Consider the following 72,089-nt stretch of genomic DNA (forward strand, 5'->3'; position numbering starts at 1 on the left):
CCACTCTGGCCTCCTTGCTACAAATGCCAAAAAATGATCTCTGACATGAGTTCTTGGTGGAAGCGTTATACTACCCAACCTATGACACACCTAATTCCAAGATGATTTGTTCTATTATAGGACAAGAATCATCTCACTACCATCACATCTATTCCTACCTTCGTAATCAAACCATTCTGGAAGGTCTGACCCAGAATGAGAAACGTTACCTAATTTGTAATGCTTCACATTATGTCATTATTGCTGACAATCTGTATAGGAGAGGTCTCGATGGAACACTCCTTAGGTGTTTAGAACCCGACGAGTCCAAACACACACTAATTGACGTTCACAAAGGCATTTGCGAATCTCATTCCAATGGCCTAACACTAGCTCGCAAACTCCTTCATGTTGGTTACTACTTTCCTAAAATGGAGCAAGAAGCTGTTAAGTATGCTAGGTCTTGCAAGCAGTGTCAGCTACATGGGAATCTCATTCATGCTCTAGCCAGAGAGCTGATTCCCTCTACTACAACATTGCCATTTCAACAATGGGCCTTTGACTTCGTGGGGTAGATTCACCCAACCTCTTCCAATGGACATAAGTTCATTATTGCGGCTATAGATTATTTCACGAAATGGGTAGAGGCAGTCCCTCTCATAGTTGTTGATGGCAAAACTGTAGCAATTTTCATCACAAACTACACCATCTGTAGATATGGTGTACCATCCTCAATCATTACTAACAATGGAGGACAGTTCAAGAATAAAGACCTCAAGGAACTGTGCAAGAAATTCAAGATCACACAACATTGGTCTTCCATTTATTACCCCCAGGGTAATGGCCAAGCTGAGGCATCCAATAAGGCGATCCTCAAAATTCTTCATCACACAGTTAGTAAGGGAGAGACTGGCATCTCCAGATCAACCCAGCCTTGTGGGCATATAGGACAAGCATTAGAACTCCAATGGGCACGACTCCTTTTGCATTGGTGTATGGGGCGGATGCTGTACTTCCAATAGAGGTTGAGATTCCTACCTTAAGAATCTCTATGAAAGGCCTTATCATTGATGATGACTATAGGATAGCTCGGCTTCAAGAGCTTGTGTTACTAGATGAACGATGACAAGTGGCATGTGATCATCTACGAGCATATCAAGAAAGAATGGCACGAAGCTACAATCGGAGGATCAGGCCATGTGACTTCTAGCTGGGTGACCTCGTCCTGAGAGAGAACCCTAAGAATCAACAACAATGAATGCAAAAGGGAAAGTTTGAACCAAACTGGCTAGGTTCGCACATCATCACTGTAGTATATGGATCTGGCGCTTATCAACTTTCCACAACTGAAGGAGAAGTGCTTAAAGAGCTTGTCGACACTCTCCACCTGAAGCAATTTTACAGTTGATTTAATCTCAACAAGCTCTCTGTACATATCTATATGTCCTAAAAAATTTGTTACCCTAATGAAAACCTAGCAATAGGTGCCTTGGTAACACCAAAAAAAAAAATTTAAAATAAAAATACAAAAAAATTGAAAAACAAGAAAAGTGCCATTGGTGAAAACCTAGAAATAGGCATCATGGTAGCAAAAAAAGAGAATCTTGCCAAGAAGGTAAAAACCTGGTAAACAAGCACCCCTTGTTCCCAATGCTCCATCTTGCAGTGCATCTTCTGGCTACTCTGTATAGTTGCTTTCACGCTTTCGCTTTCCTACTTTCTTGCTTTCTGCTCATGTATCCATGGATTGAGTCTTGTCACAGATTAGGGGCATCCCCCCTTAGTGTCGCTCTTTTCGAGATTCTCCTCATAGAATCTCCTTCGCGACAGTCACCAGTGGTCCTCACTGCGTCTGCCTACTGTCTCTAGTGTCACTCTTTTTGAGATTCTCCTCATAGAATCTCCTTCGCGACAGTCACCAGTGGTCCTCACTACGTCTACCTATTGTCGCCAATGTCACTCTCTTTTTGAGATTCTCCTCATAGAATCTCTTTCTCAACGGTCACCAGTTGTTTTAGCTGTGTTTGCCTACTATTGCTTGGGTTATGTCTCCAGATTCCTTTATGGAAGATCTCTCTTGCGTTAGTCACCAGTCGCTCTGGCTGCGTCTACCTACTGTCGCTCAGTCCTTCTTAGGTTCTTCATCATGAAGATTCCTCTTTGACCTCAATCACCAATCATTCTGACTGCGTCTGCCTACTGTTGTCACCCTACTGAAGAGATTTCTTTCAAATGTATTCTGGACATTGACACTTGACATCAATCCCAAAACATTGAACTCAAAAATGATATACTTGTTTGGATATGCTGAGCTTTTTCTTTGTTTGCTTTGTTTTTGCTTTATCATATCTCCTCGAGAAACTTGATGATATCATCTTCGACTATAGAAGTAATGACTGGGGGCATGATCTTTTCTTGTCTTTTTGTTTATAGTTTAGTTCCAACAAGTAGATACATTCCTATAAAAGGGGTGTCCACTATAAGAGCCTCCATCTCGTATTGGATGGCCGTGTGTACCTCAACTCCTTTTATATAGATACGTCAATGACATTGGTTCTTCTACTTGTTTGTTGGAGTGAACTCTTCATGCTATAGTACATACTAATACTCGTCCTATTAAGTGAAAATACAGGTCACTGCGAGTATATCTAACACACTTCTGTCTCAGGTTACAAATGCAAGGGTTGTTGCGGATAGTATAAATACTGAGTACTTAGCATAAGATGGATCTCTCGTGTGTTTGGTGTGTCTTTTATGCAAGCAACATTCAGGTCATCCTAGCATCTATGCTTTGATGCTTATGTTAACTTGCTACATTAAAAGGGACAAATGTTCTGGTCATTCTGGCTTCTTGTGCCTCGAATTCTTACATTTAATCCCAACAAACCAATAATGTATGTTATATTCATATTTCCATGATTGCAATGTCAGTGGGAATTATATGACCTATGAGCTTTGTTCTATATTCGGTGATGATTAAATATCGAGGCTCAGTAACTAGACCTAGGGTTGCATTTAACATAGTCTTGCATTGCATACTTCACTTGCATAAGCATGCGATTCAACTACAAATCTACTTGCACCTTCTCTGATGAGGGATTTTTGATCTCTTCAAAGTATCATGTTCTTTCACGAACTGCACAAATGATTGATTAATCACTCTCTTGGCTACTTTGGTTGCTTTGAACCCATTTTTCAGGATCAAATTTGAAATCTGACACACTTAAGTGGCTCAAAATGCATTTTAAATTTTTTTGTGCAACCCAAATCTTTCTGGTACTTTGTGATTCTTGGAATCCTTTCATCTCTACATTCTCCATATTTTTAAAAATCATTTTCAAAATAGTCAACTCAAGTCAACCGTGGCTAAATCTGATCAACTTTTGGTCAAACTTGGTCTTTGCAACTTCGCAATCATTTCAAATCAACCCTGAATCTTCTTTTGATCATTCTGATCTCTTTATATTTATTTTGATCATTCTAATCTCTTTATATTTCTTCTGATCCTTCTAATCTCTTCTATATTCTACTAAACCTTGGATTTCTTCTATATCTTTCATCACTCTCCTTACATCATACTTTTGGTGTGTCATCTTTCAATTTTGCTCTCGAGGGGGTAGGATGATTACATCATTGAACTAAATTTCAACTCATTTTGAGTCTCATTACTTGGGGCATCTGGTTCCCATTTTATGTCCTTCTCACTTGGGGCATCTCATTACTCGGGGCATCTTGTCCCCCTCTTTCTGGCATCCTTGTCATCTACTTCATCTTTTCATCATTTGATCACATCTTATAACATTTCTGATCTGAGTCTTATGGACAGGTATCGGGACAGTCTAAACCCTAACTCCTAAGGATCAAGCCTCATTCTAGGGATGATTCTGTGACTCATAATTAGATCTTATCAACTTAGGTATCTAGGTGTTCTACTGGGATCCCTTAGGATTAAGCTTTGTGCTGGAGATGATCCTTAAAAGCTTATCTATTTCAACTTAGGTATCTAAGTGTTCTACCTGGATTCCTTAGGATTAAGCTTCATGCTGGAGATGATCCTTAAAAGCTTATCTGTTTCAATTTAGGTATCTAGGTATTCTGCTTGGATTCCTTGGGATTAAGCTCTGTTCTAGAGATAGTCCTTAAAAGCTCATCAATTGGTCTCCGTAGAATCAATTTTGAAACCAATCTCTTTTTTTTGATCTACGCATCATACTTTCTAATTTTCTTTGAATTGAATGTGTTGCTTGCACATTCATTCAAAGAGGGGCAAAATGTAATACCCTAAAATTGGCTCATTGCCATGATACCAATTCTGGTCTATTTTGATCATTGCTAAAGTCCTATTTCATTAGACACTCTTGATCTAACTCACTACTTGACTTAATTGTCAGATGCAGAAGACCCTAATTTGCATTCATCACATTTCTTATTTAATTCCTATAGTACGTACTCATATTAGTCGCATGAAACCTACTTGATTTAATTATAATTTAATTTAAAAGTATTTATACTTTATTAAATTAAATTATCTCCTAAGACTAATGTACTATGGGATTAAATTTATTTAATTTAATAAATGTGCCTATTTTAATTAATTAAACAAAATTATTTAATTAAATGGAGCACTTACTTCTAATTAATTAAACAAAGTTATTTAATTAAATGGGAAGCCATTCCTAATTAATTAAATGAAGTTATTTAATTAAATAATTTAATTAAATAGAAAAGGTAATTATGAGAGTATATCTCATTTTATTAAATTAAATATCTCACCAAAATCTCTCTTCAGTTCAAAAAGGGAAATTTCTAGTTCACTATTGATCAAAAAGGAATTAAATCAGTTAACTCCTTATTCTACTCAAATTAAATCAGTTAAATCCCTTTTATTTGGGAACCTTCCTTTATGACTGAACTTCATCTTCAATCCTGATCATTGATTGAAATCAATCTCAACTGTTGATGGATTCCATGAAAGTCTATTTAAGAGACCCTCATCTCTTCATTTTGAGGGAGGATGAATTAGAATTTGCATTGAATTGCTATTGAAATTCATACTCACATTTGCTCACATTTTTGCATACATTTTGCATCCTTAGCTTAATTTCATTTAGCTTAATATGCATAGGTTAATCTAGTTTTGTTTCAATTGTTCCTAGATTAGAATGCATTTCTCATTTTAGGTTAATCTGCACAATCATATAGATTAATTTCATTTCTTAAATCCTTCATTCTTAGAGGGTCTGGTTGCTTAACACCTCAAATCTGAGGATATCTAACAAGCAATTCCCTTTAGATAGAAGGCAACAGGTCGCCTTGCCGGCTGATTTTCGAATGAACAATCCAATGTTCATTCCGGGATGAATCCGCATACAATGACCATGTTGAAGTGTGTGTGTTAGCATAGGCCGCATATTCACACATACATCTATCTCCCAAGGAGGGAAAACCAATGAGTGAATTTTTTCAAGTGTAAGATTTTGGAGGGAAGTGTGAGTTTCATTTTGTTGATTTTCTATCTCCCAAACTGTAAGGTTACATTTTGAACCTTCTAGAGCTACGAAGTGTAACATAGAGTAGATTTCATGCTTGAATAGCACATTAGGGTTAATAACAACATATTTCATGGAGGAATTTTGCACTTCGGGGAAAAGATTCCTATTTGTAGATAGAAGAGGTAGAATGGAGACTAAGATATGACATTGTTGTGGAGATCAAAGGTGAACCACAACTAAAAGAAGGTATTGTATATAGTATTATATACTCTAATTTGGTCCATTGTGAATCGGTCTCTTAATCTTGTTACTTTACTGCAATAACTTCTGTCTTTTGTCATATAAATCAAACACCCTTTGTATAATTATACTCACACAATGAATACAAAGATCATATCATTTCTTTCAACCCACTTAAAATACACTGCTCAGTCCAAATTAAAAAGTAAAAATTGCCATCTTGTTGATGAGATTTAACTATTTATAAATACAACTTTAACAATTATAGTATGGGGAAAATTGTCTGCTCGTGTTGCACAACCATTCAATTAAATTGGTAGGTGTATTGATTCTTTCTAAGTTTTGAAAGGGGTGACATCTTTTATTTATAGGCATTTCCCCAACCCTATTTTCTAAAGTGGAATGCTTGTGGGCTTTTTCTAGATGGGGATGGTTGGATTTCTCCATATGTTTTCAAAGGTCTCTTCTCGGCCTCGAAAAATAAGGGACAACTTGGGGATGTTTCCAATGTGTTACCATGCACCCAAAATACCCTAGGTATGGACTACAGAGAGAATTGCCTGGGATGCATACCTAGAATATAGTATTTTCTTCCATGCACAACTTTTATAGAAATTTGTATAAAAATCTTGCTATACATTTTTATTATTATAACTAAGTGTTGGATATTGACCGAGTCAGTTAGACATAGGGGTGGTAAAGTTGAATTGTTGAACTAGGTACTTTAGAAAGCATTCAAAGCTTGTATTCTTATTGTTGTAAACTTTTCTCATGTTGGGTTTTGTTTGTAGCATAGACTGATACATTGTTTGAGGCACTTAGGAAAGTTTCCCTCATGAAATAAATTTACAATTTTAAACCTAGAAAAACTCATATGCACTACATTTATACACTTTAGTTTATGTAATTTTGATGTTCTAGTCTGTAGGTTTGATGCCTTGCAAATGTTGAATGCATCAAAAGGCAAAAACCTAGTTGATGTGGGAGACTCCATCCGTAACCGATGGAAATATATGCTTTGTCTTTTGAGGGTAGATGTGTCATTTGGTGAAAAACATGCACACCAAAATGATGCATATTTCCTTCAGCATTTTATATAGGTACTTTGTGATTTTTAATTTCCTTATAATAATTTTGAAACCAAAAACTCTTGAATGAGATATAGTAGTTTTAGCATGGGCATTGTTTACAGAGATACAATTGTTCCATAGAATTTCCATGGGCTCTATTCTTGGCCTAGCCAAACTAGAATACTGGTAGAGAGACATTCTAAATTGATGTGATTTATCAACAATCATAGCATTGGAGAGATGCATACATTTTGATTTTCAATAGTTGGCACTGATGGACTCATCCAAAATCTCATAATGGGTACATATGTTGCTTTGTTTTTTCTTTTTTCATTCTTCTTGTCATAGCATTGTATATTTTAGAGCATGTAAGGGGTTGACAACTCCTTGTTTTCCATTTTTTTGAGAAATTTATATTTAAACTACATAGAGGGTTAGCAGCTTCTCCTCCATTATTGTTGAAATGTTTTATACTTTGAAAAATAATTTGATTTATATATATGAAGTTTTCATAGATATCTCTAAATTTGACCGTGCAACTAATGCCTTTCGATTCCTTAATTTTTGTTTCAAGTAAAACATGATCCAAAGTTCAGACTATCTATAAGATCAATAGCTCCATTTTCCTTATTATAGTTGTATATATAAGACTAGTATCTCCTTCTTCTTCATTTTCTTGGAACAATCTACATAATAAAACCATTATAGGGCTATTAGTTTTCTCATTTTTTCTTTGATACATACAAACTTGAAAACTTAAAGAAGGGAAATGTTGAATCCAAATTATGAACCACACAAAGGATTATAATGTCTATGATGTTAATGTGCCATGGTTTTAAATTCAATTGTTAAAATTTATTTGCATCAATATTTTGAACCACACTCCAGAATCTATCATCATTTTGAACTACACTCCATAATCCATCATCAAAGGTCCTAAATAGAGTCTCAACAGGTCTATTAAAAAACTAAAATATTGATGTATTGATATGGTGGGCTTTATTTTTAAGTGGATTAAGTATTTCAAGGAAGGGGGATAAGTCATCCCTTATATGGAAGAGCATGTTGCTTTTGAGAATGCAATGTTGACATGGATCAAATAGATGTTTAACAGTCACCACGAAACCAAAAAAGGACTTAGAAAAACTCAAAAAATAGCATGATCTACACAATGACTAAGACACCAATCATAGAAAGGGAAACATTTGGTTGCCATTGCCAATTAACAATGTCATTAGGAATTACAACACAACCATTGCTTAAAGGTATCAGCCTTGATCTCCAAAGTGATGTGACCATAACATCCTCTTGCCTTAGCCACAACCTTCAAATTCTTCAATTCCAATGCTTCCCATGCCTCTTGGAAGTTCACACTAGGAATGGTTGTCTAAATTCCATTCCAATCACCAAAAGAACTTATTTCTAAATAGTCCAATAAACATTAACAACCATATGGAGGCCTAATCTTTATTTTTTTCTTACAAAGCATTCTCCCAATCATATGATTGATTCTATGGATTGTGTCAATTCAATAGGAAATGTGAGGTAGTCCAAAATAACCCATCTTTTTATGTTCATTTATAGATAGTCAATGCTTGACTCCTTGATGGCCTCAATTACTTCTGCAAATCACCCAGTGAAAATAGTGGCAATTCTATTCTTGTAAGGCCTCCGCATGCCATCTCCCCTTAAACTGAATGAAAAAAATAGAGTTTGCATTGCTCAAACCATCCAATATGATGATAAACTAATTGCGAAGCATTGTGATAAGAAATCTAATTTGTTTTCATTTAAAGTATGTCATCTCTCCTAAAACAAGTCAAAAAAATTGAGGTATTGTTGTTCAAACCAACCAATATGATGATAAACCAATCATGGAATGTTGTGATAATAATAATTTCTTTTGAGCATAAGATTCCTTTTGTGGTGTCAAGTTTCTAACTAAAATGATTTCATAGTTGTGGCCTTAATGACTTATGAGAGAGAATGTGAGAAATTGGATTAATATCCAATAATAGTGTATATGTATCATCATGGAAAATTATGCAATAAGATATTTATATGATAAGTTGTCATATCATAAAGGCTGGGAAAGACCTTTTACATCCTTGTCAAAGTGTGAAGGAGGTAAGATCAAACATTGATTTTTTTTGAGAGGACATATTCTTCAAAACATCAATAGCCCAATCAAAAAGATCATGTGTGGGATGTTTAGATTGATCCACACTTGTTGAAGAATGTTGTTCATCATCTAGCTTTGAAATATTTTGATTTTAAACATGTTTATTATAATAAGAGAAACCTTGTGTGTGTATTTAACTAGGATGTCATATGATTTGAGTTACCAAGAAGAAAAACACAAGCTAGTGCTTAATAATTTGACTTGACATGGAAATTTGAATTTTATGCATGTGATAGATTATCTAACCAAAGTCTTATGACACTATGAAAAAATAGATGTATCAGTTGAGAAAAAAAATGTGCAAGGGCACAACATTAGTTGGCTGTCCTAACTTGGAAAAAAGGCAACATTGGACTTGACTTATATCATCTTGATAAACAAGAGAGCTTGAACTTGGAAAATAGATTATTAATAAAACAATGTAATACATCTAGGGCTTAGAATGTTGTGAGATGTACCATTAAGAATGAAACTATAAGGCAAGATTTGATGGATTAATTGACATTGACTTAAAATCACCAAATTGATTTGGAAAAAAATAATATAAGGTTAGACTACATATTCTTTAAGATGTGGAATAATTAAAAAAGTTGAGAAATAAGTTCAAGATATGGTCTGTTATGAAAATTTCAATTATTGTAGTATATAGAATTGATATTATTATTACTAAGAAGTATAGTTACACATGTATTGTTACTTGCCTTTGTACATCTGAATATATATATGGAATTTATGATTCCTTCAACAAATAAATTAATAGAGAATATCAGTTGAACAAATGACACACCTTTAATTATCCATGTTTGAGGTGTTGTTTTCCAACAAAGATATCATGCAAGTGGTAAGTAGCATAATATACAGAATTGATTTTATTATTATTGAGAAGTATAGGTACATAAAATGCAAAATAGTTGAATTGTGTCAGGGTCATCTTTTACAATTAATTCTCGAACATAAATAGTTTTATTAGTTAGAGGTAGTACCCACCCTCATTTCCTCGAGTCTGTTGATTGATTTTTTAAGAAATAAATTAGAGGTCAAGTTCTGAGCAATGCATTATATCCTTTTGAAAGGAACACTTAAGATTGCACTTTTGGAATTGAAGGAATTGTGTGATCCGGATATTTGGTGGAATTTGCTTCCTTGTTAGCTTGATTGTCATTGTTTTCGTGTGATTTCTTCTCCTTAGCAGAGTTTATAATAGTTTTTTGATCATTCCCTTTGAAGTAGCTTGGGACTTAATTTTTCACTCATGGATTCTACTAACACTATATTACTTTCCCGGCTGACTGTTTACTTGTGATCACCTAGTACAATTACAAATGTATAAAAACATGTGGGTTTGATGAGTTTCCTAGGTTTGTAATTTGTCTTTCATGAAATTTCTTACTTTAGTGTTTCTCCTTTTGATACTGATCCTGATCTGGGTTTGGGGATCTTGTCTATGTGGTTACGCTATTTTTTTGGGGGGTTTGCTTATATATGTGTGTATGTATGTATATATGAATCCAATGTGTTCATCTACTCTAATAAATGCTAATCAATTTTTATTGATAGAAAAAATAAACACAGGGAACCCTCAAACATCAAATTATCAAGATGTTGCATCAATTCCAAAAGGTTGGTATAATGTGACAACAAATGCAACTACCAAATATATAACAATAATAAATTATTAACATCACAATATTTGAATGATAAGTTTATATTTGATATGGTACCAAGGAATATCAAATACCTTAAATTATAAATAATATTCTGGTCCGATTTATCTTAGATCCCTACTGGTACGTAAAAATCATTTCTAGCCAAATTGGAGAACCTTGTCAAGACCTGCAGGTGGACTAGGTCAGTACCTGTATCTAGTGCAAATGAGAACTTTAGACCTTAGCTCTTTTTTTAGGTGACCTGCTTAAGTTTGAAGTCCTAGAATAGTACTTTGGGGTAAAAGAAATCTACATACATGCTTCACATAAGCCATATTTGTTAGTGTCATGAACTGAATTACATGCTTTCAAATAAAGAATAGAAATCCAATATTAAATTAAAACCACAAGACCATATACCTATATGTATACTTTGACATCGTAAGTTACTTTAAGATCTAATTGTTTAGGCTAAAAACATTTTTGATGTGCATGTTCGAAGAAAATCCAAAACTTTCATTTAGATTTAAGCACTTGCAATGGCATTCTCATTGTGCAAAATTTGAAGCATATAAAATCCTTATCGTGTCTTCTTGAGTGCTCCTTGTGACTCATTCTTATGAAAATATGGTCTTCTACTTCTTCCCTGGTGGGGTAAAACATATCCTAATGTTCATGTTGCTCTGTTTTGAAGGTCTGGAAATATGTGGAGTCTTTATTCCACATGAAAAGTGAAAGTAATTACATTATGGAAGCTCTCTATTTTTCCTAGTCAAGGGTTTCACAATTATGTTCAAACTTAGTTTTCTTTGCTAATCCTTAATCAAATCAAATGCTTCCAAGACCAGTTTGGAAGGGATTCAACATCCTAACATGTCTTATGAATGAAATCTTAAAATATAAGCAAGAAACTACCAATAAACCTATTGTTAAGGTTATATGTGCAAAGGGTGGAAGAAAATAGTAAAAACTATCTCAGACTATAACAAACCAGTGATATATGGTTTAGGGTTATGACATGTTCAAACTTTAGATAATGATGTTTTTAGGGGAGATATGGACTAAGTAATGTGTTAGGGGGAAGTCTCCCATGTGTCCTATGGTCTAGAAGGAAAGAGGTACACATTTTGGGTTTGACTAAGTGACTATACCAATAGTGTCAAGTGACAATCATAGTACAAAAGTAAGTTTAATGTTAGATAACTCAAGTAGGAGTTAATATTGGGTTAGAAGGGTGTGTTGTGATGTTTAGTGTGTGTTGAGCATGTCTATGATTGTGGAAACAAGTGAGCATCTAAAGTAAGGGATAGTATTTGTTAATGTGTATGTTGCATTATGGAAACAACCATGACAGTCACCATTCACATATTTTTACAAGTAAGAAAAGGATTTGTTGATGTTTTAAAGAGTGTTATGAGGGATGTGAGAAGTGCATTAGATATGAGGGTACTAGTGGAAGGTTTGTATGCAAACATGGGTCATAAGGATAGTGCATGAAGAGTATGCAAATAGATTGAGAAGGCAATCAAAGATTGTGTATGTGATCTGACTTGGGATGTTAGTCAGAGTTAGAAAATGGATCAGCATTTGGATTGATTAAGTGTTTTTTTTTTGAAGTATTAAGGATTGGGAGAGTGGACCAAAGTTTTGTTTGACCTTGGAAGATCACTTGGGTTGCTATTGAACCCTTATTCTATGTCCATGACCCTATACCGAGTCTTGCAAAACAAAATTGTCTAGGATTGAGGTGCTCCTACACCATGCATGCAACAATATTATATACTCACATCTAGAGAACTTTCTAGATTAATTGGAGTTTGTAAGGCTCGTATCATACAACAGTGCATGTTATTGATTGTGATTTATTTATGGATTCAACTGTGTAAGAATTTTCACATTAACTTTTCAGGTCATAGTCCACGATCGATCATAAAAGGAAAAGTGCATTAGATAGCTCTCTAATGTTAGTTGAGAGGTGGGATTGAATATATTTATTTAATAAATGGCATAAACATTTAAGAGAAATCTGCTAGCTATCTACTTCTTGATGTGGATGATTGGAGCCTTGATAGTCAAATTCTATTTAGAAAGAAACAAAACATTTAGCTTTGTTTTTGGAACACTCTAGCCAAAGACCATTCTCCATGCTGAAGGCACATGACATAAGTTCTAATGCTAGTAAATATGGAACTTTCTTAGCAACTGAATCTGAAAGATTTGCCATAGTCAAACTGGCTGCTGGATCTTCTACTCCTCAAACTATTATTTTGAGTACTGTCTCTGGTAATTCTAACTCTGCTACTGGATAAGGATGTTGGTCTTTATCTTCATAAGTTGGGTCTCATTCTTTTATTATATGATGCATTTGTACCTATCTCTACTTCAACTACCCTTAAGCTACTAGCTTTGCCACTGTGGCATCTTTTCACTTGATAGACACCTATCACTATTCAAGCTTTTTGTCTCTTCACCCTAAGTGCTAGGACACTACCTTCACTCCTCCTAGAATTTACTCACACATTATCCTACATCTCTGATCCATTCCCTAAAACACTATCCTACCAATAAATGATCAATGCTTTTGTTCTTGTCTTATGATAATAGTTGCATTTTTAAGTGTTTCAATCAACATATTTTCCCTACCCTAGGACTCCTAATCCTATTAATGGTTTTAGACACCTTAGACACTTTTTTCATTATTCTTCTCAAGGCCTTCATGGCCATTCCTTTTCTTAAATCTGATGGACAGAGTCTAAACCTTTAAACTGTTATAGTCAACTTTCTCTATGATTTATCACAGTTTCTTCTATGGTTCCAAACACGTACCAAATTTCTGCATGGTATATTGCAAACCTTCAAAACATAAACTATAATACATTTCTTTCAATATCTGATACATTTGAGGGTTTATTACATTTGTAACATAAAAGAGACTACATTTTTTTGTGTCCTCAAAATACCTTAGTAGAGGGTTTCCACAGTTCAAATTCAAACTTAATTTTCTTACCCAGTACTGATTAGAATAAATTGCTTCAAAATTCAAAATCAAGGAAATTCAGTGCCCATCATCAACCATTAATGGATCTTTAAAACATTAAAAACTATATTGTGGAAAAAGATACTATAAGTAATTGTTCAAACTGTCAATTTAAAATGTGCAAAGAAACTTTCAACTTTTATTGATATTAATCTTCTTACCCTAACTGAGTCCCCATGTTTAGGCTTACACACCTTGATAATATTTTCCAAAGCCTTAAAAGGCTGATACCACCTACCAAAAATAGTTAACTACTTGATAAACCTTTAAAATTAATTGCAACTCCTTCAAAACTGACTATTTATATTTGCTGACAGGCTTAATCACCTAGCTATCTATTGATTAAATAGAGAATGAAAGGTTGTCTAGTTGACAAATAGGTTGCCAACTTGACAAATAATCTTCATTTAACCATCATCACAAGGTTTGTATCCTTAGACCTATGAGGTTAGGCATTAATCTCTCAAATCATGCTTGAGCTTTGTTAGTGTAAGATTAGATTCATGGTTTGATAATGCTAGTTTAGTTTTTTGATAAGTATTTGGAATAATATCTGCTCTTTTATTTGAATGTTGTTTTGTAAAATGTTGAATTACCTGATCAGATTAATATCCTATGATAAATACAATTGAAGACTACTATTTTTTTGTTTTGTGTTTTATGATAGAGGTAAAAAAATTTTGTTATGTTTGTCTTTGTTCTAAGAGGGATGATCTTTGAATTTATCTATGACATTTGAGGTGATGAATGTCACCAACTCTAATTGTATATGATGTAAAATATATGTTTGATTACTATTTTGAAATGCAGAGAACTCTACCTTTCATTAGATTTTTATCCCTTTAGATTTTGCATGGCAAATAGATCTACCAAACACACTACCTAGCCACAAGATCAAGCCTCCATAGAAAAATTGCTTAAAAAATTAAATTCATTCACAATTATCAGATTCAAGACAAAAGATCAGTACTTTTACTCAACTATTTCTTCCATGTAATAATAATCTCAAATATATCCCCAATTGAAAGAGAAATATTTGAGATCACAATAGATTTCCCATCCACAATGGCTCCCATAATTGTGTTTATTTTGTCCTCCCTATTACTGCTAAGAGAAATAATAACTTTAGGGGTGGAATGATTAAAAGATCCTAATCCCAAAATTGTAATCTTCTTAAAAACCCATCCCTTCCTAATTGCAAACTTCCCCATTTGAACTTTTGATCTAGGCTGGAGAACTCCCTCTTCAACATTTTCATGGAACTTCACAAATCTCGACTTACCACTCTTCATCTTCATTTCCAAATCATATCCGTTGTCCAAATATAGCTCCCCATATGCTTCCATCCTGCTGCCCATTGCAACCACCAAACTGAATGGGGCTTTTCTTGCTTCTCTAGTTGTCATAGCCATTTCTTGCATGGGCAATATAGTCCCCTCATATACATGAACATTGATGATATTTAATGGAGATTGAAGTGTTACATATGCACCACTCTCCAATGTTATTAAATTTGAAACATTGTATAGATTGTACCATGTGCCTTTTGGAAAATAAGCATCCACATTCCTTGCCACTTCTTTTTAAATAGGGGACACAAGAACTCCTTTTCACAATAGATATTGTGTGTTGATCCTCAATGTCTTAGTATTGCTAGGGAATGTAAATAATAGAGGCCTTGCAATTGGAGATCCTTTGCTATGGGCTTCAAAAGAGAATGTGTATATGTATGGAAGAAGATGATATGTCAAACCTAATGCCTTCTTAACAGATTTTGTGACTGACTTCCATAAGTAGAGCTCTTGACAAATTGTACCTATTGCAGAATGATCTCTAGCAAAAGGATAAAATGCACCAAGTTGAATCCATCTATTTTAGAGTTCTTCTATTGTGTCTTGTACAAAGCCACATATATCGACACCCACCATGGGGATTCCAAACAATCGAAAGTTTAGAATTGTCGGTATGGAGTACTAGAGATCATCCCATGTTGTGGCATTGTCCCCTAAAAAGGTCTGAAAAATGATGAAAGACGAGGGTTAAAAAGAAGCTAGGATGTAGCTGGATTGAAGTTAATAAACATTTATATGTTTTTTTTGCAGGGGGAAAATCTATTCCACAGATGGATACGATTAATGTAGAATTGGAGAGATTGTCTAGACTAATGAAGGAATCAGGATACATGTCTGACATGAGATTCTCCTTGAGTGATAAAGAGGAGGAATAGAAGAAAATAATCTCTATCATCATAGTGAGATGTTGGCCATTACATATGGGCTCATCAATACATCCTCTAAGACACCAATTTGAATAATGAAGAACCTTCAAGTGTGTGGTGACTACCACTCTACCACCAAATTCATTTCCAAGATTGTAGAACGAGAAATAATAGTGAGGGATGCAAGTCATTTCCTTCATTTCAAGAATGGACATTGTTCTTGTAATGATTATTGGTAATGCATAATAAGGGTGCAAATTACGAGAGCCTTGCACTAATCAAGTACAATAGTAGAGTGCTATACATTCTGAGCCTAGGTGAGGTTTAAGGAGAGATTTACAAAATGACAAGGAAATTTCCAATACTCAAAACATGAATTCTAGTACATTGATCAATATTTTATCTTGCAACTTCAACAACAGAAACAAAGTCTTAAGGGGTAAGATAGTGTTATATATATTAAATCTCAGTGTATTGTCGATGTAGAAGGTTTTTCATAATACTTTTTGTGATACACTAAAATATTCGATGGAATAATTTCATCTTAATTATTTTATACATGTGAAATAATTACATTTTTGTTTGTTTGGGTCATTGGATTTAGGCAATATTCCTTTATTTTGCCTATAAATGTATATGGATTATTTTGTAGTTTGGAGTACTTGTTGAAATTAAAAGTGAGCTGAATATAGAGACCATCCAGAGATTTTATTCTAGACACACCTATAAATGTTAGTCCTTTCCTCTCTATTTCACCAATCCATATATATTTATAGTTCTATCTCTTCATCTCCTCCTCCTCTCTCTTCTTCCTAGTTATTTCCTTCCTATTGGCTCAATATGCTGTAAAAAGAAATAAAGCACACACAAATTGGTAGCACTAAACTATAAATTTAATCACGCAACTAGATGAACAAAATAATGAAATTAGAGGATTGTGATGTGAGAATGTTTGTGCAGAACTTGCAGTTTCTTGGAAAGAAGCATATGAATAAATAAATTGATTGTAAAATGTGTGTAGATGTATTAATAAATGATTGTTAACTGATCCTTCATAAAAAAACACTATTCCCTAATGGAGAGTAATCAGCCATATCAAACACTCCCATTAAACAAAATAAATTCTCAAGTAGGCGAGAATAGATTTGTGAGGGAGAGGATAAAAGTATGTGAAAGGTTTTCTTTCTTCTACTTTGCAAAGGAATATGCCCAAGTATTGGTCTTGATGGAGGTTGTGATAGCTTTGCCTCTATCATATTATTATTTCTACTCCTAAAAGAATTTGCAAAGAGCAAAAGGGCAAGCACTGCAACTGCTTGAATACTAATAGAAATTAATTCTAACATTGTTGTTGATCTACTCTCCCACCAAAGCATACTTCACATTTAATAGGGAGCTTCTTAGCGTGTTCCTACAATTATTTGCATAGGTTACTCTACCTTAACAATAATCTATGTTGAGATAATTATTTTATAAATAAACAAGAGCTCTGTAGAGCTATAGTCCTATCTTATATAATGAAGGAGAAACATAAAAACATATTAATAGTTATATGAAAACAATAAAATTTGATAAAGACATTTGTAATGTTTAGAGCAATGTTGATTTTTTTAGTTGCTGATTTGAAATGGAAGAAAAATGAAACATGCGTTAGAATATCATGAAGTCATGTACTTATCTAAGATATAAAAATGCAATTGTTTTTTTTTTCAAATATTAGTATCGTGTGTTGTATGCACTAATTAATCAAAAACTAAGGCAATTATAAATACTTAAATGAAAACTCATCCTTAAAAAATTATGAAATGAGTCCAATACAATGATTTTTTATTTTCAAGCCATGTTGACTTCATAAAAGTGATCACAAACAAGACCATCACATATAATAACTTAGTATAATTTATCCAATAGAAGTAATAATATATGAACTTCCAAAAATAATATCGAATTGGACATCAACCAACATCAAAGGTATATTCAAGTAAAACATCATTTAAAATAGAGGGAGAAAAGATCTATTTTAAATGTATGGCCTTGTTAGGACCTTGACCATAGATGGTGCTTTCATCATATCAATGCACATTATGGAAAGAAAGATCCAACTTCTAAAAAGAATGATGGAAGGTTTAACTTGAGACAATGTTTAACCAATATTGCTATGATTTTGTTCTCTATAAGAAGGTTGGACATTTGAAATACTATTTTCATTTTATTAGAGTTATGCTTTAGAGTAAAATTTAGAAATATGGGGAATGGTATTTCAATTGTTGAGGAGGCAATCGTACTGATAAATTAGATATGCTCAATTAAATCCTTCAACTTTAGTTTTGGTGGTTAGATCTTGATTTATGATGATGTGCATGGATATGGTGAAATATTTATTTAGGTGATAGTAATTATTAAAGCCCTATAATTGGATAGATAAATACATAAAAGAGAAGTTAAGTAAAACATCATCCAGAGTAGAGATTGAAAGAATGTGCTTTTGAATATAAGTCATTGCCACAACCCTAACCATGGACTAGTCTTTTATCATATCCATACACAAGAAGTAGTGAGATTCAACCTCTAAAAAGAAATCCAAAGAATTTGAATCAATGTAAGTTCGTTATGATTACCTCCTCTATCAATATAGAACAATTGAAATCCATTTCCAAAATTTTAAAATTATACTATATAATTTTAATTCAATACAAGTTAATTTAAGAAAATTTCAACAATTTTTCAAGCTTTAAATATCCACCTCTTATAAAATAATAGTTTAGTAGAATTTATATGAGAACTATTTATTAACTTTCATTGTAGATTATGAATACATTGTTTCTAATATCCAATTTTTAAGTTTTTCCCAACTTTAAATCAATTCTGCCTGATAAAAAATTAAAAATTATTTACCACTCTTGTGATATCAATGAAACGTTGAATTATTATTGATTACTTGATCATAAATATTGACTAATGTTTAAATAGAAAATCTTCCACATAATTTAAATTATATTGGTCTTGTAAAAATTTAAGGAAATAAACTTTTTTGGCGTAATTATATGTGATATAATTTTTTTTACATCATTGAATTGGAGAGTGCATTGTTAGCTGTAGATTCGAGGCTTTCATGTCTCCATGAAAGCAGCACCCAGGTATTCAATTTAGCAGCCTTCCTCTGAATCACAAACTACTGTCAGTATCTTATTTTAAGATTGTAATGTTGTTTAGATGTTTGGCTTAAGAGAAAAGATTGTTAGAATGTGGATACAGCTACGCTGTACTTTCATAACATGAGAATCAAAGATTATTTAAGAAATGAAATAACATCCAGGAATTCAATATCCCAACTATTGCTCCATTTTTATAACTAATCACTTCCTTAAACACAAGGGGCCTACTCTTATTTTTAGCTTATCTGAAACAGCATTCTAATGCAATATTGATCATAAACGTGCCTGAAACAGCCAATCCATTCCATCCACTCAAGGCATTAACACATTCTATAATTGCTAGAGATCATTTTCTTTGTTTTAGAAATACTTGCTCTCAGTGTAGAAGAGGACATCAATAATGGTAAGAGATCTTCCAGATATTGTTAATATCAGATCGATTGCTTTTAATACTTCAATCTGTACCACGATGAAAATGTCCCCTACACAATACGATTTCCACTTCATTTGTGCAGTTTGAGCCGTCACTTCAGTTTGGGCATCTTACTCCATTACGAATCCTGCGCATAACACAGTGGTTTGGCTCTGCGCAACATTTTTGTCGTCACTTTAACCATCTTAACTTTCACGACACCGATTTCTGCGTAAGACTGCCGAGAAATCCAAACAATCCGGTCAAGGATTCCCAAGGAGTGAAGCGAATCAGCTTAACAAGGATACCACGCAGGTTCTGCATGTCCTAATGTGAGAATGTCTAAATGCGTAGAAAAGATCTATACAAACTTGTCTTAATTCTTGTGAGATATTGGCTCAATTATGTTTAGACTTTTAAAAAGACAAAATTCTCAAAAAATCCCTGATTCTTGTCAAATATTAGTAGTATTCGTGCAGTCTTGTTTCAGTCCATAAATCCCTAATCCATGGTATGATTAGAGGAGTATTTTCTATCTACCTACTGTTTATGGAGCGTCATAGTTTGAACATGGTGTCAAAGCCAAGTGTGCAGTGAAGAAACCATGAGGGTAAACCTATGGATTGGAAAAATCTACAACATTAAATAGAGGTTTTCTATCAGTGAACAGATTCAGATTATTTAGAAATGGCTTGCCAAAATGGTGAATAAATTAGGATGGCAGAGCAAACTTCAACTTATGGAAGGTGAGATGAACATTTTGGTCTTGGGAGCAGATCTGTAGAAGATTGTTAATGGGACTGAGTTTATACCCATTAATAGAAATGTAGCAACCAAGTGGAAGCATAGAGATGGAAAAGCATTACCCTAATCTTGCTCGATCTAAATGATACACAACTGCTACAACATAAACAGTGTGAAACCTTAGAGGAGGTTTGGGATCTATTGTGTCAATTTTCAAATGTTAAAGATAAAGGACCCACCACAAGGTTGTATATGCAAAGAAAATTTTGTTCATCTACGAGTGACTTATGAAGAATCAATGTAATTGCATTTAAACAACTTCAAAATGTTGTTAAGTCAATTGGCTGCAGTTGGTTCTCCAATCTCAGAATAGGGTAGTGTTATGACCCACACTTTTGAAAGCATGGTTATCTCTCTTGGCACTGAAAACATTACTGCATTTTCTTCATTGCATGCAGTATCTTCCATCAGAGTTGTTGTTGCATTATTAGCATTGTTCTCTCTCTTATATATATATATATATATATAGTATGTCCTTCTCTCACTATTTATACACACACAAAGATACAAAATTTAGCCCCCTTTACTTTGGCACTGATATATTGGAGAAACTAGAAGCATATCAACAGATTCTAATTGTTCTTCAGTGTTAAAAGGTTTTGTGGTTTTGAGGGCGATGTGAGTTATTTTGAATGTTGAGGGTTGTATCGGTGCATTGGAGAAAACTTTAAAAAATAAAAGCTTGGATTCGTTGATTTGAGACATTCAAAGTGAATTGTGATTAAAGAGAACTGCTATGCCTAAATTTTATTGACATCGTGTTATAAATTTCATTCGTGGTGTTTTATATTAAGAGGACTGCTGTCATTTTTGTGTTAATTTCTTTGAAAGATTCCTTAAGATTGCATTGAAAATAGTCATGCACAAACATTTAGTCAAAAGGTTGAAAATTTGGTATAATTGTTGGCAGCACAAGGAAACATAGGAAGAGATTTATTAATGAGGAATGATAGTCTATAAATGCGTTCGAAGATGGTAAATTAAAAAGTCATGCTTTGGTAGAACTTTTGTCAGCTAAAGTGTCACCTTTCAGTTTCAATTCATATTTTTAGAATCAAAGAACATTTGGAGGTACTTGTGAGATGATGCACAATATGTCTACTTTGCATTTGCCTTTTACTAGCTTATACTAGTGTCAAAGGAGGAGGTGGGTCAATCCTTTAATCTTGGACTTTTTTCAGTTTTCAATTTTTTGTATGCCATCTTGTTGTCATCTCTTTGAATGTGTTACATGGGATATCTATTGACTTCACATTGAAATGTTTCTTTACCATCATTAAATCTTTGCATGGATTTTATTTATGGCTTCAATTTGAATCTTGTTGATTTTTACTCCAACCACATTCAATACTAGCATGCATCCTACCAATTTATTGTCATCAAGTGTAAAAGATTTCTTTAATTTTTTGCCTGAGTTGAAGGCTCCTTGCCTTCTAATTAAGGATCACTTTTTGAAATGAAGAGAGTAGTACTATTTTTATAAAGTAGATTTTGATACCTCATTTTGAATGCTAGAGTGTAACTGTAAGGAAAATTAAATGTATTTCATTTTCATGTCAAGATAGTTGCAGTACTAGTGTACTAAGATTTTTAAGTAATGCTTAAATTCTCTTTTTAGATTTAGTGAAGCACAAGTGAAATAACATTAAGTTGATTTTTCCTGGCTTCAAATTTTCTTTTTAGTTTGCATATTAGTACAGTTTTGATCCTACCTCAAGAGTTGCCAATACCTGAATTTGAACTAAAGAGGATAGATTTTTCTTATAGTACATAAAATTTGGTCATTTATTTATTGATTCTTTTATACATAGGTGGCAATAATCATTCAAAACTTTGGATGATTTTAAATTGAAGGTATGTTGAAGTTTTTTTTTGTACAAACATTAGCAGGTATAAAATGAGTTGGACAAATACATGAGGCAAGAGCAAAAGGCAACATCAAGGAAATGTTGAGGCTACCTGATGCCAAATATCAAGGTGTGTCATCTTTTTGTCTGATGTCTCAAGTAACTTTTGGCTTTTAGTGTGAACTTTGATGTGTGCCCTTGTTATTATGTTTTTCAAGTTGCTGCATTGATACAATACAGGTATGTTATACTAGATGTCAAACTTCTTGCAAAAACTCTAGTTGGGTATTGTATGTAATATGTAGTATCTTGGAAATTTGAACTTTAAAAAAAAAATTCCACATTTTGTGTATTTAATTTTTCTTGTCAAGATTTTGAGTCTTATCTTACAAAAGTTGAGCAATGGTTATTTCTGCAAAATTCAATATCATTGAATGTTGATCTTAATAGAGTTTGTTGTGCAGGAAAATTAATTCAACTAGTCAGATAACTAGAGATGATATGATATAGTTATATCATGTTGGGAAACCTATCTGCTAAGGTTGCCAAGTTAACTCCAAAGATTCACCAAATTGCTTTTGTGGATTGATCCCACCACCCAATGGAGTTTGAAAATAAGGGCTATAGAAAAAAGTGGTAGACACCATAACAACACTTGGTGCAGACCCAGATGAATCATTACGTTCTAGTTTGGATTTTCTTTTAGGTCTAGCAAACCTGGGTGCAACATGTTATGCTAATAGCATACTTCAATGCCTTTACATGAATACAACATTCAAAAATGGTTTCTTTTGTGCCGAGCTTGAACTTTTGCAAGAACAACTAGTTTTATGCCAACTTTCATGACTATTTTCACAGTTGCATTCGGGAAAAACTGTTGTAGTAGGCTTAGTTGCATTTACAAGAACATTGGAACTAGATAATGGAGTCCAATAGGATAGTCATGAATTTTTTACATTACTTCTCTCTTTATTGGAACAATTTCTTGGTCACTCAAAAATTCCTCAAGCAAAAAACTGTGGTGTAGGATTTTTGTTGTTGAAGTCTCTCACATGTAACTCAATAAGTTGTCTTGGCAAATTGTTTTGGTATACCTTATTGATGGAGTACACTTACTTTAGCATATATTTTAAAAAGTTGTTAATTTAAGATTCTATTTTTACTTCCAACAATTATCAATACAAGGGAGATGTACCATAGCTAGTAGCTCTTACCTTTGAGAAAGAATTGTACTGAAGATATACCATGCATGCAATACACCTTCACTATATATTTAAATTGTTGTTTATTAAGGATTATCAACAGGTGCAACAAAACTCACAACCACATGCCCAAAAACCCACAAATTTCATTCACAATTGCAGGCCCAACAATCTTTGTAATAATATGGTCAACATTTGCAATCTTCATAGCAACATGTTCAACAAACCCCATTTGGCCATCCACCAGCTTCATAAAAACCATCTACATATAGGCACTTGTCTGTTTCTCAGTCTCTAATCTAGCCAAATGTTGTTTCCTCTCTTCAGTAGATTCCTCGTAGCATGTCATTATCTAACATACATCCCAAGCTCAACAATTATCACAATAGCAACCAGTGCAACAACTATCACAATAGCTACCAGTGTGTCAACTATCACAACATCAGCCCTCTAGTCAGCTATTACAATAGTAGGTGCCTGCTGTACAGAACAATATTCAACCCCAATAACACCTTTCATTTCAACAACAGATCCAGTCACCTTTGGTACTAGCACCTTTAGCACAGGCCTCAACTCAATCCCAATAACAACCACTCTTGATGTGACCTCAGGAAAAGAAAGTGTAGGATAAACATTGTTAGTAAATGTAATAACTCAAACTAGTTGAGTGAATGTGAAATATCTTAAGAATACTTATTCATGATTTTCATTTTTCAGGGTTATTCTCAAGTGGGTCCAACACAATAAGCTAGATTGCAACAAGTCAGTAATGCATCTATGACTTAGTTGTTGATTTATTTAGGACTATTAATGTGGTATAATATTAACATTGTTATATGTTGTTGATAAAGCCATGCACATTCTCAACATAGCTACAAGGAATTGTGACAACTACTCTGCCAACACACTTTCTGTGTCTGCTGAAACCAAGACTACTGCATTTGTCACACCAATTAGTGCCCTTAGTTCTGCACTGCTGACTTGTGTCTAGACAGGACATACTTCTCCAGAGGGATACAAGTATTATTATAATAGTGTGGCAGGAGAAAGCAAGGTTTTAAGCAACATTCTTTTATTTAATCTTGTTAGCTTCACTTGAAACTTTGTGATTAATGTTAAACATTTAGATTATGCAACTTGCTTAGTAGAGGCCACTCTTTTAAGTTAAAATGCTATCATTTGAAAAAATAAAATGATAGAGTTTCTTATGGTTTCCAATTTATGTTATCTTGCAACTAGTAGTCATGCTGAAAAAAATTGAGCAACAAAAGCAACTACAACATCCTCAACCAAAACTACAACAACCTCATCAACAACAAAAGCCTCAAATGCTACAACCCCAACAACAACAACAACCTCAGATGCAATAGTCTGATGCACAATAGCAACCACAACTTCAATAGACCCAACAACAACATCAACCTCAACTACAACAACCTCAGTTACTTGTTTAACCTTTAAACCTAATTATCAACTGTGAGTTTCCTTTTATATGATGTTCCATGTGGACCATAGTAGTAAAATATAACAGTAATTTGGTACTTAAAATTTTGATATGAATTTTTACTCAGACCTTTGTGTTAACCAAAAAAATAGAGCAACTAAGTTTTCAATAATGTATAAAACCCCTTTAGCCTTTCTGACATGGAATCTTACAAGTTGTCACCTCCAAAGAATGTGGATGGAATTAGTTGTCCAATTTTTAAAGATAATTTATTTTAACAATAGAAATATAATTCATGCCTATGGAACACTTTGCATGCTTATTTGTGCTCGTTGATGTGGCTTCAAGGAAAATTTTGAATTTTTCTATATAAGTAATTATTGTTTTAGTGTTCATGATGCATTTTCACTTACTTCCTTTTGGCTTCTATTACTCTTGAAAATAAACTCTTTTGTGCCTTATCTGTGCACAATGTCATGTGGGCTTAGTAGTCACCATTTTATTTTGAAATGAAAGATACTTTATAATCATTTTTTTCCATCTGCTCTTTCCTTAAAAATAAGCATTTATTTTGTGTAACTGCATAGTCAAAGGGTGGATGTAGAATCTACTACTGCAACTGCATGTTTGATGCATGACCTTGGTGATGTTACATCAAAATTTAAGGTAATACTTAAAATCGTAAGTAGAAGAGCAATGCTTATACCTGAATGCAAGCACTTGACTACGTAGATATTGCAAGCTAAATGATCCGAGAAAGGTACATATTCTAATGTACTCCTTACAATACTTGATATAATGAAAGATAGGATTGAAAACAACTTCAAGTCATCTAGCTCTAGAACTCCTAATGCTATACATAACCTATTATAGCTAAATATACTACTAAATATGCTATGAAATGTACTCATACAATGCTATACACATTGTATGATTATTCTTCAAAAGGTTTTTAACTCTATGGAAAGCACTTGCTTTTAAAGTAGGAGGATGGTTGTTTGATTCCATCATGCCCTATTATAATGAAATATACTACTAAATATGCTACTAAATATACTAATTAGGTGACCAAATAGATCACTACATATAAAACTAAATATATGACTAAATCAACTTTCAGATTTACGACTAAATATGTGATTAAATATACTATTAATTATATGACTAAATGTGTGACTAAATCAACGATCGAAAATAGTTACTTAAATCGGTCAAGTGACTAATAGTAGTTAATATCCAGTCATTTATAACACTACTAAATATACTACTAAGCGATTTTAGTCACTGATTTTGATCTGTGACTATAATATACTATTAAAAATCAGTCAAGTGACTAATAGTAGTTAATATCCAATCATTTATAACACTACTAAATATACTACTAAGCGATTTTAGTCACTCATTTTGATCTGTGACTAAAATATACTATTAAATTAAAAATAGTATATTTTAGTCACAGATCAAAATGAGTGACTAAAATCACTTAGTAGTGTTATAAATGATTGGATATTAACTACTATTATTCACTTGACTGATTTTAGTCACATATATACAATTTTTAGTGGCTTTTTTAGTCACATATTGTTGTTTTTGTACTAGTGATTATCAAAAGAGCTAAATATATGGGTAACATGACAAATAATTTAGCTGAACTTGAAGCCCTCCAAGAAGGATTCAGACTATGCTTTGATTTAGGTATCAAAAGACTCATTTTTGAAGGAGACTCTCAGATTGTTCTTAACGCTTTAAGAAAAAGAAGCACCCCTAATTGGGTATTAAATTCAAAATTAGAAGAAGTTTTAAAGTTTTTTGATCTCTTTGAAGAAATCAAAATCCAACACACATTTAGAGAAGGAAATGGAAAAGCCGACCATTTAGCAAACGAAGGGGTAGATGGAGAAGAATTATTAGTTATTAATCAAGACTCTTAAAAGTTTAAAAATAATAATAAAAAGGGGTTTTTTAATTTTAAAAATAAAAATAATTAAGATAATAGTACTTCCATTTCAAAGTATGAAGGAAGGTAGAATTGGACTCCAATATCTGTAAAATCTTGAAAAATGCTCTATCTAGTTATTTCTTAATGCTCTCAATCTAAACAAGAGCTATTAGAATTAGATTAAGATATATAAAATTTGAATGGAATATTTATGGAAACACACTAAGAAATTAAAGTAAGTAACCAATAAAAGAATATGAAAATGTCTTATCACTCCTTAAACCTCCTCAGCTCTGTAAGCTAGGCTTATTTGCATATTAGTATTGTCAAAGTACAAATTATCAAAGAACATTAAAACTAAATCAGACAAATGGAAATTAACTGGAATCTTAACAACTCTCAAGAATATACAGATATTTTTAAAATAAGTCTTAAATTTTGTTATAAAGAAGGTTTCTTAACTCTATTTCATCTCTATCATACTCTCTTCTGAACTAATATTGTTGACACCTTGTGGAAAGAAAGTCTTCTTTGTTTTGTAGGCAAGTTTTGAAACATTATCTCAGGAGGAGCATTTGGCAATAGTGTGGATCAACAATATTTGTCAGAAATTGATTAATGCAATGACAATCTCTCTAGTCAAGCAAGATCTATTTAAACAGAAAAAGTAAGATCTAATAAATATTAAGTATACTGGGTTATGCCCCTTTGAAAATTTGTATAATATAGGACTTCGGTCTCGGGCAAGACTAGAGGTTTTCTTGCTTCGTTCTTTCCTACTAGTGCCTGTTCGAACAAAGAACAATGTAACTTTTATTTTATCTAATACAATATAAAGGCTTCAGCCATTTACCGATCTTAAAAAAAATTAAAAAAATGTTATGGTTCTTTATATATTCATATTGATAATGTTTTCTCTTGTGATGAATGTTTACCAACAAAGGTGATGTACAAACTTGTGACACTTTTGACATTGTGAAAAGTTCTAATGTCATTATTCTTGAACTATTTTCACATATTTTATATTAGCAGTGCAATCATTCTAAATGTGTCTTTTGTAGTTCTATTAGTTCTATAAAATATTTTTGCATGAAGTTGTTGGTGGAATGATCTTTACAATTAAAAAACTCTCCATGATAATTTCTATTCCATTTTAAGTTCACAATTTAATTTGCAACTTCACTAAACTCTCACCCCAAAATCCAACCTACAAAAGGTAGGAACATTGCCAATTGTACCCCTTATTATTGTTTGAAGTGGAAGGTTCAATGAATTAAGTATGGAGTTTACTCTTTAAAAATTTAAGTCCTATAATTTATAAAAATGAGTTGTCTCGTGAGTTTTTTATTCATTATATGAAATTCACTTTCTTTTTTACATTTATATAGTAAGTTAATTGAATATGATGAATAAAAAAACTCATGAGACCACCAACCTCTATAAATTATGGGGTTTAAATATTTTTAGAGTAAACTCCATACAAAATTCATTGGATCTTCCACTTCAAAAAAAAAATCCTAGAAAACCTCAAGCAACACCCACTAATTTGTTTTGGAAGCCCCCTTCTGCAAAACTGCACCTAAGACCATTTTGGTCCCCTCCCCTAATCGACTAATTTAAAATTATTTAAAAAAAAACATTTTAATGAAACTTAAAGAAACAATTATACTTCCAGATTAAGATCTCTAGATTTTTTTTTTAAATTATTAATAAGAATTAGAAATTATTATATGAAAGACAAGTGGTAGAAGAAAAGCCTAAGCTAGTGGGGCTACTTCTAGCCTCCCACCTTTTGCAACCGCTCAAATCTACACCCTAAAAATTAAGTGTTGCTAATTTAAGGAGAAGATTCTAATTAGTCTTAGAGAAAACCTTGTTTTTGTTTCATGGGACCACCGACTCCATAAAAATAGACCTTGCAACCCCCCTCAAAAATAGATCGTGTGCTTGTTAGTTTTTACAAATTTTTTTAAAATTTTTTTATGACTTTATCCATGTGACCCAACCTAGTTCCTAGGAACCTGAGGCAAGTTGGAGCAAAGGTATTGGTTATATGTATTTTTTTGTCAGCTATTTTAGTTTAAAAGTGTAAATACTTATATTTACAAAAGATGGTGGTCTATGGATACAATATTTGGGTCTTTTATATTTTGTGTATATAAAAATAAGTGAAATATTAGTTTTTAAATTAAATTTTAGGAAACTTCTAAAATTAAATGTTTGTCAAGTGATAAAAAGTATTTTTAAGTTGGTGGAACAATTTCTAACCATATTTCTTTTTCACCCATTTAAGTATGTAAGGCTAAAAACTAAGAGCTCTTTTTTTGGAGAATGTTTCAAATAATCTTGCAGTCAAATAAAAATTTGTTTATGAAACCACCTTCTACCTCAAAAATCTCATGAGACCCATGCCTAACTTTATGTTTTTCAAAACCTGATGTGGAAACTTCAAATCACTCCCAACATTTTATAGCAATTTTCTTGGCAAGTCCCTTACTTGTAATTAAGAATTAAGGGCCACATTGTCAAATGTGATGTCATATTAGCATACACTTTGCTAAAGTGTTCGAAACAATAAAAAACAAAAGTGAAATCAATGGCTGTTCAAAAATGATAGCCATACTTTTGTAGCTAATGTGTCATCACATGATTGGTTACTTTTTACAACTAAGGGTACAATTCATTTTATCATGGGTAGTCATGGTGGATATTATATTTTTACCCACTAGACATTATGGATTAAATACAAATGCAACCAAAGCAAGAGTTGCAATAGTTTGGAGTAGATAAAAGTAGTCATAGTAGGAAGGGGGACGGAGGGAGAGATTGGTGAAATAACTATTAAAATCATTATTAAAATTAGTATATTGAGATCATTATTTAGTTTTAATCCAAATTTTTTTGCATAAACCTATATTAAACAAGTAAATATTTTTCTCATAATTGAGTTAGGACAAATAATTGAAATCAAAGTGTCTTGTAATTAAATGTCACATAGTGAAGGGTACTTCTCATTTTTTATTAAGAAAAAATAGGTTTAGATGGGACTTTGAAACCCACTACTGTCATATTTCAAGGGAAACTAGAACCCTACTAAGATGAGGTACTTTTAAAAAGAAAGAGTTTTCAAACTGTAGCCTAAAGCCAACAAACAAATGGTATTCATACAATGCATATCATCCAAAGCACAATTTACCAAGAGAATCCAACATGATGTCAAGCCTTACATCAAATAGAAAAACTCTTAAGTAAAGAGATTCATAGAGTTTTTATGGCTCTCCAAATCATGACAAGTACTTCTTCATCAATATTATAATAAATATAATAACATAAACATAGTTGTTAATATCATAATAAATTGATGTTATGTCACTTTCACATGTTATCGTGGATAGGGTTTTGTTGTGGGATTTTGGATTGTTGTTAGTGCTTGTAGTGAAGGGCTTCTTTGACAATAATAGAGGAGATGTTCCATCTAGGTCAAGGTGTTTAGTTGTGGTGGAATTAAAGGCTCTTTTTATTGTGAATAGTTGAATTGATGTAAGTATTTCTTTGCATTGCTTCCTTCATGTATTATTGATTCCTATTATTTTGGTGCAATGGTGATATTTTTTGATGAATATAATGTTTCAGGACAATTTAAAAGATTTCAAAGATGGGAAATCCTCATTGTTAGCCCCAACTAATAATATTTTTAATGTATATGAAATATTCGTATTAATTGTTATATTGTCATTGATGTCGAGTGTTAATTGGTTAGACATTATGCTAATTTAGTAGAGTGCCATATCATTTGATTGACGAAGAGGATTTGAAGAAACTATGATGATGTAAATAATTGATAAGTATATGGTATTCAATGGGCACTTAAATGAGATAGACTTTGATGGTATAATGTTGGTTTGATCATTTGACATAATCTTCAACATATGAGAAAAATTGTGAAATCGTGTATAAGCATGACAATTTGGTCGGTGAATGAAGGATTACAATATTAACCCAACTACTATAGTTGTCATCAAGAACCTCATAAAGAAGTGAAGAATACATAGTGTTAACTGAGCAATTACGGTGCTAACTGAGTCTAGTATTGATCGAGTGAGATGTAATGTTCACTAAGCATGAATAGTAAGAACAAGTTTAGAAAAGATTTGATCCAAGGTTAACATTTGATGAAAATTAAGAATGTTCTAGAAGTTTCAAGGATACAGATGAAGTTAGTTATGAGATCAACAAATGGATAAATTCAAAGAAGATCTAATGGAGAACATTTATCAATTTGGAATGGAGCACAAAGTTCAAGGTGAAAGTCTATATTCAGAGTGACTAGATTTAATGAATCTAAACCTAGTGAAGATCTACCAATTGTGATTAAGTAGAAAAACTTGGAAGATTCTAGAGGAACAAAAAAAGTTTTCTATTTTAAGGGATGAAACGAGATGTTTCTTGTTACTGATGTTGTTGACTGAAGTTGATCAAGTTGATAAAACCAAGCAGAACACTAATGTGAAGATCAAGCAAAGGAAGTGCTATGTTGAAGTGTGTGAATCAACCAGAGAGGGATCAAAATATAGAGATTAAATGAAGGAGAGATCTTAACAAGAAATGTGTAGTGCTAAAACCTAACATGTCATTTCATTGTTACTTTATTACCATTGTAGTAGTTCTAAAAATCTCTTAACCAAGTGGACTTAACAACCTTTTGAAATCCTATATGGTAGCATTATTTTGAACATTTTGTAAGTCCTTTAGAGTAGGCCACTCCTTCAAAATTTCAAGGAGTGATAAGGTCTAGATAATCTTTGGTGTAAATCTTCTAACAAGGTCACATTTAAAATGTGTATGTAACCTTCAACAAGGTTGGCTCCTAACAGAGCTTACTTTAGAAGAGTGAAAATATTTGGGTTGTTGGTGCCCAGGTGGTTTTTTCCTTTACAAGGTTTCCATGTTAGGAACTTGTGTAAAAATGTGGGAATCCTTATTGTGTTGCATATTTATTTCAAGTTAATTATTTAATTTTACGAGTTGGTATAAGCTAGATGATTACTCTGATACTCAGTATAGTAAGATGTATTAAGTTGATGCTTTGATGCAAAGTTTATATCAGTTTAAATTATGTTGTTAGGTATGGTTACCAAGTTAATGATTTGAAAGTTTAAGAAGTTCAAGTTGGTGAAAAGTATTTTTTTAACTTGTAGGATAACTGGTTATAATTGATTTAGCCCTCCCACCCCCTCAATTATCTAACAATTGGTATCAAAGTTGAATGCTTGAAGGAAGAAGTTTGAAGGGTCTTAAGGTAAAGATCCAAAGATGTATAAGAGAGAGGTACCAAAGCTAAACAAGAAGATCTACTCCTCATAGAAAAATAGGATGAGGCTTTATCTATCTAGGATTGGAGAAAATGCACTATATTATTATGACAATTAGTACACCCCTCCTAACCCTCCATTGATAGTTGATGAGATGAACCAAAATAAATAGTATAACAATCTTATGGTCGAGATTGCTTCTGTAGTGAATGATGTTGAGTTTGATGATGTTAGATATTGTGCTACTACTAAAGAAATATGGGACAAGTTGATACTTGTGCATGAAGGAGACCAGAATGTAATGAAAGCCAGAGTAGAAAGTCTAAGAGGAAAATATGATGAGATGAGGATAAAATAAGGAGAACATATTGTTCATTATGTAAATTGAATCAAGAAGTTGTGAGTGCTATAAAAGTTGTTGGAGGAATCATTAGTAATGAATAAGTTACAAGTAAAGTTCTCAAAACACTATTGCATATTTATGCTAGATAAGAGTATATGCTATTCATGAATACAGAGAGGTATGTCTAGTAATGATCTTACTCTTGATAGTTTATTTAGTTGATTGACTGCATTTGAATTAAGTAAATTTGATAATATTGTGCCTAAGATTGAGAATGCTTTGAAGTCATCGCTAACCACTGGAAGTTTAAAGAAATAAAAGAGTAGTAAGAATGAAATTGATTCATATTTAGAGGAAGATATAGATGATATTGAAGCACAACTTGCAAAGAGGCTACTGAAAGGTAAAGGAAAATTCAAAAGTAAACTACCTTTGATATGTTATAAATGTAATGAAGTTGGTCATATTGTTGCTAGATGCCCTAACAACAATAGATGATATAGATGATATAGATGATATAGATAGATGATATAGAAGATATAGATGATATTGAAGCACAACTTGCAAAGAGGCTACTGAAAGGTAAAGGAAAATTCAAAAGTAAACTACCTTTGATATGTTATAAATGCAATGAAGTTGGTCATATTGTTGCTAGATGCCCTAACAACAATACGAGTGACAAAATGACAAGAAGGAGCACAAATATAAAAGAACAAGGACTATAAGGAAAAAGGAAAGAATTTATGATATATTGCCGAGGAAGAGTATTATGAGTTAGACACTAATGATGAGAAGGAAGGTGGAGAAGTGGTATATGTTGTTGTTAACAAAGATCTAGATGAGGAAAGGTACGAGGAAGGAAAAAAACCCTTATTTATTATTTATCATGTTAGTAAAAGTAATACATGCACTATTAATAGTGGATGTTCACATCACATGACTGGTGATATTAATAAGTTTGATAATCTAGAGGAATATGAAGGTGGAATTGTTAAACTTGGAAATGATGTTCCATGTCCTATGAAAGGTAGAGGTTCATTGATGCTAAATTAAAAAATCACACATGAGGATTCATATTTGGCTCAAGGAATAAAGTATAATTAGTTGAGTGTTGAATAGTTGAATAATAGGGGTCACAAGCTAAAATTTCATAACAGAAAAGTAAAGATATATGATGATGATAATGGAAATTTGATCAACACTGGAGAGAAAAAAAGACGTAATCTATTTTACCTAGATTCTATTATTAGTACATATTTGATTGCAAAAATTAAAGATGTATGGTTGTGGCATAAGAGACTGTGTCATGTTAACTTTGAGAATATGGTCAAAGTAAGTAGAAAGAAGAAAGTGAGAGGCCTTTTGAATTTGCATAAACTCAAGGATGTTATGTGCAAGAAATGTCAACTCAATAAGATGACTAAGTTTAGTTTTTCAAGTAAGACATATTCAACTAATGATAATATTGGAGATCACATAGTTGAACCCATCCTAGCAAAATATGTGAGAAGGAACCACTCACCAGAGAAAATCATTGGAGATAAAAGTGTTCGAGTCATGACAAGAAGTAAGTTGAAGGATAATACATGATTGATTGTTGAATTTTAACCAAGAATTGTGAAAGATGCACTTGATAATGAAGATTGGATCAATTATATGAATGAAGAGATAGACCAAATAAAGAAAAAAATACATGGACATTGGTGTCGAGGCCCACATACATGAATATAATTGGAACCAAGTGGATTTTTAGGAACAAATTGAATAAGAATAGATTTTTTTTAGGAACAAAACCAAATTATTTTGTAAAGGTTATGCTCAAGAAGAAGGTATTGATTATGGTGAGACCTTTGTACCTATAGTAATATTGGAATGAGATAGAACATTGTTGGCATATGCAACTTACAAGAAGTTCAAAGTCTATCAAATAGATCTTAAGTCTTCATTTTTTAGTGGAATATTGGAAGATGAGGTACACATTTCACAACCTATTGGTTCTCAAAATTATTGGTTGAATTCCTACAAGCCTTGCCTACTCAACACAATCTTGGCCAATGTTAGAAACTAAAACTCAATTATTCAATCTACACAATTTGGGCTCTATCAAAACTAGGTGGTTGTACCTATATCTCTATTGATTGGAATGAGTTAAGGATTGCTAATGCTAAATTTATAATGGATACTCTTAAGTTGGCAAGTGTATTCTCAAGGAGAAATAAAATGTTTGAATTCTTTGAATGTGTATAAAATATTGAAAATAAACTTATCCAGTACTTGTCAATAGAACTTCACCAATCTACAACTGTATATATCAATTTACAAGAAGTTTTCAAAGATCAATCCTTAATCGAATTGGGCAGAATAGAGCCAACCCCCACATAATCGTATCATCAAACTTTTAGAGACAGTGTGCACCCCATCAACTATTGGACAAAGAAGATATAAATGCAATCCCTAGTATAAATGAATTTAATGCTAACCAAAAGAGACTAATTAGATAGATATCATACCATAGTATGAGAATATTTGATAATCAAGATCATACATCACTCTAATCCATCAGAAAAATAGCATAGATCCAAAGGGACAATGAAGAACATGAGCAATTAGAAAACCATATGCCGAAATAGATATAAAGAAAGGATGATTGTATTAACTTCATTTACAAGGAAATACAACAAAGTACTTTAGTTGCATATCCAAGCAAGTATTTGCATGAAAATAAGAATTACTTCATAATGTATTTGTTGTAAATTAACATAGTGTATTCTATTTAAAAAAAATCTCATTATATCTCATGTCTTAAAACTTTTGATTCTTAAATAGAGGTCTTGGTGCCTTTTCTCATGAAAATGAAAAGGTGCAACATAGCTTCAGACCTCTTTATAATTATAACTAACTAATAACTAAATGTATAACAAAACAATAACTGAAAACATGAAAATCATTTCAAACTTCTTCAGTTTCTTCATCCCCAGTGATCGCTACATCCTCTAGTAAATCTTCGGGAACTTTCATGTAGATATCGATTCACTTGGAAATTTGAGCATGTATAGGCCATATAAATTTGGATACTTCTAGAGTAAAAGACTGCATATCGGGCAATCTTAACATTTGCTATGAATTTTGTGAACTTGGTTTCCATTGTAATCAATTTATTTAATAACCTGTGAAATGAGTCTAGTTGGTAATTTTAATCTTCTTTGAATTTGGTTATCATTATTTGTGGCAATTTTGTAGATTCATGCCTTTAATCTTCCAATCATTTGATTTTACCCTCTCCATATTTAATGGTAGGGATGCATGAATGATCAGTAGAGGCAATTGCTTTTAATTTCTCTTCCAACTTTTATTGCTCTTGATTTATTTAACTCAAATTATTTGTTATAGAATCAATGAAATCAATAGTGGCTTTAATGTGTATAGGGGCATCTGGATCTCTTTTAGTAACCTCAAAGAATTTATTCAACTCAAACCTAGAAGGATGCCATTTCTTTTCTATTTCTAAGAGTGTATTCCTTCCCTTTGCAAAGAAATTCAACATATTACAAATGTTATTATACCCTTCAAATACCTCATCACATTTAGCCAAAACAAGATTCATTATGTAAAAAAGAATTTCCTCCAGGGTTTTGAAAAAATAGTTTTTATGATCAACTTTTTGAATCACTTATTTCTCCCACTCTTCTTCAATGACCAAAGTTGGAGCCTTATGAACTATAATGAAATTAATAGTTTTAGCAGATTTCAATTCATTCACTTCTTTCTCCAACCTCCTTGTTTTCACATGCATTTTATTTATTATTTAATTCATTTCAATCTCCATCCACTGTAATTCCTTGATCAGTTCTTGCATATGTCTGATGTTGGATTGATTGAACATAGATTCATGAGTTCATCACATTGCAATAAGCAAAGGGTTTTTATTATCCATTGTTTATACGATAGCCATTCATTCCTTTCCTCTGGGCATATCAGTCTTTCTTGGTTTATTTCGTTTAAATTTAACCCGAGTAGCAAGAGTATTTTCTTTTGGATCATATCTAATCCCTTCAACTTTGTCAAGTGATTCAAATTCTGACACAAAGGTTGAATCTTCTTGCTTTCTAACTTGATCTAATAAAACCATTTCTTTTAATGTCAAACCCAATAGAATTAGTATGTCACCCTTTTCAACCATTTCCCTTGCTTCCTCCTCAGTGCATGAAATGTATTCTAAACATAATTCATCCATCATTTGTTGAATAATTGCAACATGTTGGGATTCATCCACACCTTTAAGTCTTTTGATATTTCTTTCCTAAAATTCCCTCATCTTGTACCTTATCCAAAAATTGTTAAATTCCTGAGTTTGTGTAAAGTTTTCTTGTTCAATAAATCTATGAGAGATAGCCTTCCTCTCATCCTCTATATCAATTGAGTCATCAATATCCATTGTTTGAGAATAATAACCATGTTTCTCCTTAGAAAACTTTGGAGGTGGCTCTAATGATTCAACACTTTTATCGTCATTCAAGATTTTCATAATACTTATAATCTTCATTGACCCTTCATCATCTGAATCTTTGTATGACACCAAAGGAGTATTGGTCCCTTCTTATTATTGAGTTACAGGGGCAGAGGGGCTAGAACTTGATCCTTTTATGCTTAACTTCCTATTTTTGGCTTGAGGAGGGGTGGAAGAGGTGCATGTTCAACCTTTTTACCTTTCTATTGTTCAACATATTCCTGATACAATTTATCAAAGTCTTTGATACATTTATCAATCCTAAGTGTTTCCATGTCTTCCTTGGGATGAAATCAAGGCAAACTCTTATTTAATATTTGACCTTCTTTTTTGGACAAGACATTACACTTCTTTAACTTCTGGTATGCTTCTTGCAGATCATCACAGTTTCTGATAATATCATCTTCCATGTTTAACTGATGAGCATATCTTGCCTTTATGGTCCTGGTGTGTCCTTTAGGATCATAATCTCTACCTTTGTCACTAACCAACCAGTACCTATTCATGATGTAATCCTAATCTTCCTATGATCATATTGTATCCAACTATATAACCACCAAATTTTATGAAATGAGGAATCACATTGCCTTTCCTTCTTAGTTGAGCTATTTCTTTCTCAACCCACAATAATTGCCATATGAATTCTAAGAAACCTAATCTCTTAGGGACAAGCAAAAGGAGTTTATGAGGTTTTTTCCTGCACCTATACAATGTTATTAATGTGTACTTTGATTTGAAAATCCAATCACCCAAGTTAAACTCATAACCTCTATTAGTTAAATGTTCTTTGGGTCTCAAAATGTCCTTGATTTGTTGCGATAGCCTTGTAATAGTACCTCCAAGCATCCTTATTATCCACTGTACAAATACATCTCTAAACACTATGAAATCACCATCCTTTGCATGTATATCCTAAAGCGAACACCAAAGTTGGATGGGTTATTTTTTACCTTCCTCATTTATTGTAGCCAACTTCATAGAATTCTCAAATTGACTAGTTTTCTGATAGAGAATTAAGTAGAAAATTATCGAGTAGTTCTTAAAAGACTTAGAAGTCTTCCATATGACCAATTAATTGTGAAGGCTTTTTTTCAGTTTCAGTGGCGAAGTCAAATTATAGATAAGTGTGAGGGTTTTGAATCTTCATACACATGTACATGAAATCTAATGAAATTTTATGTTTCTGATCTTCTCCAAACAGTTTCAACTAGGAATAGAAAGTATACGTGAATAAATCCATAAAAGAGTCAACAAAATGAGAAGCCATATGATTAAAATACACCAATTTGTTATTATGGCCTCTATATATGAAATGTGCAATTTCTTTACACTTCCCATATTTCATTGTTTTGTGATATTCATTCTTAAAATGCTCCTTATCAAATTTTGTAAGGGCTTGATTACTAAGTTCAAAACATCCTTCAATATAGGATTTTGTGATAACCAACAATGACATATCATCCATCTTTCTCATAGTTTTGGTAGCATTATCATAATGATTTCCTATAATGTCTATGAGCTCTGTGTTATAGGGACTACAACTTTACTAGGTCTAGCCTCCATGGGTTATTTCTAGGTTCCTTTCTATCAATGTTTTCATTAAAATACCAAAACAAAGATCTACGATGCAATGGAAGGTCAGCATCCCTATAGCATTTGAGTTCATCAGAAAAGATAGACATTTGACCACCAGAAGAAGAACCAAGAAATATTTCCAACAATATTTTCTGTATTAACTTAGTGTTTTCTTCCTTAGATTCTTTAACACTAGTGTTCCTTTTTACTGGCATTTTTCTCTACAAATTCAAACTAAGATAAGAAAATATTTTAACTTACTATTTTTTTTGCACTCTACTGAGAATACTTTTGAACTTTCATTGGCAACTTCTCATTCAACTTTGTTCATATGCTCAATATGAAAAACTCATTTCTACTAAGATTTTAATTTACTACATTCTTCAATTATGGTCTATTACTTTTCACACATACATTCACCCCATAATTTTTCCAAGTTGTCACATCTTCACATACTTTATTTTGTACTTTAAGTGATCAAATTAATGGTTCAACCTTTAAAATCCCAAAAAGTAAATTTTTCCCTTTCGCATATCTCATTTGAAACTATCTCCAAAATTGTAATTTTTTGGAATCTTGCAAAGCATCTCCAAATGGCCCTATAAAATCGCTATTTTGGAACTTCCTTTTTTAGTCATTATCAAAATAGCGATAAATTGTTATCTCATGAGCTTTTGAAAAATTACCTTTCAAAATAGCAAAATTATTGTAACTTTATGAGCCATGCATTTTGTCTTCTCTGAAGTACTAATATTTTGCTACTTTGCGGGTATCTTGACTTCCTTTATTCAAGAAGGTGAAAAATGCATTAAATCATTACATTTTGAGCAAAAAAAATTCTAGGGTCTACCACAACCTGAAGGATTTGAGGAGCCAAATCAGAAGCACCTGGTATGCAAATTGAACAAAGCACTGTATGGGTTGAAGCAAGCACCAAGAGCATGGTATGAAAGCTTGCATTCATATTTGATCAAGATTGGATTTGCTAGAAAAAGTGGGAATAGTAACCTCTTGAAGTTGATGAAAGTTAAATCCCACAACTCCCAAGAATCACTTGCATGCAAACACTTGTCACAAAAAGAGAGGAGCAAAAGTTATGGAGACTAGAATTCATCGATTCATAGAGGAGACATTCTTGATGAGCAAAAAGATAAATTACTATTAATCAAAAGTGAATGAATGTTTTAATTTACAAAGTGAGATCAATCCAGGAGATCCAAACCCTAAAAGGTAAAACTTAGGTTGCATTCTAACAATAAATAAAAGAATTAATTACTAATTGCCTAAAGTTTAGCTAAGTAAAATAGAGTTAATTATAAAATATCTAATTACTCTAACACCCCCCCTTAAGATAAATTTAGTGAGTAGCTTAAAACCTAGAAACTACTACTGAAAGTGAATTGTGGGTCCTAACAACAAAGTCTAATGAGGTACCCAAGCACAACTAAATCTCTATAAAGAGGAGAAATAGAGAAAATAACATAGGAAAAACCCTACTCCAACAAGAGATGGAGAGAATGCTAAAAGAACTAGTGAAGTACTAGAGAAGCCTCCAAACTAGAGAATATCCCATAAGATAGGAACAAAATGATGACCATGTAGAACACCATTGAAGCATGTAGAAGCCACAAAGCTCTATCAAAATTAATTGATGATATGAAGAACCTCCAATAAAATAGAACCTGGCTAGGTAGAGAAGATTGTAATGTGCATGAGTGCTCTCAGAAGACACTACTTAAATCAGGAGGCACACAAAGGCAAACAATTAAACTTGAAGATACAAATGACATGAAACACCAAAACCTGAAGAGTTGATCAATCAAACATGAAAAGATGCAACCAAAGTAGGAACAAAAAGAAAAGTGTCTATATGGTAAATGATCCATATCATTGAAATGCATAGGTACCTAGCTACTACATTCACCTAGTACATAGGAACAAATAATGAATACATAGCTCAAAACATAAGTCATAACCAACATCTAGGTCAAAGAAACACTTGAAAGAAAACTATCTCAAAGGGTACCAAGAACACAAGTAACATCTAAACCCACAAGCAACAAAGACACATAAGTAATCTACTATGCAAGTGGGCAAGTGTCATTGCATGAGCCAACTCTAAGGTTACTCTAGTAGCCTTGATGGACTCTGGCCCCCTAGTGTCTCTATAAAACATCAATATCCTTTCATATAGACAAGGCATACTAACGAGTCAACTCTAAGGTTACCTTGGCAGTCTCACAAGACTCTGTCCCCCTAGTGACTTTATGTGGTACCAATATCTTATTAATTTATTTTAAACCCATTTAATGAAATTTTATCACTTTATTAAAACAACCTACAATGGGTTACCAGGAAGCCACTTAGGGGCTCCGGCCTCCATTACAAGCCACTTTTGAACATGGCATACATATAGCCTACCCTAGGCTCAGAAAAAGTAGAAGGTTTGATATGAACATAAACCACACATCATTTCTTAAATAAGCAACTGGAAAGTACTAAAATATCATTGATTAAAAAACATAGATTTTACCAATACAATCATCCTAATAGGACTAATCCAAAATCAAGTACACGTATACCAACCCATGACATTACACGACATCACCAAAAACAAATCACATAATCACCTCAATCCTATACAAGCAAGTGGGAAGCAATCCAAGGATAATTGATTGAAGACTCAAAGGTTACACTAGAAAAGTCATACCATTCATCTTAGTTCTACATAAGAAACTGGAAAGCACAACTATCTCAAAGGGTACTAAGAATAAAAGTAACATCTAAACTTAGAGGCAATAAAGATACATAGGAAATATAGTATGCAAGTGGGCAAGTGTCATCGCATGAGCCAACTCTAAGGTTACCCTAGCAACCTCGATAGACTTTGGCCCCCTAGTGTCTCTATGGGGCATCAATATCCTTGCGTATAGACAAGGCATACTAATGAGTCAACTTTAAGGTTACCCTAGTAGTCTCACATGACTCTACTCCCCTAGTGACTTTATGTGGTACCAATATCTTATTAATTTATTTTAAACCCATTTAATAAAATGTTATCACTTATTAAAATAACCTATAATGGGTTACCCAGGCAACCACTTAGGGATTTGACCTCCATTACAAGCCACTTTTGAACATGACATACATATAGCCTACCCTACGCTTAGAAAAAGAAAAAGGTCTGATATGACCATAAACCACACATTAGTTCTTAAATAAGCAACTAGAAAGTACTAAAATATCACTGATCAAAAATCATAGATTTCACCAATACAATCATCCTAACAGGACTGATCCAAAATCAAGTACACATATACCAACCCATGACATCACACGACATCACAAAAAATAAATCACATAATCACCTCAATCTTATACAAGCAACTGGGAAGAAATCCAAGGATAACTGATTGAAGACTCAAAGGTTACACCAGAAAAGTCATACCATTCATCTCAATTCTACATAAGAAATTGGAAAGCACAACAATACATTTGATCAAACTCATCATAGAACACACAAGATACATCACCATGGTCAAGTATAAAAGATCATAACCAAAATAGGCCATAAGATCATCACAGAACAAAACTCCCAAGCCTCTAGTAATACAATCTGACTGGTCAAAGCACTAAGTCAAACTCGAACCCATCATCAGTAAACCACACATCATATACAGTACAGAAAAAAGTAACTTTCATAATTAATTAGGTTTTGAAAACCCTAAAGTTTAATTTTCACCAAAAGTTTCCAAGTTTCCATTTTTGTTTTCAAGTATTATAGATTCACTGACATTCTCGAGTCCACACGAGTCTCAACACTCAACAATTCATAAAAAGTTGTTTAAACATTGTTTTATAGTTCAATTCATTATCAAAACACAAGATTCAATAAACAAACATTGTTTTAGTTTTCATTTTCCCTTTTTCCCTAATATTGATTTGTTAATGTGTTCCAAGTTTACAAGAATAATAGAAGATTCAACAATCCATCTCAAATTTGCACACCTACTAATTCCAATTCAATTTTATAAAGTTAATTTACCACAATTCTATAATTAACTATTATTATTAAAATTTCATTAATCATTATTAAATCATTAATAATTATTATTATGAAAATATCAATAAAATAATATATTTTTATTTATATTAATTTATTAATATTAAAAATTATAAAATTAAATAATATAACAATTATAAAATAAAAATAATAACAATAATTAATAATAATATTATTATTAATATTAAAATATTTTTAAAAAAACTAAAAATAAAAATAAAAAGCGATTTGAAATCGCCAACCATATTCCATGCATTTTCAAATGCATACCCCAAAGAAAGGGGAGTTGCTAGTTGGCCTTTTACTTGGGGTAGTCGTTGCTTTGGTAGCATTCACTGCCTCAACAACAATTACTACTTTGGCAGATTTTGTTGCCTCAACAACGATTGCTGCTTTGGCAGAGTTTGCTACCTCAACAGTGATTGCTGCTTTGCTAGTGTTCGTTGCCATTGCAATCGAGCTGCCTTGGCAGCCATGAGGGGGGAGGTCATGACCCCTCCTCACTCAATAATATATATATTTTTATAAACAAACATAAAAAAGGTCATGCCTTCTTGTGTAAAATTATAGGTTTCAGAATATGTCCATTTTCTTTTTTTTGAAGATCTTGTTTTATATTAGACAACCAAAACAATCCTCTCACAATAAAATTTTCAAATTTAATTACAAATATGTATATATTTTTAAAACCAAATTACAGAATAGATTTGATAAGAAGATTACGAACCACCAACGAATTTATATATTAAATTCTGGTTTCTTTACCAAACCTTTTCCATATTGAATTTTGTCAAATTACAAAACTGTAAAATTTACCAAACAAGGGTTTCAATCCTTCCATTTAATTACATATGCTTTTGAGCATGAAGAGTGATAAAACACATATGAGGGTTTCTAGTTTTCAATTCGTATAGAGATGTTTTTGAAAATGATGAACAACTAAATTCACACACAAGGGATTCAAATCATCAAATTGCTTATAGAGGTTTTTGAAAATGAAGAACAATCAAATTCATACACAAGGGTTTCATATTAAATCACAAACAATTCAATAAAAAAAATCAAACTTTCTCAAACAAGGGTTTCACCCAAAGGAATTATGAAAAATAGAAACACAACAGACACAAAGAAGATAGATATTTTCAATGCAAGAACTATTGTGCAAAACTCATGAGATCCTACTTGGATCTGATGCTAAGCAATGAACACACAAAGCATGCAAGAATTTTCCTTCTCTTTCAAAAACCCTCTTTTCGGAAGTGGCTCCTCCAAACCTCTATGTGGAGAAATGAGCTCTGATTTCTTAATAAAGAGTTTTTTTCCAAAATCAAGGCTTCAATTGTGCAATTATTTGAAACCCCTTTATCCTTTATTATTATTTATTATATTTTAATTTCTTGTGCAAGCTTTTTGCATTAAAATAAAATAACTTTATTAAATCAATTCCTTTCTTTCTTTAATTAAATCATGAGACACTTTTAATAATATATTTATTAATTTAACTAATTATATTATTTAGAGTTTATTATTAAAATGACACTCCTAAATAATATTATTAAATTTAATTAATTTCTCAATTAATTAAATATTGAATTTTCTTTATAAAATTTTCATTGAATTAAATCATTAAATTATCTTTTAATAATATTTAATTACAACTAAAAATCACACCAGACCCACAAAATTAAATATGACAACTCAACTAAAGACAAATAACATAATCAAACTCTAGGGTCAAAATCACAAATTCACATCACTTAATGAATTTGAATGGGTAAACAACTCAAATACTTGTCCTACTTTCTAGGACAATTGTCTTAGCTTAGGGTTTTGACTCAAGAATTATCTCCCCACTTATACCATTGAGATACTATGATAAGGGACACTCATCTTGGCAATTCAAGGAAGTTGATACCCAATACCTGCAATCTACATAAAATTCACACATGTACATACTCATATATTCTAAAGTAAAATAGGCAATGGCAAGGAGTGGTACATTGTGTAGATCTTGACTAGCAGGTGACTATGACTCCCTCCCTTAACCACATTAAAACGCCAATCATAAAGTAAAACAAACAAGTACACCATACACATGCAAGTATGGGGTAAGTATCCATAGAACTACATATAAATAATTCATCTAACTAATCATCATGAGATAACATAAACCACTAAATGAAAATACATATATCATCATCAAAGTAATCTTGAACACATGAAATAACTAAGTAACTCATCACATAAATCAATTGGATATGAAATAACATCAAATCTAATCTAGCAACCAAGTATCAATAATCATAAACATAAATATAAAATAGGCCTAAAACAATCTGACAATACAATCAAAAAAGTCAACTAGGGGTAGGCATTACAAAATACCTTTCCAACAATATAAAGAATTCTCAAATTAGAGATCAGATGCTCAAGATATGTCTCCCGGAGTGCAAAATAGAACTCTTAGCTTTGATAGAAAAATAAGCTATTAAAAATGCATAAAAACTAAAAATTACCTGTACTATCACAATGGGCTTAGAACTAACTTTACGATGAGATCCTATTTGTGGAAAACAAAGTTCTTATGCCAGAGATATGAACAAAAAACCACCGATAAGTTTAAACAAAACTAGGAGGACAAATAGGTTGATGATGCAGGCACCAATGTCAATAGGTGACAAGCCCAAATTTGATAGTTAAATGACTGTCAAGGAAAAATTATGCTTGAAAAATAACCCCTGATGTTGAAAAAAAATTAGCTATTGGAAAATGAGCCAGTGTGATAGAAAAAAAAAGAGATGGTTCTTGAAAAATAAATTAGGTGGCCATAAAAAATGTGGGAAAGAAGTTGCCAAAAATATTAGCAACTCACCATAGACTGTTGATGGGAGCCAAATCCTGATAAAGAACCATAGGTGGCAAAAAATTATGGAAAAAATGGAGGCCGAGGGGGCTGGAGGGGCCCAATTCTGTTATAAAATTGTGCCCATTAAAACACAAGTTCAAAAAAAAAACTCACCGATCTCCAAATGAAACATGCCCATTATTTTTGAAAACCATTATGAAGGGGGAAAAAACAACCCACAAAATGGTCAAACCTTCCTTGAATAATGAAACCACCAACAAGATCCCCAAAAGTTGCCAATGATACCACAAACCTCCAAAAAATAAAATTGAAACTGCCCACTTATTACCACTTATCATAAAACACCAAACCATATAAGTGAACCCAAAAATCAAAAAGGAGGTCCATGAATGGATTGCGTGGGTCCCAAAAAGGAAGGGCACAAAGCTGATGTGGTGGGACTGTGGTATAAAATTTAGTATTGTTGAGATAGAAGGGGAACAACCTAATAAATGTGGTTAACAATTGTATGGGGCTTAATGAGTGTAGGTCACGTGTGTACTAGAAAAGGTTGTGCATCCACTAAAAATCATAGAGAGGGTAAACATAAGACAAAGGCCCTAGGGTAAGGATGATACAGGAGCTGAAAACTAGAGGGGCCAATAATGTTTTTGGGTGTCACAGTACATGATGCTTCCAAGGCTGGGAGAAGCCCAAGACTAGGTACATGTGGGAAACTCCCACCCAATAAATGTTGGGAATATAAGAGTAGTAATTGAGTTGGGAGGGGTGAATTAGTTACTAGAAAATAAATCCCGAATCCCTTTCATGTTAGTACAAAACATAAGCTCTGTTGAAACTGTTGTTACTTGGTTAACACATAGGCATTGGTTAACACTAACAATATGTTGTAACTCATCAAGCACTATAATATCAATTGTTACTTAGAAAATATTGAATATGCAGATCTTAAGATGTTAAATGTGATTAACCTTAATTAACTTAGTTTCATACACATAAAAGAAATAACATGAACACAAGTGACACCAAGATTTAATGTGGAAACCCAATTTGGGAAAAACCACCAATTGCAACTAGTTTATATTTTTCACTCTTTTGAAGTGAGCCCTGTTAGGAGCCAACCTTGTTAAAGGTAAAAAAACACATTGTTAGGTGTGACCCTATTAGAGGATTTAATCACCCTGTTAGGAGTGGCCTTGTTAGAGGTCTTTAGACACTTCAATCTAGAAATGCCACCTCATTAGAGAATTTGAAAAATAACTATTAGGCTAACTCCGTTAAGAGATTTGATACATTGCTACAATAGTTAGAGAGTAAAAATGAAATGACCTGATTGTTGATGCAATTGTATTGCTGATTTCAGGTCTCAATTCTAGTGTGAATACTTAATCCTTCCTGATTAGATTAATCTTCACTGCCCAACAAGGATATTCTCCTTATCCTTCCAATTTGCTTCCTCTAAGCATCTTCTTATCTTCCACACATTCTTTCTTATCTTCTATCCTAAAATTGACCTTATAATTATACCATATACATTGTCAAGTTGGCTTGAATACAACTTACAACAATTAATATTCATCTCTTTAGTCAGCTAGAACCAACAAACAAAACTATTAAACTCAATATGCTAAAGCAAGAAAATCCTTTGTTAGTCGACCTTGCTCGGTAGACACTAACACTGAAATGATTTCCTGTGTTAACCAAGTGAAATCAATTAACACTATATCTTTGCAAATTTTCTTTGGTAATCAAGTGAGTTCGATTAACATTAGTTCCATCCAACTTTTCTTTGTTAACTAAGTGAGCTCAATTAACACTCAACTTCTGCAAACTTCACTTAGGTGCCCAAGTGAACTTAGTAGACACTGTATTATGAACATGGAAAATATTAGAATGCTTTGCAGACATAGGAAACTATCTTCATCAGTGAGCTTGATGTACACTAACTAGTAAATATATGACATTTGGTGTAACATCAAAGATAATATACAATTGATCAATTGTTTTCAACAATCTCCCTCTTTGGCATTGATGGCAACACAACATGTCATAATACAATGAAATTTTAAAGAAAAATAAAAGTGGGGAAAATATCCCTAGTTTCATTCTGATTCTCATCCATGAGAACTCCCTCTATCAGTGTGAACTCCCTTTGACTTCAATCTCTTCCTTTGATTTCAATTTCTCCCTCTGTCAACAAAATCTCCAAGTTTATTCTTTCTTTAACATCTTCTTCTGTGTTGGATACAATTGATTAATTGTGTATTGTCTTTGATGTTACACAAATTTCATAATCATTATCAGTTAGGATATGCCAAGCTCACTCGAATCGTGAAGATACTTTTTAGTGTCTATTGAGTGTTCTTGTGTTTGCCTAGTTCAAAAGGTAGTGTTTACCGAGTTCACTCGGGCGTCAAAGGAAAGTTGGATGGAACTAGTGTTAACTAAGCTCACTTAGTTGCCAAAGGATTTTCATAAGTTTAAGTGTTAACTAAGCTTCTATTGGTTAACGGAGGAAATTGCTTCAGAGTTAGTTTCTACCGAGCAGGGTCGACTAGCAAAGGATTTTCCTATTTTGTTGTATTAAGCTTAATTGATCTATCTATTGATTCCAACCAACTGAGGTGATGAATATTGATTATTGTAAATTGTACTTGAGCCAAATTGACAAAGTGAAAGGTATAAGTATAAGGTCAAGTTGTGACTTCAATTAGTAGTAGAGTGTGTGCAAGTGACTGCAAGAGAATGTGCGAATTATGGTGATGTGATTGAAGATCTATTGGTAAGTAGAAGAAGTGAATTCCAAGGATAAGAAGAATATCCTTGTGGTGTAGCAAAGCCATATTCAATCAGCAAAGATCAAGTAAAAGCCTAAATAGAGATCTAAAATCAGCAATCAAGTTGCATTTGAGTCAGGTCAACTCATTGTTACTCTCTAACCATTGTAGTAGTGATCTAAATCTCTTAACATAGTTAGCTTAACATTTATTTACAAATTCTCTAACAAGATGGTAATTCCATTGAATTGTTCTCAAGACCTCTGACTAGGCCACTCTTATCAGGGTGATTAAATCCTTTAATAGGGTCACAACTAACAATGTGTTTTGTAACCTTTAAAAGGGTTGGCTCCTAACAGGGCTCACTTCAAAATATTGAAAATCAATAACTAGTTACTATTGGTGGTTTTTTCCAAATTGGGTTTCCACGTTAAATCCTAGTGTCAAATGTGTTCATGTTATTTTATTTATGTGTTTTCAACTAAGTTAAAGTAATGATACTCATAGATAGCATCTAATGGTTTATGAGTTAATCTTTTACCAAACTAATCCAGTTACTATTGAGTTACAACATTATGTGTTTTTATCGAGCTTCAGTAGTATTTAGTTATTTGTTTTTATTTTGTACTAACATTAAAAGGGAATTGGGATTTATTTTTGTTGTAACTAATTCACCCCTCCATTCTTAGTTACTCCTCTTATATTTCCAACACTTTTAATAGAAAACTCTCCTTCTTTGATGTCAGACCAAGTTCTCCCTCTTTGATATCTTCAAACAAAATTTCTGTGATATGCAAACTCTCCCTCTTTAGAAATTTTTTGTAATATGACAAAAAACTCTCCCTCTTTGACATCTTATGCCAAAGATAATATTTAGTGAATTTCCAATGTACCTAATGTATAGATTCATATGTAGTCTTCCCTTTCATTATTGCATCAACTTGACTGATCTTCAACATGTTTAGGTTGATGCATCACTAAACTTCATTTAGTGAGCTTCAAATAGGGGAATAACCCTTTTCTCTTAGATACAAAAATGCATCCTTAGGTAATGGCTTGGTGAAAATTTCTACAATTTGTTCTTTAGTATTCACATATTCCAATCTCACCTCTTTGTCTTGCACCAATTCTCTCAAAAAATGATATTTTATTGCAATGTGCTTGGTCTTGGTATGCATCATAGGATTATTTGATATGTTAATTGCACTTGTGTTATCATAGAAGATAACTACTGAATACTTGATTTCTACCTTCATACCTACAAATAGTTGTTTGAACCAAACAACATTGGAATAATTAATTGCTGTTGCGCAATACTCTACCTCCGTTGTAGACTGAGAAATGAAATTCTACATTTTACTTGTCCAAGACACTAGTCTCTTATCAAGAAAGAATGTTCCACCACTAGTGCTCTTCCTGTCATCAAGACTTCCTACCAATTCTACATCAATGAAGGATTTCAAATCTGAGTTGCCTCCTTTCTTGTACCATAATCCATAATTTTTAGTACCCTTTAGATGCCTAATGATTCTCTTTATTACCATCATATGATTTTCTTTAGGATTAGCTGAAAATCTTGCCACCATATCAACTGCAAGAGCAATATCAGGCCTAATATGTACTACGTAATAAGGTTTGGCAATCATTGATCTATGTGTGGTCTGATCTACCTCATTGGAATCATCATTTTTGGAAAGCTTATGTCTAGTAGACAAAGGTGTTCCAACTGGTCTTGAATCCTCCATTCCAAACTTATTTAGTATCTTCTTTATATACTTAGATTGAGTAATGTAGATACCATCTTTCTTCTGTTGAATCTGTAAGCTAACAAAGAATTTTATTTCACCAAACATTGACATCTCAAATTCTTTACTCATTTCCTCTAAAAAAGATTTGCACAAATCATCATTTCCAATAAATAATGTATCATCCGCAAATATTTATGCCAACACAATCTTCTTTTCTGGTCATTCTTTCATGTATAGATTGTTGTTATCATTTGTCCTTTCAAAACCAATCCTTCATGAAATAATTATGAATTCTTTCATACCAAGCTTTGGGAGCTTGTTTAAGACCATATAATGCTTTGTGTAGTTTACAAACCATATCCTTTTTTCTTGGATCTACAAAACCTTTAGGTTTCTCTATGTAGACTTCTTCTAGAATTCCATTCAAGAATGCAAATTTTACATCCATCTGATATAATTTAAAATTTTTATATGCAACATAAGAAAGTAGAGTCCTAACACCTTCTAATCTTGCAATAGGAGAAAAAGTTTCATCGTAGTCAATACCTTCCTCTTGAGAATAACCTTTGCATACTAACCTTGCTTTGTTTCTTGAAACTTCTCCATCTTCATTCAACTTATTTATGAAAACCCACTTTGTGCAAATTAAATTCTTATCCTTGGGTCTAGGAACAAGAGTTTAGGTCTTATTCCTTTCTATATGTTCTATCTCTTTATTCATTGCTTCAATCCAAATTTCATCATCCAAAGCATATTTAACTGTTCTAGGTTCAAATTTAGTAAGCAAATATGTACCTATCAATTTGTTCCTTGTCAATGTACCATCTGACTTGTCTCTAATGATCTACTTAGGTGCATGGTTCTTTTTGACATATCTTGCTAATATAGGCACTTTGGATTTAGAGTTTGTTCCACTTGCCTCACCATGATCTTTTGTATCATGCTTGGGTCCCACTCATTGTGACTCAGGTCCTTTGGACTGGCTACAACTCGATAGCTTCTGACTGTGACTTGGGTCCTTTAGACTATGACTCAGGTTGCACTGGCTACAACTCAGGTGCTTTAGGAGATTTTGGGGACTCAGGAGGTGATGTATGATGACTTCTAATTAGATCAAGGAATGTATCAGGTTTAAAGTAAATAAAATTTGTGTAGTCTTTAGGTTCTTTGTTGCTCTCTTCTTCACTCTTTTCTGCAAACTCATCAATCTTCACATGTGCACTCTCTATGATCTTATGAGTGCTTAGATTCAAACATTTGTATGCTTTACTTTTGCTAGAGTATCCTAGAAATATGCCTTTGTCACTTTTGGCATCAAATTTACCTTTCCTAATCTCCTTCAAGATATCACATTTTCTACCAAATACTTTCAAGTAACTTACATTAGGTTTGTAGCCATACCATAGTTCATAAGGAGTTTTATTTGAGTCTTTCTTTAGTTGTACTCTGTTATGGGTATGAATTTTTGTACTAATTTCTTCATTTTCTAGTATTTGATTGCAACATTCTTTTCTATCATTAGGGTTCTTGCACAATCCATGATTGATATGTTCCTTCTTTCTGCTATACCATTCTACTGAAGTGTACTAGGGGCTAATACTTGTGTTTTGATTCTTTTATCAATGTATAATTCATTGGAAATGAATTCTCCTCCTCTATTTGATCTCAAACATTTCAGCTTCTTTCCTATTTCTTTCTCTACTCTAGCTAGATATCACTTGAACTTTTGCAAAGCTTTAGACTTATCTTTCAGATAAATTTATGTCATCATTCTAGAATAATCATGAAAAAATAAAATGAAATACATATCTCCACTATAGCTCTCTATGCCAATAGGTCCACAAATCTCTACTTAGAATAATAATCCTTGCTCTTGAAACTTGTCTTTCCCATCTTACCAATTTGATAATTCTTGCATAGGCTCATATCAGATTTCATCAAACTAGGAATACCCCTTACTCTTTTAAAAAAAAAAAATCTTGATTAAGTTATCAAAGTTCACATGATACAAACTTTTTTTCCATAACCAACTTTCTTCTACTTGAGTAATGAAACATGAACTTTTACTGAGATCTAGGTAGAATAAGTTACCTTTTTTTTGTTTACTAGACCCAACTAGATTTTCTTTTCCATCTAGCAGCTTGACCTTCCCATTCATGAATTCTACCTTGAATCTAATGTTATTCAACTATGCCACACTCAGTTTATTATGCTTTAGTCCTTCAACCCAATAAGAATTTTCACATCTAAGTTCATTGGTTAGAGAAATACAACCTTTTCCTTTAATGCATCATGGTTCATTTTTTACAAATCTTACACTTCTACCATTATAGTGTTCCATATGTTCAAACTTTTTTTTATCACCAATCATACGATGAGAACAATCACTATCAATAATCCATAAATAATTTTTGCTAACATGAGAAATAGGTGCCATTTTATCTTCTTCATCATCAGATTCATCTTTTACAACAATATAAACCATTTCATCATCATCACTACTATCTAAATCTTTAGCCATGAAAGAAGACTTCTTACCTTTATCCTTGTAGTCTTTGTAGTTCATTTATGCTTCTGGGTGAGATTGTGTGTGAGCTTATCAGCATCAACATTTCAGATCATACTCAATAATCCATCAAACTTTGTTTCATCATATTTTTTCTTAGCTCTCTCATCCTGATGATGGATCATTGAGTATGATTTGAAACATTGATGCTAATAAATTCACACACAATCTCACCTAGAAGCATAAATAAATAGCATGGATTGTGGAAATCTATTACAATTAGTCTTTGTGGTTTTTGAAATCCTTCTTGCCTTTATATTTGTTGTTCTTCTTTTCATCTTTTACTTCTTTGTTTGGACACCTTATAGCAATGTGACCAACTTCTTCACAAGAAAAATAGATTAGAGGAATTTTACCTTTGTACTTTCCTTTGCCTTTGGGATATCTTCTTGCAAGCAATGCTTCAATGACTTCAAGATCACTGTCAAAATTGTCTTCCTCTTTACTTTTAGATTGTTTTCCTTTAGACTTTTCAACTTTCTTCTTGAGTGACAACTTGGCTTCAAATGCAAACTCAAGATTGCTAGAACTAGGAACATAATTATCATAGTTATTTGACTCCAATTTTGTCAACCTTCCCAATAGAGCATCCAAGGATATCTTATTATTTGGATCACATTTCATCTCTTGAATAATTGAAAGTCTAATTTAGTAGATAGGAAGAAGGGTTCTAAGTACCTTGTTGACCACTGCCACATCATCAATTTTCCTCTAGAGGCTTTGATTGCACTTACACTAGCATTGATTCTCTTAACATATTTTGTAATGTTTTCATCTTCCCTCATCTTCATTTGATCAAACTAACCTCTCAAGCTTTTTTCCTTGGATCTTCTCACATTATCATCACCCCCATAGATATCCTCCAGCTTTGTCTACATCTCATGAGCAATAACACACCCTTTGACCTCATCAAATTCAACATAGTTAAGAGTGGATGCAATGTGAATCATCATAATTTTATGATTCTTCTTTTAAAAAATCTCCTCTACAGTCAATGTTCTAGTAGAAGCCTTATAGTAGGTATTCAAATATTTTAGACCTAAATCACTTATGGTTGCCAGACGTAGCTTCATAAGTTCTTGCCATGTCTCAAAGTTATCCTTGTTCAAATTGGGAATCTCTCTTTTGTAAGACATCCTGATCTTTAGCTTAGGTCTTTGAAACCTTCTCTGCAAGCACCAAAAGCTCTGATACCAATTGTTGGAAATATAAGAGGAGTAATTGAGAGGGGAGGGGTGAATCAATGACCACAAAATGAATCCAAGATCCCTTAGATGTTAGTACAAAACATAAACTTTGCTAAAATCATTGTTGCTTGGTTAACACATAGGCACTGGGTTAACAATAACAATATGTTGTAACGTGACAAGTACTATAATATCAATTATTACTCAAAAAATACTGAACATGCAAATTTTAAGATGTTATTTTTGATTAACCTGAATTAACTTAGTTTCATACACATAAAAGAAATAGCATGAACACAAGTGACACCAAGATTTAACGTGGAAATCCAATTTGGGAAAAACCACCAATTGCACCTAGTTACTATTTTTCACTCTTTCTAAAGTGAGCCTGTTAGAGGATTTAAAGGTTACAAAAAACACTATTAGGTGTAACCCTATTAGATGCTTTAATCAACCTGTTAGGAGTGACCTTGTTAGAGGTCTTTAGACACTTCAATCAAGAAATGTCACCTTGTTAAAGAATTTGGCAAATAGTTATTAGTCTAACTCTATTAAGAGATTTGATACACTACTACAATGTTAGAGAGTAACAATGAAATGAATCGATTGCTGATGCAACTATATTGTTGATTTCAGACCTCAATTTTGGCTCGAATACTTGATCCTTCTTGATCAGATTAATCTTTTCCACCCAACAAGGATATTCTAATTATCCTTCCAATTTTATTTCTCTAAGCATATCTTATCTTCCACATATTCTTTCTTATCTTCTATCCTCAACTTGACCTAATACTTATACCATATACATTGTCAATTCGGCTTGAATACAACTTACAACAATTAATATTCATCTCTTCAGTTGGCTAGAACCAACAAATAAAAATATTAAACTCAATATTCCAAAACAAGAAAATCCTTTGTTAGTCAACCTTGCTCGGTAGACACTAACACTAGAATGATTTTCCTATGTTAACCCAGTGAACTTGATTAACACTGCATCTTCATAAACTTTCTTTGGTAATCAAGTGAGCTTGGTTAACACTGGTTCCAACCAACCTTCCTTTGTTAACTGAGTGAGCTCAGTTGACACTCAACTTCTGCAAACTTCTCTTAGGTGCTTGAGTGAACTCGGTAGACACTGTCTTCTAAAATTGGCAAACACTGGAATGCTCGATAGACACAAAAAACTATCTTAATCACCCGAGTGAGCTTGACATACACTAACTAGTAAAGATATGACATTTTGTGTAACATCAAAGACAATATATAATTGATCAATTGTTTCAACAAAAAATGCATGCACCTTTTGTAAAGCCATGCAATTATTTAATTTTGTTTATAAATTAAAAAAAAATTGCCTTCAAACTTTATTTTTGAAAAAATATTACCACCTCAATTTTTGAGCCTAACCTCAGATTTCAAGAGTGTCTTAATTGGATGTATGTTATATGGAAATGTGGGTTTTGGGACACTTTGAGCTCAACAATGATGTCTGTTTGGGACCAAAGTGACCTACTATAAAGGTCTCCCCAAATCTAATAAAAAAAACTCTGAAAAACTAGATCTGAAAAAATTGCTTCCAAATATCTCAAGAACATAATAGAGGCATGAAGATCTCAAGCTCTAATACCATGTTGAAGTTGATGAAAGCTCAACCCCACAACTCCCAAGAGTCACCTAGATGCAAACACCTATCAAAAAAAGAGAGAGCCAAAGATATGGAGGTTGGAATTCATAGATCCATAGAGGAGACATTCTTGATGAGAAAAATGATAAATTGTTATTAATTTACAAAGAGAGATCAATCCTTATGAAAGGATATCCAAACCCTAAAAGATAAAACCTAGGTTGCATTATAATATGTAATAAAAGAATTAATTATTAGATGCCTAAAGTTTGTCTTAAGTAAAATATAGTTAGTTAGAAAATATCTAATTACTCTAACATAACTTGTACTTGAATAGTGAAGCTGAAAATAAGTTATTGATTGCTGAAATATTTGTAGATGATATAATATTGGGTGGTAATGACTTGTTGTGAAAATCACTTATTGATTAGATGAGTAAGGATTCTAAGATGTAAATGTTTCTTGAGACTAAAATTTCATTGGTTTGCAAATTCATCAAACATAAGGTGGTATATATGTGACTTAGTCTAAGCACATTAAGGAGATCTTGAAGAAATTTGGTATGGATGAGTCAAGGGTAGTTTGTACACTAGTGGTCAATGGATGCAAATTTTCCAAGGAAAACACTACTGCTAAAGTGAATGAGACACAATACAAATCAATGATTGATAAGTTATAGTATGTTTTACACAATATTACATATGTAGTTGGTATTGTTGTAAGGTTTTCCCTCTAATCCTAAGGGAACACACATGATTACAGTTAAACAAATATTCAGATGCCTAAAAGAACGTAAGATTATGGATTGTGGTACAAGCAAGAAGGTCATTTTTAACTCAGAGTTTACACTGATGTTGATAGAAAAATCACTAGTGGCATGGCTTTCTTTTAAGGAGAAAGAATGATTACATGGTTGATCAAGAAATAGATTTGTATGTCATAGTCTACAACTGAAGATGAGTATGTTGTCTTTGCTATTAACTATTGAAACATAGTTTGGTTTAAGAATCTATTGGAAGGAATGTAAGAACAAGTTACTAAGCTTGTTACTATCTAATGTGATAACACAAGTGCAATAAACATATCCAAGAATCATGTGATGCATTCAAAAACCAAGAATATATCTATCAATTATCATTACTTGAGGGACCAAGTACAAGAGAAGCAAGATTGGAGTATGTCAAGTCTAAGGAGAAAATTGTAGATATCTTCACAAAGCTACTAACTAAGGATTCTTTTGAGTATCTGAGAGGTAAGCTAGGGGTCCTTCCCCTATCCAATATTCATGAAGAAAGGATGCATGTTGCATCAATTCATGAATGATCTGATATATATTTCTAGAGTTGATGCAAGAGTTCACTCTTTAGGGACTATTTCTCGAGGTTGTGAAAGTAAATTAATGAAGCTGATGAAGTAAGTGCATGCAAGGTACAAGGTTTTATAAGTTTCACATTGGAACTTATAGTTACCTTTGGAATTGTTGTTAAAGGGCGAGAGAAGAAATACTAAGAAGAATTGAAATGAGTAAGAATTGAGTGATTGCAAGATTTTTGTCAAAGGGGAGAGTCATAAATATTGAAGACGCTGCAAAAAAATGAAGTACACCCAAAGGGGGAGAAATTGTCAAAGTGTAGAACAACTGTTGAACTTGTTGTAGAGAACTTGAATGAATGAAGTCAAAGAGATGAAGATTTTTTGCCAACACATACATTTGATATTTCATGATGTAATGTAAATATCTTATATATTTATGTGTTTCTAGCAATGCCAAAGGGGGGACTGTTTTGATTACGTAAAAATAGGTTTTAAAGGACCTGAAATCTTGTATAAATTAACATAGAAAGAAGAGAAAAAAAGCTTAGGAAATAGAAGACCTCATAACCTAAAAAAACAACTAGACAATCTAAAAACAAGAGGCCAGAAAAAAACTATGCATGAAAAAACAACAAAAGGAAAGAAAAAAGACAACCCTAGGACAACTACAGTGTCTTCAGGAGATCCACTGCTTGGTTTGCCAGTATGATCATATTTTCAATAGAGGCTTTCATATCATCCAACTTTTTTCCTTCCACACCCTCATTCTTCTTAGAATTAGCCCTTGTTTACTTGCTCAGACCCTAGTCCTCCTTCATATCCTTAGCATCTTGGCCTTTACCATGTTCTAGCTTGTTCAATAGAATGTTAAAGTTGTTAGCCATGGTCTTCAAGATAGTGTAGTTTTGATCGGCCAATTTCTTAACCATTTTCTCCAAGTTTCCCACTCTAGTATCCAGACCATCCACCCTTTTTTGCAAGTCTTTGCCTAGTTGATCTAAATTTTTTGTCTAATTTTTTTTTCTTAGCTTCAAGTAGTGGAACCCATTTCATAAAATGCTTTACTATTGGAATTCTTTAGAATAATTAAAAGGAAGGGGGGAGGTGAATCAATTATTCAAGGTCCAAATGTCCAAATAAAACTTTTACAATTTAGTGAACCCATATATTATTCTTAACCATACATGCATTCATTGTCTATTAACTAAAACTAATATGTTACTATTAAACTAACATGTAGAAATGTAAAGCATAAAACACAACACATCCATCGGTACACTTGACATAATGATTTAACATGGAAACCCAATTTGGGAAAAACCACCAGTAACATGCTACTCCTTTCTCACTCTTCTGAAGTGATGCCTTGTTAAAGGCCAACCCTGTGAAAGGTTACAACACAGACTATTAAATGTGACCCAGTTAAGGGATTTCAATCACCTTGTTAAAAGTGAGCCTTGTTAGAGGACTTTAGGACATTCACTTGGAATGCCACCCTGTTAAAGAATTTTCCCAATGACTATTAATTCAACCTTTCTTCGAAGGATTTACCCTAATCTGATATAATTGTTAGAGAGTAACAATAGAGTTTGATTTGATACAACTTACAACCTTACTTGTAGATTACAGATCACTATTTAGTCCTCAACTCTGCTTGGCTTTCAATCTTTGCAATTTTGACAGCCTATTCACCCTTCAAGCATTCATCTTTCTCTAGCCTTCTTGCTTAGCTCACCATTGTAGACTTCTTTTCTTGGGTCACTTGATGAATCAAACCCTTCTTCTTTCACCTTGTCAGATTTTCACATCCAAAAACTTTCTGACCTCTCTAACTCTTTGCTTCATGATTAGGCATCCCTAGATATAGGGAATTAGAACTCTTTTTCTTGCTCTATCCATCTCAAAAATTAGGGTTTTTGATGGATTAGGTAGGATGCAATGTATCTACCCCATATCTTGTATTTTCTAGAAACTTCTCCTAGAATCCATTTCAATTCACCTCCAAAATGGTTTACATAAGGTTATATGCCTCCATCTCATCAATCTTATCTTCCTCCTAATTCACAAGTTCCAAGAAAACAAACTTGTTAGCTTTTATTTGGAAAATCTTTGATCATTTTCATAATGCAACAGCTTGATATTATCAATTTACTAATGCTCAACACATACTGTGTTACTCGACATCTACTATAAAATCACTTGGCATCCACTGGATTTTATTGGTGCTTGGCACATACTAAAAATTATTTGGCATCTACTAACTTGCTCGACACCTATTAGTTTTCTCAGCATCCACTAGAAATTGCTTTCACTAGGCTCCAATTGACTTTTTGCTCGGCTTGCACTAACTTTACTTGGCACCTTCTATCAACTTGATCAAGTTTAGCAAATGAACTTTGTCCAATCTTTTTCTTCTAAACTTTCTAAGTGTAGCCAATCATTTTGCAACCCCAAGTAGATCATCAATACATTATGTTATCACTGTCTTAACTAATTCTTACACTTCAATACATATACAGAACTCAACCTTTCCTCTAGGTACTTTTGTTACATCTTGTTGATCAAATCCTCTTCATCAATCAACTAAGTGATAGTGCTTGAAACATATAAGCAATTGTCTTACCAACATAGAACAGGTTTGACATCAGTGACAAAACAATGATTGAAAACACTTCTTACAACAATTTTCTAACTCAAATGATCTTTTCAATCATATATCAACAATCTCCCTCTTTGGTATTGATGGCAAACCAAACTGATCGACTAGTCAATCAAATGATGAACTAACTAGGTTAAAACAATAAGGCAATACCAAAAAGAAAGCTTGTGAATAAAACTTGTCCCTCTATCAACAACTCCTTTTTAGGTTACAAATTCTCACTTATCTAATTCTCTTTTGTCATTGATCAGTAGAATATCAGAATATCTCCCTCTTTTGTTTTTTGCTTTCTCCATCTATCTTTCTTTCAGTCTTTTGATATTCTGATGATGTATTCCCACTTTATTGCTCCTCTTATGCATTGTACATCAACAATCTCCCTCTGACTTGATTTTCTGCTCTGATCATCAGTATGCACTTGATCAGTTTACTAAACATTCTCCCTCTTTGACAACAATGCCAAAGACATATACTCAACACTTGGCATCATAATATATTGTTAGTACCCAAGGTGGTCACAGGTTTAAACCTTCAAGTGCAGAGTTTGAATCACTTTGAACTGAAGTTCGAAGTAGTTCAAAGCAATTCAATGGTTCAGGTAGCCCGTCCTGCAGGTTCAATACAAGCACAGTTTAGATTCTGGATTTGAAATGCAGATTCAGAGATAGGTTTCAGATTCAATGTCTTCAAGATCGATGATCTGATGCAGAGGTGTAAGGACCATGTAATCTAGGTTCAGACGACTTCACAAAAAGCATCACAGGTTCAAAATTCAGTTTGGGTGTTTGGTGATATCATTGTCAGAGTGTAAATGTGGAGGCAAAGGCCCTTGTGATGATCATAATGGTTTTGAAACAAGTTGTCAGCATTAAGGTTATTATGAATGAGGTATTTTAGATTGAACAAGTTTGTGAAATATACAACATCATAAAGATAACATACTTCATTGCATAAGAAAATGCTTATTGATAATAGGGACGACTCTAGCCCATGACTCCACTTATCTCAAAAATTGTCCATGTGGGTTTAGTAGATGTTATTAAGTTGATTGTGGTTGATAATTTTTGGACATAAATACAGATATAATGCAAAAGCATGTGACCCATCTGACAAATGTTCAACACCCGATCGCATGTGCTAAACCATGGTGTAGGTGATTCAAAAATTATCATGATGATCATGGTAGGAAATGTCTTAAAGTAGCCTAATGGAATACTAGTGTGCATATAGTCGGCTTGGTGAAGAAACTTGACTTTTCTCTCAAATAGAGAAAACTCGATGATCATTGGATTCAATTATGGATTCGCAGAAGATGTTTCCATTTGCTTCATAATATGTACTCCACGAAGGTCAATTTTTGTGAGACTCCAAGTATTGGAGACAATCGACACACTGTCTACAATGAGAAATGAAAGAGCCCAATGTTCTTCCTTACAAACTTGGCCAAATTTCTCTAAATTCAGTCTGTAAAAGCATCAATAATGCATAAGAATCATTTGATAGAATGTGGATGGTCAGTTAATTTTCAAATCAAGTGTCTTTACATATTGGGAGCCGCAGTTTCACAAGATTTTCATACTGTGTGAGGGATATATATTGAGTGGAGTTATATTGCAAATATATTCACAGAGCTCATGGATACCTACAAAAGCTCATAATCATCCCAAAGAATGGGTAGATGCACAGGTGAATAGCTAGATCATAGATCCTTAGCCCCTCTCAGCCTCAATCTCACTTAGTACATGCACATGAACTGCAAGTATTGCAATTATCAACATAGTCAAATAAACTCATATTGTTTAAAGAGGGCTCATAGTCAACTATTGAAGGTACATGAAAATAAATTTGCCCATAATTTTTTGTGTCAATTCTACCAATGGTCTCGTCAAAACATCCAAAGGCGAACAAGAAAGAGGAAAGTGTGAGCCAGCTCGAGCTACTTTTAGTGTGCAGTTTGTTTGATAGTGTGCCCCAAAAAGAGAAAACACCACCAGTGGGAAATGACATAGATTAGATGAAGAGACAACGCATTATGATATTCATAGGTCAAAGCTAAGAACTTTGCGGTTGTGACTGGTGTTTGTGCAAGAATTGCATATGCAATGAAGAGGTTACGTGGAGGTGAAAAGAATGTTCAAACTATCTTGGTGTGGTGGCTTCTGGTTCCAGAGAAACATTTGTGGGAAGAACAGACAGGGTGCAAAATGTAATTAAATCTGGCCTTTTCTATACTCTTCTTCGAGACATGCCCTAGGAGATGCAAATATTCCTCCTGGACCAAGACTGCTTATACTTGATCACCTTCAAGAGACCCGTAAGTGATGTCAAGAAAGAGACATTGGTTGCCCCGTAAGAATTGTATGCTGGCGAGGAGAATGATAGGCATACCCATACTTTTAGCAATGAAAATGTGAAGTTTTGGTATGTAAAAATTGCTTAATGGTCTAAGATCTGGCATTAACAGTTACTGCAGTATGCGAAGTAATCACTATTCCTACACAACTGCGTGGATAGCCTTGAAACCATACAAATTGATGATATTCAAATCATCTCCAAGGTGGTGATTAGTAGGGTGATGTATTCCAGTCTTCGATCACTGTATGTTTTGATCATAAACAATCTAAAGGAAATGACATTGAATCAACTTATTGGGCTCCTTTCATCTAAAGTTAAATATTATACTCTTTTCCTTCCTAGAGGATCGGATGATAGGTGTAATGACAAGTGTCAAGAATTCCCTAAGGATTACTTTATGATCTTGTGTGATGTCATCACTTTAAAATGATCAAATATTATAAATTTGAACACACTATATGTGGAGAGGTTACTGAGTATAAGAAGAGATCTTAAAAAATAAAAGTGAAAAAAGTCTGAAGGCTTTCAAGAATCAGTTATAGAAACTGAACAGCCACCGGCAATAGAGAAGGATAAATAAGCAACAACAAGTGAAGGAAAGGGTTCCAGTTTTCTGAGTTTTGGCTGGGAGACTTTGGGCTACAGTAGGACAGAAGCTGTGAATACAGCGTTAGGAAGGTTCCAACTTTTTCTTCTAAAAGCTATAGACTGTTTGCTGTGGGCAGAGGGAGATTTTTCAATCCTGAGGGAAAGGAATACATAACAAAGTAGAACAGAGCTTTACTTGCTAAACTTTGTGTTAGTGATTAAAGAGGCTTTTGATTTTGAAATGTAATGTAGGAAAGATGGTTTCATTTTCTATTGCATCTATGTATAGTCTTTTACATCTTAAAGAAGGGAGGTTTGAAAGAAATCTGCAAATTGGAACTTTGAGTCCATGTAGTTTTTCTTTCCACTGATGGTTATGTTGCTATAACTTTCAATTTTTTTAAGTGCATCAGATTTGCTATTTTCTATATGCATTCGATATCAAGATCTTCTGGAAGCTTTGATTCATTTTTCCTCAGGAGAATGGAAATTGTTCTTTAACTTTTATCCTTTGAAATGCAGTATACAATAGGTTAACTTTGTGTAATGTATTTTATTCTGTCTCCTTTCTTTTCTTTGGTTCTTAGGTTTCACATCTACTCTGTGTTTATAGGTAGATGTTAGATATCCTTTTGTGCTTTCTAGTAAAAGCACCCACATTTAATTCATCGTAAATCTTACACGGGGAGCTATACCTGATACAAATTTAGAGTAAGGTTATCAATCCATGATAACCTATCCAACTGTTGGTGCTAGTTTGTCCTCTCACTTGGGCATTCAGGGTCAGATTTCCACATATTCTCTTGAAGGACAATCTATTCACCAACATATATGCAAACATAGAATTTTGTAGGATCTTCAATTTTCTTCCTCTGTCACCTTACTTATGACTAATTTGAAATTCTAGCTCTATGATTACTTTAGGCAACTTCCTAAAGTAAGATCCACTGCATCAATTTGTATGAAATGAATGTTAGCGTGTTCAATGCAGGGTACTCCCTCTATCTTTTACATAACCTTTGATAGGGGTATCACCCCTAATTTATCTCTTAGATACTCATAAGCATCCTTAGGTAATGCTTTGGTGAAGATATCAACAATTTTCTCCTTTGTGTTGATATATTCCATCTTCACCTCTTTTTCTTGAACCAACTCCCTTACATAATGATACTTTATTGCAATGTTCTTTGTCTTTGTATGCATAATAGGATTCTTTGATATATTTATAGCACTTTTATTATCACAATAAAGTGTCATTGGTTCATGGATTTCTTCCTTCATTCCTTTTAGCAGTTGTTTGATCCATATAATGTTTGTGCGATTGATAGCAGTAGCAACATACTCTGCTTTAGCAGTAGATTGTGAAGTACAACTCTACTTCTTGCTTGTCCATATAACAAGTCTTCTGCCTAAGAAGAATGCTCCTCCATTGGTGCTCTTTCTGTCATAAATATTTCTAGCCCAATTAGCATTAGTGTAGGCTTTCAGCTCAAACTTTTCATTCTTCTTATAGTATAAGCCATACTCTTTTGTTCCTTTCAAGTATCTCATGATCCTTTTTATTGTCATCAAGTCATTCTTTGATAGCTTGACTGTTGTTACGATAGGTGTACTTACTGGTTTTGAATCCTCTAGTCCAAATGTCTTCAATATCTCCTTGACATATTTTGATTGAGTAATATATACACCATACTTCATTTAATATACTTGTAATCCCACAAAGAATTTGATCTCACCAAACATTGACATCTCAAAGCATCTTGTCCTCCAAATACAATGTCATCAACAAAAATTTTAGACAACAGTATACATTTTTCTTCATCTATCTTCATGCACAAATTGCTATTATCATCTATTCTTTCAAATCCTATCTTAACAAGATAAGTATGAAGTCTTTCATACCATGCTCTTGGTGCTTGTTTCAATCTATACAAGGCTTTGTGTAGTCTACATACTATGTTCTTATTGTTTTTATCCACAAATTCTTTTGGTTGTTTTATGTAGACCTCCTCTTCTAATATTCCATTCAGAAATGCAAACTTGACATCTATCTGGTAAACTTTAAAACCTTTGTATGTAACATAAGCAAGCATAATTTTCACTCCTTCCATTCTTGCAATAGGGGAAAATGTTTCACCATAGTCAATTCCTTCTTCTTGTGCATACCCTTTGCAAACTAGTCTTGCTTTATTTCTTGTTACTTCACCATTCTCATCTAGCTTGTTTCTAAATACCCATTTTACGCTAATCACATTCTTGTCTTCTGGTCCAGGAACTAGGCTCGAAGTCTTGTTCTTTTCTATCTATCAAATTTGTTCTTTTCTATTTGTTGAATTTCTTCTTCCATGGCCTTGTACCAATCATCATCTTCCAATGCATCTCTCACTGTCTTAGGTTCCTTCATGCTTAGCAAACATGATTCACCTCTCAACTTATTTCTTATCATTGGCCTTGCATCCTTGTCTCCAATGATCTGATTTGTAGGATGGTGTCTTTTCACATATCTAGACAGTCTACGCTCAATTCTTGTGGCTGCATTCTATCTCTTAGCTTCTCCATCATTATGTCTATCTCTGTCAAGTATATCAACATCTCTTTCATGTATGTCAATCTCAGAGTCAGATTGTGCATTCTCCTCATTTTGCTACTCGACATCTGAATGCAACTCGACATTCACAGGATGTGACTTGGCAGTTGTTGAATCTTGCTGCTGATTTGCTGCATGATTTGTAGCATCTTCTTCAGTAGGCATTCCTTCATAGTAGTATGCAAATGTCTTCTAATCTTCTGGTTCTTTTGCAGGTTCAACTTCATGTGCTTATGTAGACTCATCAAAATTCACATTTGCACTTTCCACAATTTTGTTAGTGTTAGTAACTAAACACTTATAAGCTTTACTTCTTGTGGAGTAACCAAGGAATATACCTTCTTGACTCTTTGCATCAAACTTTCTATTGCTAACATCTTTGAGAATATAGCATTTGCTTCAAAATACTTTAAAATATTTCACATTAGGTGGATGAGCATATCGTAGTTCAAAAGGTGTTGAGTGAGTACCTTTCTTTACTTGCACACGGTTCAAAGTGTATACTGCTATACTTATAGCTTATCTCCAGTATTTTAGGGCAACATTTTTCTCCATAATTAGTATTCTGTCATAGTCCATTATAGATCTATTTCTTCTTTCATCAATTCCATTTTGTGGGGGAGTCCTTGGTGCTGATGTCTATCTTTTAATTCCTCTATCATTGCAGAACACTTCAAATTTATGTGAAGTGAATTCACCTCCTCTATTTGATCTCTAGCATTTCAAGCTCTTACCTATTTCTTTCTCAACTCTTGCCAAGTACCACTTAAACATTTGGAAAGCATCTAATTTTTGTCTTAAAAACATGATAGTCATCATCCTAGAATAATCATCAAAAAGCAACATTATATACCTATCTCCTTTGTAGGTTTGCACTTCAATAGGTCCACACAAGTCAATATGAACAATTTCAAGTATTTCCTTAGAGGTATAAGCTTTACTTTTAAAGCTTGACTTTGTCATCTTGCCTTGCTGACATTGTTTGCACATTATGTTTTTTGGTTTCTTCAACTTAGGCAAACCTCTAACTCTTTTCATGTTACTAATACTAATTAGATTATCAAAGTTGACATAATCTCTTGTGCCAAAGCCATAAATCATCAAATTTTGCAATAAGACAAGTAGTATCTTCTATATCCAAATAGAACATATTACTCCTAGTTTGATCACCTTTTCCAATCATATGTCCATTTGTATCATATATTTGGCTAATTTGTTTTCAAACTCAACTATGCACCCCAGATTGTTCAATTGTGACACACTTAACAAGTTATAGTTCAATCCTTCAACATAATAAGCATTGTCACATGAGATCTTGTCTGTAAGCTTAATAGACCCTTTTCCTTTTATTGAACATGGTGCATCATTACCAAATCTTACAGTATTTCCATCATAACAGGTTAAGGTAATGAACTTACTTTTGTCTCCAGTCATGTGATGTGAGCGTCCACTATCAATGATCCATTTGTCATTCTTGTTCACACAAGTCATAAGTGTAGTAGCTTCATCCTGAGCTGATTCATCCTTTATTGCAACATATAACACTTCATCATCATTTTCATCAGAGTTGTTTTCATCAACAATGTGGCATGACTTCTTGCCTTTATCTCTATAGTCTCTTCCATCATCTTCTCTCATATTTTTGTACTTGTTCCCTTCTCTGAAATTATTCTTCTATGGACATCTTGCTGCAATATGACCAACTTTATTACAATTAAAACAAATGATAGGTAGCTTACCTTTGAATTTACCTTTTCCTTTGTGGAATCTTCTGGCCAACAATGCTTCCAACTGTTCAATGTCTTCCTCATATGTACTGCTGTCACTAGATGCATACTTTATCTTTCTTTTCTTCTTCTTTGGCTTTACCTCCTTAGAATCCTTTAGTAATAATTTTGCTTTGAAAGCTGATTCAATACTCTCTGATCTATAGTTGTCAAAATTAGATAACTCAAAAGCAATGAGTCTAACCACTATACCTTCAAGGGTTAGATCATTTCCTGGCATACATCTTAACTCTTGACTTGTAGATACTCTAATGGAATATATAGGCAACAATGTTCTCAAGACTTTACTTATCATAGTTTCATCATCTATTTTACCAGATGCACCTTTTATAGCACTAACAACCTCTTTTATTCTAGCAACATATTGAGCAATGTTTTCACCTTCTTCCATTCTCATGTCATCAAACTTACCTTTGAGGCTCTCTAACTTGACTCTTTGAACATTTTTGTCTCCTCCATAGATGGTATTTAGGGAATCCCACATCTGCTTCACACTTTTGAGGTCTTTGATATCATCAAGCTTAGCATAGCTCAAGGCAGAGGAAATCTCCAACATAGCCTGATTGTGCTCCTTCTTTTTCTTCAAATCTTTAGTAGTTAGGGCTCCTACTGGATCAACATGTTCTACTATAATGCAAGTTTGTGCATAATATCCAAGTCCTCCAAGGTGTAGCTTCATCAAACTTTTCCATGCAAGAAAGCTATCTTTGTTTAGCTTGGGTACCTCTCTCTTTGACATCTTGATCTTTATGCTTTTAGTACCTTGAAACTAATCCTTTTAAGCAACTACACTCTAATATAAAGGTCCATATGTCCAAATAAAACTTTTACAATTTAGTGAACCCATATAACATTCTTAACCGTACATGCATTCATTGTGTGTTAACTAAAACTGATATGTTACTGTTAAATTAACATGCAAAAATGTAAAGCATAAAACACAACACATCCATCAATACACTGGACACAATGATTTAACTTGGAAACCAATTTGTGAAAAACCACCAGTAACATGCTACTCCTTTCTCATTCTTTTGAAGTAATGCCCTGTTAAAGGCCAACCCTATTAAAGTTTACAACACACACTATAAAATGTGACCTGGTTAAGGGATTTCAATTATCATATTAAAAGTGAGCCTTGTTAGAGGACTTTAGGCCATTCACTTGGAATGGTGCCCTGTTAAAGGATTTTCCCAATGACTATTAAGTCAACCTTTCTTCAAAGATTTTACACTAATCTAATACAATTGTTAAAGAGTAACAATAGAGTTTGATCTGATACAACTTACAACCTTACTTGTAGATTACAAATCACTATTCAATCCTCAACTCTACTCGGCTTCCAATCTTTGTAGTTCTAACAGCTTGTTCACCCTTTAAGCATTCATCTTTCTCTATCCTTCTTGCTTAACTCACCATTTTAGACTTCTCTTCTTGGGTCACTTGACGAAGCAAACCCTTCTTCCTTCACCTTGTCATATTTTCTCATCCAAAAACTCTCTGATCTCTCTAACTCTTTTCTTCATGACTAGACATCCCTAGATAAAGGGAATTACAACTCTTTTTCCAACTCAATATCCATCTCAAAAATTAGGGTTTTTGATGGATTAGGTAGGATACAATGTATCTACCCCATATCTTGTCTTCTTTAGAAACTTCTCCTAGAATCCATTTGAATTCATGTCCAAAATGATTTACATAAGATTATGTGCCTCCAGCTCATCAATCTTATCTTCCTCCTGATTCACAAGTTCCAAGAAAACAAACTTGTTGGCTTTTATTTTTGGAATCTTCGATCTTTTTCATAATGCAACAGCTTACATTATCAATTTACTAATGCTTGGCAAATACTAAGTTACTTGAAATCTACTGTAAAACCACTCGGCATCAACTAGATTTTACTCGTGCTCGACACATACAAAAAATCACTCAACATCTACTAACTTGCTTGACACCTATTAGTTTTCTTGGCATCCACTAGAAATTGCTTTCACTTGACTCCAACTGACTTTTTTCTTAGCTTGTAGTAACTTTACTCAGCACCTTCTATCAACTTGATCAAGCCTAGCAAATGAAGTTTGTCCAATATTTTTCTTCTAAACTTTCTAAGTGTAGCCAATCATTTTGTAACCCCAAGTAGATCATCAATACATTATGTTATCACTATCTTAACTGATTCTTACACTTCAATACATAGTCATAACTCAACCTTTCCTTTAGGAACTTTTGTTACATCTTGTTGATCAAATCCTCTTCATCAATCAACTAGGTGATAATGCTTGAAACATATAAGCAATTGTCTTACCAACATATAGCAAGTTTGACATCAGTGACAAAAAAATGATTGAAAACACTTCTTACAAAAAATTTCTAACTCAAATGATCTTTTCAATCATATATCAACATTTACCTCTTCAATGTTTCCTATGACCTGAAAAAGTCTGTATATGTGATGACCCAATGTTCTCTCTCCCCCTAGCCGTCCAATTGAGCTGATCAAAATCCCTTAAGATGTTCTACATTTGCTACTTTAGGTTGCTTATATCCTTTATCATAATCCTTGGGTTACTAAAGATTCCCTTCAGAAAACTTTGATCTTCCTCATCCTCGTTATGCACAAGGTAATCCTCATGTCTCTCCTATTTGTTCCTATCCAAAGGGGGAGATTGTTAACACCAACTAATAATGTTGTTAATGTATGTGAAAGAGTCATATCAGTTGTTATGTTGTCATTGATGTCAAGCCTTAATTGGTTAGACATTATGCTAATTTAGTAGAGTGCTATATCATTTGATTGATGAAGAGGATTTGAGGGAAGTATGATGATGTAAGTGATTGATAAGTATATGGTATTCAATGTGCAGTTGAATGAGTTAGACTCTAATAGTATAATATTGGCTAGATTGTTTTGCATGATCTTCAACATATGAGAAAAGTTGTCAAATCATGTATAAGAATGATAGTTTGGTCAATGAATAAAATATTACATTAGTAACCAAGCTACTAAAATTGTCATAGAGCACCTCATAGAGAAGTGAACAATACATAGTGTTAACCAATCAATCACAATGGTAATTAAGTCTAGTATTGATCGAGCAAGATGTAATGTTCACCAAGCCTAAATAACAATAATTTTTTTTGAAAAGATTTAATCTGAGGTCAAAATTTGATGAAGATTAAGGATATCTAAGAAGTTTCAAGAATATCAATTAAGTTAGTTATGAGATCAATGAATGGAGAAATTCAAAGAAGAACTTTGGAGAAGATTTATCAATTTGGAATGAAGCACAATGTTCAAGGTGGAAGTCTATTTCCTGTGTCACTAGATTCAATGAATCTGAACCTATTGAAGATCTAACAATTGTGATTAAGTGGCAAGGCCTAGAGGAATGACAAAAATTTTCTATTTAAGGGATAAAGCACAATGTTTCTTTTTGCTAATGTTGTTGATTAAAGTTGATCAAGTTGATAAAAGAGTAAGGTGAGCTAAGCAGAACAATATTGTGAAGGTCAAGCAAAGGAAGTGCTAAGCTGAAGTGTGAAGTATTTGAATCACTTAGGAAGGGATCAAAAGATATAAATTGAGTGAATAAGAGATCCGAACAAGCAAGGTGTAGTGCTAAAACCTAATAGATCATTTCACTATTATTGTCTTACAATTATAGAAGAAAAAATATTAACTGGGTGGACCTAAAATTATTTTGAAATCCTATATGGTAGCATTCTTTTGAATATTTTGTAAGCCCTTCAGAGTGGGCCACTCTTTATAAATGTCAAGGAGTGATAAGGTCTAGATGATATTTGATGTAAATCCTCTAACAAGGTAACATTAAAAATACACATGTAACCTTTAAAAAGGTTGACTCATAACATAGCTCACTTCATAAAAGTGAAAATATTTGGATTGTCAACTCCTAGGTGGTTTTTCTTTATAGGGTTTCCATGTTAAATACTTGTGTGAAAATGTGTGAATGCTTATTGTGTTGCATATTTATTTTAAGTTAACTATTTAATGTTGCAACTCAGTATAGGTTGGATGATTACTTTGATACATGGTATAATAAGATATATTAAGTTGATAGTTTGATGCAAAGTTTATATCAATTTGAATTATGATGTTACATATGGTTACTAAGTTGATGACTTAAAATTTCAAGAAGTTTAAGTTGGTAAAAAACATTTTTAAGACATGTAGAATAATTGGTTATAATTGATTCACCCCCCTCTTATTATCTAACATTCACAAGTGCTTGGAGCTATGCTAGGGTTTCAATGGAAAAATAAAATGAATATCATAGACAGGTTCAAGTCTTTAGGTTTGAGACCTAGAGAGATGGATTTGGAATTATGATGACTCTAGCACATCCAAGGATTCTTATGGATACAAAAATGATAGAATTGTGGTGTTTGGAAAGACCTACAAAAGTGCTAATGGTTTTTTGGGTCAAAGACTAAAGAATCTTGTAAGGAAAAGATGAGCTATCCCTAGGATTGAGGGTTATTTGGTAAGACTATATGAATGGTTTTTGTGTGAGTAAAAATAGACCAATATAATTTGAGCTACTTTCAAAGCTTCTCTGAGTCAATTGGAAGAAGAAGTTAAGGAGGAGGTTATAGAAAATACAAAATAAAAAATAAAAAATAATGGACTAATTAGACAATTCATTGGGTTTTGGCCTTTTCTAGGAGAGCTTCATTCATGGACTTTAAAATTGTGGGGTTCTATCTTGGAGGCAAATAGTCGGATCTACCCTAGAGCCTAGGTAATTTTGTAGTGAATTTTGACAATGAAAAGGATAGGAAGAAGAATTTTTAGTGAGTCCCTTTAGACTTGGACAGAAAAACACACCTTGTTATTAAAATGGTTGTTTCTAGTGCTCGATTCAACTCAACTAGTGAGTCTTTCAACAAGATTGCACTTTGGGTATGGATTCCAAATCTCTTATTGTAATTGTAATTTGATTCTTGGTATGAAGCTATACATAATAATTTTGTGAAAGTAATGACAATGGATGAGAGATCAAGAATTGTTTCCCACACAACTTTTGTTAGAATTCTAGTAGAGATGGATGTTACAAAGCCCTTCCTACTAGACTCTCATCTAATCTCTCTAATGAAGTGCGGATTGTTTGATTGCCCACTTGGAAATCCTTGGAAACAAGGATGAAACACAATCTAACATATTTTTTTGTTAATTAAATCATAATACATACATGTATCAATCATAACGATCATAAATTCAAGACTTACCCAACTCACCAAAGATTTGCAAGTATTCCATTGCTTATGATATGCATAAATTTCTCTCCAGTTGATTAATCATGCAAGTTTAATTCCATTAACCAAATTATTATTACATATAACATTCATTTTAGTACCCAAATGTAGATTCCTAAATGATTAAACATACAATTTTTTTATTATATTGCTTAGGATTTAACTATGTAGTTTTTGAGTGAAACTCATTGACCCATATTTCATGAGTAGTGGTTTACACAAACCCATCTCTCCTAACAATGAGCATAACACTTAGCACTCATTGGATCTAGGTGATGCTCATA

General features: G+C 33.0%; 1 pseudogene; it reads right to left on the reverse strand.

The window, feature by feature from the left end:
• Positions 1-14,626: 14,626 nt before the first annotated feature.
• LOC149535456 (alpha-glucosidase pseudogene) lies at positions 14,627-42,917 on the reverse strand (annotated as a pseudogene).
• Positions 42,918-72,089: the final 29,172 nt, after the last annotated feature.

This window comes from Cupressus sempervirens, chromosome 10 (genome assembly GCF_028749045.1).
Source record: "Cupressus sempervirens isolate cs-2001-9-10 chromosome 10, ASM2874904v1, whole genome shotgun sequence".
In the NCBI taxonomy this organism is placed as follows: domain Eukaryota; kingdom Viridiplantae; phylum Streptophyta; class Pinopsida; order Cupressales; family Cupressaceae; genus Cupressus; species Cupressus sempervirens.